General features: G+C 47.3%; 1 protein-coding gene across 1 annotated transcript; it reads right to left on the bottom strand.

Annotated features, from left to right (window-relative positions):
• Window positions 1-15,210: 15,210 nt before the first annotated feature.
• NALF2 (NALCN channel auxiliary factor 2) lies at window positions 15,211-43,115 on the bottom strand. The gene is made up of 3 exons (XM_023633245.2): window positions 42,012-43,115; window positions 18,533-18,704; window positions 15,211-18,118 (listed from the first exon to the last, which is right to left on the bottom strand). The coding sequence occupies exons 1-3, from the start codon at window positions 42,861-42,863 to the stop codon at window positions 17,733-17,735; spliced, it is 1,410 nt and encodes a 469-aa protein (XP_023489013.1). The 5' UTR covers window positions 42,864-43,115; the 3' UTR covers window positions 15,211-17,732.
• Window positions 43,116-71,258: the final 28,143 nt, after the last annotated feature.

Raw genomic sequence — 71,258 nt, 5'->3', positions numbered from 1 at the left:
TACCAAGCTCACCGGTTGCTGGCAGAATTCAGTTCCTTATAATTGTACAACTTAAATCCCCATTTTCCTGCTGGCTGTTGGCCGGGGATTACTCCCAGCTCCTGGGGGCCACCCTCAGGTCCTTGCCACATGGTGCTTTTCATAGGTAGTTCACAACATGGCTGTTTGCTTTCACAAGGCCAAAAAGAGAGCATCTGCTATGGCTTTCGCTCTCTCGCACACACACACTCTCTCTCTCTCTCTCATTTTTAACTTTTTATTTTGAAATAATTATAGAATCACAGGAAGCTGTAAAGATAGTCCAGAGAGGTCCCATGTATCCTTAATTCAGTGTTCCCCGATGGTTACATCTTACGTAACTAGAGTACAATATCCAATCCAGCCAGTGGACATTGGTGCGACGTGGCATATAGTTCTACGCCATGTTTTCACATGTGTGGATGTGTGTAACCACCACTGCAGTCAAGATTTAGAACTGTTCCATCACTTGGAAGGTCTCCCTCTTGCTACTCCTTTATCCATGCCTTTCCCTCCCACCATCCCAACCCTTGGCAACTATTAATCTGCTCCCCAACTCTATAATCTTGTCATTTTGAGAATGTTATATCACATACAGTGTGTGACCTTTTAAGATTGGCTTTTTTTCACCCAGCATAATGCTCTCGAGTTCCACCCAAGCTTTTGCATGTATCAAGAGTTTGTTCCTGGGGTTGGCCCCGTGGCCAAGTAGTTAAGTTCGCAAGCTCTGTTTTGGCGGCCCAGGGTTTCACTGGTTCAGATCCTGGGTGTGGACATGGCACCACTCGTAGGGCCACATTGAGGCAGCGTCCCACATGCCACAACTAGAAGAACCCACAACTAAAAAAAAATATATATATATATATATATATATATATATATATATATACAACTATGTACTGGGAGGATTTGGGGAGAAAAAGCAGAAAAAAAAGAAAATTGGCAACAGTTGTTAGCTCAGGTGCCAATCTTAAAAAAAAACAAAAAAGAGTTTGTTCCCTTTTTATTGCTGAGTCGTAGTCCATGCTACAGATGTACCACAGTTTCTTTAACCATTCACCTTGTGAGGGCCATTTTGGTTGTTTTCAGCTCCTACTGTTACAAATAAAGCCGCTATAAACAATTGTGTGCAGATTTTTGTGTCAACATAAGTTTTCATTTTTCTGGAATAAAGGTACAAGAGTGCAATTGCTGAGCTGTATGGTAAGTGTACATATAGCTTTTTAAAAAATTACCACTCTTTTTTCCAGAGGGGCTGTACTACATTCCCACCAGCAACATATGACTGATCCAGTTTCTCACATCCTCACCAGCATTTGGTGTTTTCACTATTTTTTGTCTGTTTAGTTTAGCTTTTTGGATAGGTGGCTTTAATTAGCAATTCCCTAATGGCTAATGATGTTGAACATTTTTTCATGTGCTGTCTGTATTTTCTCTTGAGTGAAATATCTTTTTATACCTTTTACTTATTTTTAAAATTGGATTGTTTATTTTTTACTGTTGAGTTTTGAGAGTTCTTTATTCATTCTAGATATCTGTCCTTTATCAGATACATGATTGCAAATATTTTCTCTTAGTCTGTAGCTTGTTTTTTCTTCCTCTTAACAATCTTTCACAGAGCAAAAGTTTTTAATCTTGATGAAGTCAAATTTGTTAATTTTTTCTTTCTTTTTTTTAGATTGGCACCTGAACTAACATCTGTTGCCAATCTTCCTTTTTTCTTCTTCTTCTTCTCTCCAAAGCCCCCCAGTACATAGTTCTATATTCTCGTTGTAGGTCCTTCTGATTATGCTATGTGGTATGCTGCCTCAGCATGGCTTGATGAGTGGTTCCATGTCCATGCCCAGGATCTGAACTGGTGAAATCCGGGGACAACTGAAACGGAGTGCAAGAACTTAACCACTCGGCCCCGGGGCCAGCCTCAAGTTTTTTCTTTTAAGGATCATGCTTTTCACGTCAAATCTAAGAACTCTCCACCAATTCCTTGGTCCCAAAGATTTTCTCCTATGTTTTCTTCCAAAAATTTTAGAGTTTTACATTTTATATTTAAATCTATGATCCACTTTAAGTTAATTTTTATATAAGGTGCAAAGTTTAGGTCAAGTTTAATTTTTTTTTGCCTATGGATATCCAAATGCAGCAGCATAGTTTGTTGAAAACACTTCTTGTCTCTTTTAAGGGCTCGTCTGATTAGGTCAGGCCCACCCAGAATAATCTCCCTTTTGATTAATTCAAAGTCAACTGATTATAGATCTTAATTACATCTGAAACATTCTTTTTTCCGTATAGTAGCATAATCATGGGAGTGACAGCCCATCAAACTTAATGGTCCCACCCACACTGAAGGAGGAGATTATATAAGGGTGTACATCATTGGGGAGAGTCATCCTAGAATTCTGTCTATAGCATGCTGGGAATGTCCATTCACACCCATTTTTTCCTCCCCTGGGTTTGAGAAAGACTGCCTAGCCCTAGGGTCTTTTCCAAGTGAGGATCAGCTGGTTTGAAAAGTTCTATAGGGAGCTGAGGGTAGGTATGGGTGCATGTGTGCATGCCCAGCCCCAAGCAAAATATGATTTGGCTGTTCCTTCCCAGAGTTGGGGGTAGGTGCTCACACTTTGGACTAAACAGCTGTGATGGTGAGGTGAAGCATGAAGTGGGGGAAGGGCATCTTTTCTTTGAAAATAAAGCTTGGATTAGCCAACTCAGAGCTGAAGTTTGTCCTTGGCCCAATTAACATCGGAAATGCCCATTCTCTTGCAATCTATTTTCTAACCTTCATGAGAGTCAGTGTTATATCACTGACATTCAACTAATAGGCAGTGTTTGGGGGCCCAAAGGTGAAACTTCTTTTAGCTGTGACTTTTTCCAGCCATGGGACTCCTTTTGTCTCTCTGCACTTTGCTCAGAGATTTCCATAGTATCTCTTCTGCCCGCAAGAATCAGATTTGCAGAAGAGAATGCCCAACTGGAGCCTTGTGGTAAAAGACCCCGGCAGCCTCCCTGCAGACCAGCCACTACCATAGAAGGCCTGGGTTGACTCTCTGACTTTCGAATAGGTGAAACGGTGAAATCAAGTCACAATGGTGTTCTTTCAAGCCGGGGCCCACCAGGAAATGGTAAGGAATGAGTGGCCAAGAAGGTTGAGAAAAATTCAAGAGAAAAGGTGAATTGATAAACGTAAGTGGAAGGTCATTAGAAGAAACCCACCTAAAATGAGTGAGATCCAAAACTTGTTTATCAGTCCTTCATGAAGCCAAAGGAAGACCTGAAGCAAGAAGAGGGAGGAGAAGCACAGAAATCTCATATGGTCACAAACATTCTCTTATTCTCTCACTCCCACTCTGCTCTGAACTTTGTTCTTCACCAGCCCCAACATTACCACTGTGAGTGGCAGCTCTGGAGGTGAGCAGTGTGGCAGCCCTGGTTCCAATGTGTGCTCTGGAAATGCCACTCTAAGGCAAGCAAACTCCCCTACACTTTGAACCTCTTCTCAGAGGGCACCCTGTACCTCCTGCACTAACTCCTAAAATCAGGCTCTTCGTGGGCACAATACTACCTCTACAACCCAGATCCTCCCCCACATTCCACCAGGACATTGCCACAAAGTAGGGTCACCATCATCTAAATCCTTGCAGCTGCTTCCAGACCATTGCTCCCCACTATCACGTAAAACCCCTTCTTCCTCCTTCAGAACTCTTTCCATCTTATATTATCACCCTCTACCATCACTGTCATCCATTCTCCCACATTCTTAGAGGATTTTGATCCTCTCTAGTGTGTATGTTCCTTCTCCATTCCAACTCCTGTTGTCACATCCATGTGCATGATTCCACCCATTTTGGTAGCCCAGTGGCTCTCGACCTGCAATTGCTTGGGAGACTTAAAAACTACTGACTCCTGAGACCAACTCAAACCAATTGAATCTGAATGTCGAGGGATGTGGCTTTAGCACAGATATTTTTAAAAGCCCCCAAGTGAGTCTAGTGTCCCAGGATTGCATGAAGGTTTTTAAGATTTTCATTGCAAGCCAGGATTGAGGACTACTGCTCTGGCCTCACAGATCCCTGACATCCTCAACTCTAATGGCTTTCACTTCCACTACACTTCAGAAAACCAACTTCATGGTCACATCCTGACCTTGACATCACCTAGAATCTCACTACCTCTGAATTTGGTCATCCCAAGAGTCCCACTACAATCTTCCAGCTCTCTTACTTCCCCACTCCAATACTTCTTCCATCTCGTCACTTCAACTTCAGGCCCTTCACCCTATCATTTCTCCTAATTTATTAGCAGTCCCTCATTCTTGCTTTTTTCCCTACACATTCTGACTCCCACGGTTGATCGTTCTCACCAGTATAACTTCATCACCCAAGCTCTCTGGCCTATCTATGCACTTGCCTTACAAATCCCAAACCCTGAATCGACTGGAAAATCTGCCTCCTCTGTTCTTCTGCCAGAACTTCTGGAGAAAAATTGGATGCCGGTCAGATGGGTGCCACTACAAATGTATGGTTTCTAATTTCAGTTGTTTTCTGAACACTGTTCCTTTGATTTCTATTCTTTTGATATCTATTCAACTCTCTCTCTCTCATTTTCCTTAGCTACTATTCTAAACCTTTACCACTTTTTGAACAGAGTCACTGGGGTGTGAGCTCCCCTTCCACAACTACAGGTTTGTTTGCACCTCCTAGTGTCCTTTTCTCTTTCCTTTTGCTCTGAGAGGAGTGTTCCTTTTCCTGCACAAGACTAATTCTTTTTTCTGTGTTCTGGATCATGTCATCATGCCTCCTTCTTTATTGAATCTTCAATCTCTGCTGGCTTCTTCCCCTGAGACTACACACACACGCGCGCGTGCACACACAGACACACACACACAAGTCTCTCTCATCTTCTAAAAACTCTCTGTGAAGCTTGTGTTTTTCTTCAGCTACCATCTTCACTTGTTTGATCTCAGATAAGCTTCTTGAAAGAATGATTTAATTCATTGTCTCTATTTCCTCAATTCTCAGTTACTCCTCAAACCACAGCTACCAGGCTTCTGCCATTCCACTAACTTCATGGGTGATGGTTGGGGCAGAATCCATAGGGACATTTCCAGATCTGTCTTTTATTGGAACTCTTCTCCACATCATCTGTGCTGACCAATTCTGCCTTTTGAAAACCTGCCTTGGCTCTCATGGTTCTCCCCCACCATGGCTCACCTCCTATCTCTCTGACTGCTTCTCGAAAGTTTTCATTGCTGCATCATGCATCGTCTTTTATATGTATTTTAAATTTGTCAGGTTTGAAGGTCCTGTCCTTAGCCTCATATTGTTTCCCTCTCTCTGCCTCCTCCCTTGGTAGCCTCATACAGAGTACTCCCAAAACTCTCAGTCCAGTCAAGCCTCTTGGCTGAGCTTTAGACCTATATGTCCAGCTATCTATTGGATCTCTCTTTCTCCTCAAATTTTACATGTCCCAAACCAAGCTCACTATCTTCCTGAATCCTCTTCTATCAAACTATGAAACCAGAGCCCAGTGTTTCTCATCTTTATTGGTGACACCATCATTATCCACTCAGTCTTTCACAACAGAAACCTGAGGTCTTGTTATCTAGCGTGTCCTCTCTCCCTCAACCCCCATATTCAATTAATCAAGTCCTATCAATTCTACTCCCTAAATAGCTCTCCAGTGTGTCTACTTCTCTCCATTGCTACTGCCTTTATTCAGGTCTTTATCTCTTGCCACAACCAGTGATACAGCCTCCTAACTTGGCTCCCTGTCTGCAGTCTTGCTCCTCAGTGACTGTTTGACCCAGCAGCCAGAGTGATGGAAAGCCTTTAGAATAGTACCTGGGACATAATAGGTATTCGGCAAAGTTTTGTTGAATGAATGGATGTCCCAATTCTCTCTGGAGTGATGTGCAAAGCCTGTTCCTATTTTCCTGCCTCATTTCCTCTCTTGAAGTTTAGGTTCTAGCTAGTGAGTGCAAGAGCAGGTCTCATACCGGGTCTTCTGATTCCAAGTTTGAGTGCTCTTTCAACAACAGCCCAGTTGTTTCCCTTTCAGCCTCGTTTACAGAGGTCTTAAAAGCCTTCTGCTTGGGAACAACTGGAGGCAAGAGGACAGACAATCTTACCACCCTTTGTCACTTCCCAAGGTGGAATGCTATCATGGTAGACCCACAAAGGAAGGAAGGAGGTGGATTCTGCAGACGTCTAAAGCATGGAAGAATTTAGACCATAATTACTGTATTCATTAATTCATTCATTTACTCAACAGGCATTTACTTTGTGCCAGGCTCCATGCCAGGCCTTGAGGGTATGATGGTGGGCTCCACTGCCTTCAGAAGTATTGACAGACAGTGGCACGAGCTTTTGACGTGGTGGGAAGAGGAAGGGGATGAGCCTGTGGAGCATGACCTTGGTCGTGGGGAGAGGGCATCTCGCATGTCCAGGGAGAACGGCTCAAGAGCTGCCCCAGGACGTGTTCCGGCCCACTGCAGCACTGGGGCAATGGCACGTCATGAGATGTGGGCAGAGAAGGATCCTGAATCTGAAGCAAAATAGGATTGCTTTAGACCCTCTCTCCTTGCTCTAACCACCCCTTAGAGCAATGATTATCCCCATCTCCCTGGATATCTTGGATGTGGCCAAGTCAACTTTCCTAGCAGTGCCCAAGATGGGTGGCAGCATAAACTTCTCTGGGAAGATGTTATTGTGTGGAATGGAGCATGTCCACTGAGGGACAATTTGCTCAGGATTCTCCTCAGTCTGAGTTTCCCCCTATAAACCTCTAGCTCTTCGCTGGTGACTCACTCAGGTGCCCCCAAAGGAGTGTATTTTATCCAGAATCCTAGCACTTCTTGGACAGTATTTGAAAAAACACTTTATATACCAGACAATTGCTGCCAACATCGTTGGTGGAGAAGGGTTGGCCCCTCACACAGTCACTGACCTGTGAGGACTAGGGCAGGCAGCAGGGATCAAGGCTGCAAAGCTTAGCTGGTGGAGGAATGTCTGTACCGTGACCCTGTGCCTTCTCCCCAGGGGTCTGAGCCAGACCCCTAGGCTGGTCTTCTCTATGCCCCTCCCCGCCCCCCCCAACCTTTTCTGGGCAGGGCTGTACCAGACCAAGAAGATATCGCCCCAGGGGCTCATAACCTGAGCAAGACAGGCCAATTATCTTCAATTTATGGAGCTCAATTGGAGTGAGTTCAGAAAAGAGCAACGTGAACAATTAGGGACTGGAGGGCTTAGCTTCTGGGGCAAGATAAAAGGCAGGAGGTCTGAGGCAGCAGTAGTGGTTTCAGGGGGAGTGATGACTATGGAGGAGGGCCCACAAGAGTGTCTGCCAGCAAGGAAGTGTGGAAGGGAGTGAGCACCTGGGAGGGAGGGGGCGGAATGAGTGGGAATGAGGCAAAGGATGTGAGACCCCAGAAAGGGCAGGCAAGAGGCTCAGAGCTCAGACCCGGTCTTTGGGAGTCAAGCCATGTTGAGCAAATAATAAATTCCTGCTTTCCCAGCCCAGGCCCTGGCTCAAGGGAAGCCCAGGAAGCCCCAGAGAACAGAGCAAGCAGGAGAGTGGTGCCTCTGATAGAAAGAAGCCCAGACTTGGGGCCTGTTGAAAGCTCAGGCCCCAAAAGAAGGTCATGTGATGGAGAAGATGATGGTTTGCTGGGCTGGTTGAGCTCAAAGATATCCTGGGGTGTGTGTCCCAGCCCTGCTAAGATCCCACAGGGAAGGATGCCCTAACCCAACACAATTCTTAGTTCAGATTTTGTATTCAATACCTAAGAGGTATAGTGGGCACAGCCTAGTACTGATTAGCAGGGAGCCCTGCTTCTGGACCACACTCTACTTCTGCCAGGCTGTATGACTGTGGGCAAGTCCTTTCCTTTCTCTGGGTCTGTTTCCTCCTCTGTCGACCAAGGAGAACCTTTTAAAGCAGCTGAGCCCTTCCCCTTTTAAGCAAATCTTACACAGAATCTGACTATATAAAACAGAGAAAAGTAGAGCTTTGTTAATAGAAACATGTTTATTGAGTTCAAACGATGTCATTTACCTTATTATAAAGTAAGTCAATAGGAATTATAAGGCTATTTTGATCACATTAATGGTTTTAAACGAAAAGTTACATCTCTTGGTTGCTGTCTGAAATCTGCCAACACATCCAACGTTTGCAGAACTCCTGAAGCTTCTCTGTGAAGCCCGAGGGCGCCCACAGAACTCCGGATGAAAGCCATCACCTCAGTTATCTCCCTAGATTCCTTTCAGTCAGACTTTTTCACAGTCTAAACTGTGTGCCCCCAGAAGGCAGACACTCCTTCTCCTTTACCTTGCATCTCGAGAACCTTGGGACCTTTACACCTGGCCCAAAGCTCTGAGCAGAGTTAAAAAAAAAAAAAAAAAAAGGTTAAACAAAGAAGTCTGTAGGATTTAATTGGGGACGTTTGGTCAGACGGGCCTTGGTTGGAAGGGTGTCCCACCCAGACGCAAGGGCTCTGCCCACTCTGGAGCTCCCTCCCAGACGACTGGGAGAAGCACTTTTGGGGAAGGAGGGTTTAGGTCCTGGTCTTCAGGTGCATTGCTCTTGCCAGACTCCTTTTCACTTCAGCCGCAATTCCCAGAAGGCTTCACTTCTGGGTGCCAAGGAGGCAGCCCAAACCAGGAATTTTTAGAGGTTGAGTAAAGCCAAGCTGACCAGAGTAGAAGAGGTGGCCTGGGCAAGAAGGAGCAGAGCGAAAGTGATTTAAGTGCACTTGGACATGGAACGATGACTGTGGAGATGACTTTCCAAGGAGCTTCCTCAGCAGGGGTTTGCTCAGTACAGGTGCCGGGGTGTTTCCCGTGCAGCCCTCCTTGACCGGCAGGTGATCTCAGGTTGTCTCTTGAGTGACTTTGAGTTAGTTTTGTTTGTTTGTTGTTTTTCCTTTTTTATCTACTGCAGAATTTCTTAAAGTGAGATATATTTCTTTATTAGCTTCATGTGCAAAATTCAAAAGGAATACAAAGGTATATAGTGAAAAAATGTATGTCTCCTTCTTTCCCCAGTCACACAGTTCTTTTCCTCAGAGACAACCCTGATCACCAGTATCTCGATATATCCTTCCACAGATATTTTATGCCTATACTACATTCATCTATCCTTTCAGAGATATTCTATACAAATACAAGCAAACATATATATATATATTTCTATCTCCCTTTCCCCCCTCACAGAAATGGAAGTATTCTGTACACACTGCTCTTCATGTTCTTTTTAAGGGCTGCGTAGTATTCTATTGTATGTATGCATCAACATTTAACCAGTCTTCTGTTGATGACATTTGGGTTCCTTCTAATCATTTCTATTATTCACAATGCTGCAATACTATTCTTGAACATACATAATTTGGCAGAAGTGTGGGTATATCTTACTACAGAGTCCTTGAGCCACATTTTAAATCCAACTGTCAGGCTGCAGGAGGGAATGCTCCAGAATCCCACAGCCTAATTTTGCCTCTTTACCACTTTGCTGCTTTCCTTGACTTTCAAGTTGATGCAACTAAGTGCCATTCTGAGACATTAAGAAGAAGGCCAGCAAAGGCCTGGTAGGGGTCTAACCCCCATTGACTAGCAGTGTCCCCATTGGCTAATAATTCCTACTGGGCAACATTTTTGGCCCCTTGAACCATTTAAGCAGCAGCCAGATGACAGACTGGTTTTAGAAATCAGGCAGACAGTGGAAACCCATGAAGCAAGCTGCATGTAAGATGATAAATGGCGACTGACACCTAGCTTCAGTGTCACGGACCAACGGGAGTTCTGGATGTAGGGCAGACCAGGAGACAGCACACTCCATCAAAAAAGGGCAGATCCAGTTCTAGCTGGCAATAGGGGCCCAGTACTGTCAGATCTTCTGAATTTTTAGGAAGCTAGAAATACGGAGTTTATGTGAACTCTCTCCAATATATATACAATAATAATAAGAGCAATAGTAACAGAAAACACCCTTGCAGCACTTACTATGTGGCAGGCACTGTTCTAAGTGCTTAGATTTCATAACTCAATATTCATCATAACTCTATGAGGTAGAGTACTATTGTTTATCTCCACTTTACAAATGAGCAGAGTGAGGCACAGAGAGTTTAACTAACCTTCTTAGAGTCACACAGAACAAGTGGCGGAGTCAGTATGCAAATCCAGGCCATGCTCTTAATGACTATACTCTTACTGAACTTTTATTAAACACTCGTGTTAAATTTGTTGTTGAGGAAACGTAAGTCAACTTTAAGCACTGCCAAGCCAAACAAAATGCCTTTGGAAGCCTCTGGTGGGAGATCTCCGCTTTAGAGGGTGTCTGGCATGAGGCTGGCTGTCGCTCTGCTGTTCCTGCACAACTCAACATTGACTGAGTCCCTCTGCCGTCATTCAGACCTAGTCCAGGCGTCAGCACAGCCCAGGAGCTAGGTGAAAGCCCTTTCCTCTGCTTCAGCCACTCTGCCCGTGTTTACAACCGCTCTTAGGAACAGAGAAAGTGTATAGGGCTGCGGCCAGCTGGCCTAGCTTTGGGTCCTCAAGGGGTCATGAAAGTGTGGGTGAAAAAGTGCTGGCACTGGTCTTGGGGTTGGAATTCTTGGCCTCCAGTCCTGGCCTTTTGCTCTAAGGCCTGTTGTTCTTTTTTTAATGTTTTTTTTTTGGCCTCTGAGCCTCAGCTTCTTCATCTGTAAACCCAAACTGCTAATCCCTACTGCACAGAGTTGCTGTGAGGAGCAGGAAGACACTGTGCGTATGTGTGCAGCACAAATGCAAGAGGACATTCTTAGCAACAGAGCTTCTTTGGGGTATACGAAGCTGTCATTTCCCAGGGGAAGCTACCCCAAGACAGAGCCAGAGAAGATGAGCTGTCTCCTCTTACCCCACCCTTCTCAGGCTTATGTTTTGGATCCCAAGCTCTTTCGTCCACCAGGCCCCTTCTAAGATCTTGAATGAGCCATATCTAACCCAAGGCACAGATTCCTGGAGTCCAACAGCACAGGGCAGCCTGAGATGAACCATCCGTTAATGATGGCCAATAAATCTGCCTTTACCAATTTTCCTGTTCACTTGTATGCTTTTCCATGTTAATTTACAATTTGTGTGCTGGGTTCAACAAGGCTAAATTTAGTACAGGAGGCTCCAACCTTTCCTCACAAAGAGCTACCTGTAGTCTTAGCATCTGTGAATATTGGGCTCCTCAAGAAAAAAACTGCTGAAAGTGAGACTCAACATTATGCAGAAACCTGGTCACGCATGCCATCAACCACTTTGTAAAAGGATGGTGTGTCCTTGTTGAGAAAAACCTGATGTACCAGCAGGAGGGTCAGAGGAGTGAGCAAGGAGTATGAGAAGGCACAAGGGGAGATGGCAGGAGAGCAGAACAGATCCAGGGAACAGGGGAGACGAAGGGGGGGAGCGAAGGAGGAAACAGGGCTGTGTTCCTGGGCTCTAGGGGAAGCAGGTGCTGTGTTCTCTGCATCTCTCCAGTCTTGTGACAGTGCGATCATGAGTTAAGGCGGTTCAAATAGATGGCTCTGGAGCCCTGTACAGAGTCCCACAGAGCCTCCCTCGTGTTCAGTTCCTGTTCTAGCTCCTCTCCTACTCAGGGCAGCTAGGCCTTTTACTCCGGATGTGAGTTGAGGCCAGGCCAAAACAGTGAGGTCAGAGTGTGGAGGGTCTTGGACGCCAGCGTTTGATTTTTCCAAGCAAAGGGAGCCACTACAGGGGCAGGATGCCAGGCCAGTGCTCCAGGAGGCTCCTGGCCCTGTGGGAGGAAGCAGGGCTGCAAAGGCAGGAGGCTGGAGGCTGGAGGCAGGGAGGCCAGTTGGGAGGTAATGAGGATCCGGGCAAACAAATAGCAGTGAGGATGGAGGGATCAGTTTAAGACACAGAATATACACAGAGAGAGACAGGATCTCTGGGTCATATAGTAGGGGGGTGGAAGGGACCAAAGGAGGAGTCCCAGGTGACTGGCTTCTTGCTCCAGGGCCTAGAGGAAGGGCAAGGCTATTAACATAAATGGTGAATTGGCCCCTTTTCCTCAAAAGGCTGCCCCTGCGGCCCTGACATCCCTTGAGTTCGAGCCTGGCTGTACCGGGCGGCAGGGTGTCCCAGGGTGGCAGCTGTGGGAACTGTCTCGTCCATGGGGTCCAGGGAGGCCCGAGGCCTGAATGGGCTGAAAAGGGAGGGTGCCGCCCGGCCCCAGGCCCTCCTGCGGTCTGCTCCGGCCCCCGCCTCGGGCCCCACTTTGGCTTGGCGGGTCGGAAAGCCAAGGACCGCCAGAGGCGGCGGAAAGCAGGCCCCGGCGGGCCACAGTGGGCGCGGGCGGGCGGGCCTGACCGCGGGCACCGCGGAAGCGGGAGAAGCAGGCGGACGAGGAAAAGCCCGCTCGGCCGGCGCCAGCTGACCCCCGCGCCAGGCCGGGTCCGCCGGCTGCGCCTCCGCCTCCCTGGCGCCTCCTGCCCGGGTAGGAGGAGCCACAGCGCCACCCAGCGGCCGGTGGCAGGGAACGGCAGTCAGGGCTCTGCAGTGGCCCCAGAGGAGTGGGCGAGCCGGGTGGAACAGCGCCGCCGAGGAGGGCCTGGAGGCAAGCGAATTCGAAGGTAGGGCACGAGGTGGTTGGCGGACTCTTAAACCAGACTCTCCATTCACTTCACACACCAATTCATCCGGCACGTGGCACTAGATGGATCTTACTCCAGGTCAGCTGTTAATATTCCTCTTATGCTCAACAATCTTCCATGGCTCCCAATGGGTCTCGGTATAAAGCCCAAATTCCCTAGCTTGACCTTCAAGGCCTTCCATGCTTTGACCTCAGGCTATCTTTCAAGCTTCATCTCTCACCACCCACTCCACACATCCTACCACCGCTCACTGTTGCCCAAATGAACCGCTCACCTGCATCCACATCCATTCACTCAGTGAACCTTTACTAAGGCACTGGGGAGACAGGGAACAGACAGACAAGATCCTTGTCTGCTGAGATTACATCAAATGGGGAGAGACAATGAACAAGACAGCCAATGTACAAACAAGATCATTTCAAATAGTTACCAGCACTAGATCATATGAAAAGCAAGGTGTATGATAGAGTGTCTGGGGCAAGAATGGCACTACCGTACCTGGAGCAGTCAGGAAAGGCCTTTTTGAGAAAGTGCCACATGAGCCGAGATTTGATAATGAGAAGGAGTCAGCCTTGCAAAAATCTGGGGGAAAAACATTTCAGGCCGAGGAAGGGCATGTACAAAGGTCTTGAGACAGGAACAAGCTTAGTATATCAGAGGAAAAGAAATAAGGTAGGGTGGTCAGAGGATAGTGAAGGGAGTGTATCAGATGAGGTTGGAGGGGCAGGCAGGTGACAGACAGGTCATGTAGGGACCTGTGGGCCATGGTAAGGAGTCTGGATTTTATCCCAATTGAGATGGGAAGCTATCGGAGGGTTTTAGCAGGGGAGAGACATGGTCTGATTTGCATTTTTCAAAGATCACTGAGTGGATTGTCTGTGAGGGGCAAGACTGGAAACAGGGGGACCAGCTAGGAGGCCACTGCAGTGGTCCAGGAGAGAGCTGATGGCCTGGGCTAGGTGGTGACAATGGAGTCGGGAGAAATTGTCATATTTTAGAGGTATTTTGAGCGATTCTGTTCATGTGTTTACTTCTCAACCAACCCAGCAGCTTCTTGAGGGCAGCTTCCCCACCCGGTGATTTTTGGATTCCCACCGACGCCCCTAAGCAGTTAGTCTAATAGGCGCTCAGTGTTAGTGACTAGATCTCTGTGACCCTCCACAGAGAGTGTGACAGGAGGTAATGGTAGTAAGACAGAAACTGGTCTTTCTAGTTACTCTGATGCACTTCTCTCTCTTTCCTTGTTTGTCCCTCAGTGTCTCCTAAAAGAACCTAAAAATGTTTCTGGAGGGAAGGAAAAGGAGGAATTATGAGTTGCTCCTCTGTGCTAGGAACTGTGCTCAACCCTTTCACATATATTACGTCATTTATTTAATCTTTATCACAATATCTAATCCTATCCCTTCATTGTAGAGGTAAGCAGATTAAAAACCCAAAAAGAAAAAGGGACTTTATGAAGTTAGGTAGAAAGGCAAAGTCATCATAGCACAAAATACTTTTTTTTTTTTTGAGGAAGATTAGCCCTGAGCTAACTGCTGCCAGTCCTCCTCTTTTTTGCTGAGGGAGCCTGGCCCTGAGCTAACATCGTGCCCATCTTCCTCTACTTTATATGTGGGATGCCTGCCACAGCATGGCGTGCCAAGTGGTGCCATGTCCACACTCGGGATCCGAACCAGTGAACCCCAGGCAGCCAAGAAGCGGAACGTGCGAACTTAACCACTGCGCCACCAGGCCGGTCCCCACAAAATACTATTTTGAGTCCTACAAAAGTCTCTCCCCCCATTTCACACCCTAATACTGTTTATCTATACCCATTATGCTAAGGTCTTTTTCAGCCTCTTGTTAATGGTTACTAGTAAACAATGGAAATAAATTTCAGAGTGAGACAGCAGGTCTTGAAAAAGATTCAGAGTTTCATGAAGTCAATGAAAGTGACATTGAAAACCATCTCTAATGGCATGTAAAGTCCTAGATAAACGGGGATTTGGCAAAGATAGACCAGTTACCACTGGCAGAAGAGAAAACTGACCTGGGTAATGACAGATCAAGGCTTCAAAGAGAATGATTCAACTCTCAAAGGATTCCAAGAGGTCCTTGGGATAGCTGAAGGAGCTCTCTAAATTCAGGGAAACAAAACTCCGTCTATGGTGTGTGGCAAAGGTCAATATTGTGTTCTCATGCACCTTGGTCAGAAAATTATGTTATCCCCCAATGCTTGGTTCATTCTTTGTTCATTCTAAGAATTAGTGTATATTTGCAATTATTTACAGATCTTAAATTTAAACGAAAATCTTTTCCTCATTTTCAATTGTATTTCTCAAGATAAAGTCCCAGTCAAGCTCGGGCTGGCCCACTTCACTCACTCCCTTGTCTGCCTGAGCCCTGCAGGAGGGTGAGTTTGTGATTACCTGTCTGGAAGAGCCTACTACAGTTTCCCCTCTTGTTCTGAAACTTGAGCCGACAAGGGCACAGGGTCAGCATCCTCTGGTCTCACCTCCTTCTCAAGCGTTGACTTTTTCCTCGGGCAGCACTTGACTCCACAAAACGAAACCAGGAAGGGAGGGTTATCATCAAGTCTTACCATTTATTTCTTTATGGGGTTGAACAAGAGCAGAGAGGCCTCTGCCCCACAATGCAACAAAACAGAAAGCAGTACACATACAGAGACTCTCACCGAAACACAGAGGCAGGGGAAGGGGGACAACTGAATCAGAGCCGGGTGAGGGAGGAAGGGACGGGGACTACTAGGAATCCAGCTTGGAGACTCAGTCATAGGAACTAGTGCAAGAAAGTCCTACTCATGAAGCACAGTGTAGAAAATGGCATAAGAAAGCCGCCCAGCTCTGCTGCCTGTGACGGAGGGCAGGGGCAGCTGGAGGGGTAGGGGATCGGGATGGCGGGGTGGATAGGGACAGTCAAATGACTTCGACGTGGAGTGAGGTGCCCCTTTCCTCTGCCACTGGGCAAGGCCCTGGGCTGGTCTGAGCCAGGGGTCTCCTGGGCACTTGGTGAAGAGGAAGAGAAGATGGGAGTCTCCAAGGGTCCATTCCCTGGGGCCCTAAGGTCCCCCCTTACTTCCCAGTCCCTTTTCCCCTCCTGAGGATGCAGGAGTTAGAAGGCAGTACCTAGGGTCTCTCACGTCTACATAAGCATCTCTGGAAAGGAGCCAGCACCTCTTCCCCTCCCCAGCTGAAAAGAGCACTCTAGGGATGGGGCATGTGGCTAGGCCCGAAGTGCTGAGGGCCAAACAGGAGTGTGTGGGCAGGGCACAGGGGTGAGGGGAGGGGGACACGCTGTGAGAAATGAGCAAACTGGCAGGGAAGGACTCCCCAGTCTCACAAAGCCTATTTGGGACCCAGCTGAGGCCCCTGAATGATTCCCTCTCTACTTGGGGGGTCTCCCATTTATCCCCTAGCCAACTAATTCCAGCTGTCTCCTCCCCATCCCCTTCTTAGTTTCACCTAATGCAGCTCCAGGTCCACCCCTCCCCTTAACTCGCTGGCATCACGTCCTAGGACACAGGCCCTTCCGGCACTGAAAGCCCTTTGGCCTGTCCCCAGAACACAATTCTGGCTCCCTTTCTTGTCTGCTGCTGTTGCCTCTTTGTGATGTCCCAGGCAATATGGCCTTCTACTCCCAGGAGATCAGCACAAGGCTAATGGCCCCCAAGGGGCTCTCGATGCCTCTTCTCTCGTTCAGCCCTCTCGCCTGACTAAACAGTTCAAGTCTCTCAGCCAAGGGACGACAGCACATCATCTTTATTCAGAGGGTCCTCTTGCCAGTCTTTTGACTTTCTCCAGCAAGGGGCAGGGGTGGTTGGATCAGGGGACTTGCTACAGGGTGAGGGGGGTCTGGTTGTTCCACAACTGAGATAGTAACCCACGGGGTCAGGGATGGGAAGGGATGAATACTCTTTGGTAGGCTGGGGACAGGGACAGGGTGGGGATGGGGGAGGCTCATCTCTGGAAAGCCCTGGGGCAATGCCACCAGGTTCTCCTTCATGGAGGCCTGGGCTAGGACAAGATGGGGGAGTATGGGGACCCAGGCCAGGCCTGACCCACTTGGGCTTAAGTCCCTCCTCCCCATGGAGATCAGAAATGGAAACGTCTTTGGCCCCAAGGCCAAGATCTCCAGGGCAAGAGCGGCCCTTGGGAGTGTGTGCACCTTCTGTAAGTTATGGCCCTTCAGAGAGCAGCAGTCTGACCACGCACCCTCAGCCTTCTGTTCTGAGGCCCACCAACCCAGTTCCTGTGCTCTTTCCCCAGAGGACTCTATCTGCAACCCTTTCTGATTCGGGGAGCTGTTCTCGAGCCTGCCTCAACGGTGATCATCCACCTTCCCAAAGCCAGGTGGCAAGAGCCCGTTCCGCCATCTCTCTAAGCCCTTCGCCCACAACTCTCCCCTCCTCTCCCTTTTTCCTATCTCCACTCTCTCTCACCACTCATTCTGCACCCCGTTCTTACCCCTCATCGTGTAGCATGACGGGGCACAGCTTCAATGCGGCCCTGACCTAGCTGCCACTGTGCGCACCTCATCTCCCAGCCTGGCACTTCCCTGTGGCGGCCCCACGTGGGGCAAGGTGCGCTGGAGTGGGAGGAGGGCCACTGCACCGTCTGCCATTGCCTGTAGGGGTATGGGCAGGAGGGAATTAAGGATCGTGGCAACAAAAGGAATGTGGGGGGTGAAAGAGCTTCTCCCCTCCGTGCCCCCCAACATTCCCTGCAGGGCCAAGGCTGAGTGAGCAGCCCCCTTCCCTAGGGTCAGGGCTCTCGGCAGGGGTGGGCATTTCCAGCCCCCACTCCCCCCCCTTTTTTTGCTAAGCCCCATAGATGGGGGCCCGGGAGGGGGCGCCTGCTGCTCCTGCCTTTTTCTCCCGGATGAGTTTGCAGCTCCCTGGGGCCCTCTGGCCCTTCTGGTGGAGCTGCTTTTGGGGTGGGGTTAGGTTGGGGGTGATGTGTGGTCCCCCATTTCCCCCCGCCCCCCACCTGGTCCTACACCTCCCATGGGAGGAGCCCCCTCCCCCTCCACCTGGGGGGGCTGGAGCTGCTGTCAGTATGTGGTGGAGGTCTGTCCTCCCTCCCTGCTGTCACTCTTCCCGAGTCAGGCCCTCATCTAGGGCAGGCAGTGCCTCCAGCCCCAGTCCCCCACCCCCCTGGTTGCTGGAGAAGGACACCATGGTATGGAGGAGCATGAGAACAAGGACATAGAGCCGGATCCTGCTGGGGCTGAGGCGGGAGCCCCCAGAGACCGGCAGCAGGGAGGGCTTGTGGCTGATTCGGCCTGGGGGGTCATGGCGGGGGTGGTAGTGGTGGTACTGTTGGTGATAGTGGTGGAAATAGGAGTGGTGGAATTGCTGGTGGTGGGTTTTGGGGGCCTCAGACTCCTTGAACTTCTTCTTCTCCGACTCACAGGAGACCCACTGCACGTCACAGCACTTGGTTTCCGGCCGCCTTGGCGAAGTATCCAGCAACCCTGCCAATGGATAAGGAAGGTGTGGTGGGGTGCCAAGGGGCGGGCGCGGATGGATATGCCCTTTCTAGAGAGGAGATTTTTCAAAGCTGACTGCTCCGATAGCCCTGCCCAAGACTCCTTTCCCCCTGCCCGTTAGAACCTTCCCTTTCTAGACAGTTCTCTCCCAGGGATCCCAGATGGTTTCTCTGGGCTAACTCCCTGGCCGGGCAAGTTCTAGACAGAGATGGCCACTCTGTTCTTTGCTCCTATTCCACCTGGTCCTATCTCAGCCTGGGGACCTCGCTGCCCACTCCTCCAGCCCCTAACCTTCTTCTAACCTGACTTCTCTGTTGTCCTCCCTGCTCCCACACCCCCGATCTGATGCCTGCCCTGGGCCCCCGGCCTCCTCCCTCCTCCCCAGTGCCCTGCCTTTACCTGTACAGATAAAGCCAGGGAGCCCTCCGTACACCATTTCCTCATTGTCGGGGAGTATAAAGGGGCACCGGGTCTGCACCTCCAGGCAGTATTGCTTGCAGGGCACCCAGCGCTGGCATTCCTGCTGGGTCACGCTGAAGTATTCTGAGCATAGCCAGGCCTTGTAGACAGCCTGTGGGGAGAGGAAAGAGCATCAGCCCAGGCGCCAGCCCCTTCCCACCTCCGAGGAAAGGAATGAGGAAGGATGTACTTATAGTCTATGGGGGAGGGGGTGATGTGCTCACCAACCCAACCCCAGGATCCAGGGGGTGGAGAAGAAAGAGGGTTTGGGTCAAGACCACTACATCCTATCCTAAGATCTCCCATCTCACAGCCAGGACTCCTGAGTCCCCCAGTCTGCAGTCATCCAAGACTTAATTTGTTCGTTGGTAAAATCACAAAATTACTCCTATGTCTGTGCTGGAAAGAGCTTTACCAATCATCCCATCCAATCCTACCATTTTACAGTTGGCCCAAAGAGGTGTCCTGACTTGTCTGAGGTCACCTATAATGAGGTAAATTTCAGTTCCGTTCAATTCAGCAAACATTTCTTTGGCTGATGATATTAAGTTTCTAAATTCAAGAAAAAGATGGAGAGAATAATCCTTGCCCTACCTCATTAGGGTGTTGTGTGCATCAAACAATAGGACACATATGAAAATGTTCTGTAAACTCTAAAGTGCAATACAAATGTGAGGGGTTATTGTTAATAAAAATTTGCCTTCCCAGGTACCACATGTGCCTTCAAGCTCTACTTAATCCATGCTCTGTCCTGTTGGCTTCAGCCCTGGTGTGGAACAGACACCGCGTTTCATTCAGAAACTTTGCTTTGCAGTTTCACTTCACGGGTCTGCCTCCTGTCCCTCATCGAGCCCACTCCTACCCGGTACTGGGGCCCAGCTGAGAAAGCTTCCTTGCTCTATACTCTTTGGCTTTCATCAAGCCCAGAGTTTCTCAACGGTGACGCTACTGACATCTTGAACTGGATAATTCTCTGGAGTGGGAGCTGTCATGCGTATTGTAGGATATTGAGCAGCATCCCCTACCTCTACCCAGTAGTTGCCACTTGTATCCTCCTCCCTCCCCCTCAATTGTGACAACCAAAAAATGTCCTCGGCCATTGCCAAATGTCCCCTGGGGGGCAAAATCATCTCCCATTGAGAACCACTGATCTAGCTCCTTGCTACTGAAAGTACAGACCGGGACCCCAGGCCTGGCCCCAGACCTGCCAAGTCAGCACCTGCATTTCAACAGGCTGTCCAGGCAACTCTCAGACACAGGGTTAGAGCCCTGCCCACATCCAGTCCTCGGATCTTCAGGGCACCTTTTCACAGTTGCTCCTCACAGCAATGGCTCTCAGACTTCATTGTGCCTCAGGATCCCCTGGGCTGCTTGTAAAACATGCAGATGGCCCCTCCACTTCAGCTTCAAGAGGAATGAGGGGAGCTCAGGAATGTGCATTTTGAACATGGGTCTCGGTCATTCTGCTGCTGGAGGCCTTTCAACCACACCCTGAACAACATGGTCAGAGCTTCTTACACTGATTTTAACCGTTTACACTAAAATACAAATAACTCCACCGGGAACATGGACTTCAGCAGTGCAATCCCATGCCAGCCTTTTCTGAAGCAGGGAAGTGCTGGCGGGTGGTGGTACAAATCAACCCCCAACCCCCTGTGGAGGGATACCTTGGGACTTTGAGACATCACTGGCATCTCACAGTTAACATGTCCTAAATCTTCAAATGAAGTTCTTGATTTTTTTTTTTTGCTCCAAATCTGCCCTCACCCCCAAGTCTTGACCATCCCAGTTCACTGCCACGACCATCCCCCCAAGTATTCAAGCCAGAACCTGGGTGTCAGCCTTCATTTCTCTTTCACTGTCTCCCTGCATGCAGTCCCTCAGCAAGGCGTGACAAGTCTCACTCCACTTCCACAACTTTGCATAGGCCACTGTCATCTGTCACCTGGATGACAGTCTCTTATCTGGCCTCCTCACCTCCACTCTTGCTCTTTCCAATCCACTGCTTACACAGGAGTAAGAGCAATCTCAAACTGCCATGGGATCATGTTACTCCCTTGCTTCAAACCCTTCAATGCGTTTAGAATAAAACCCAAACTTTTGGTCACAGACTTGAAGCCCCTGGATAACTTGGCCCCTGTCTATCTCTCCAACCTCATTCTCTACCTCTCCCTTCAAGCTCATCATGTTCCACATGCAGAGGTTTTCTTTCTTTTCCTCGAAGATGCCCTACTTCTTCCCACCTCGGGGCCTTGGCATATGCTGTTCCCTTGGCCTGGAAGGCTCTTCCCTCCACTTTTGGCATGGTTATGTCCTTCTCATCTTTCAGGTCTCAGTTTAGATGTCACCTCTGCAGAGTGGGTCTCCCTGACTAATGTCGCTAGAGGATGCTCTCTCTGTGTTCTTTTTCTTAATTGTTTCTTCACCACAAATATGACTTTGTCTGCATCCTTGTTTTGTTTTTCTCTGTCAACCTCACTAAAATGTGAGATGCATGAAAGCAGACACCAGTTCGTCTTACTGACCATTGCATACTCAGCACAACATATGTAAAGAATGTCAGTTGATCAAATGAATAGGACGAGTAAATGAAGACATGTCCCTACCCTCAGAGAAATTCCAGTTTCATGGGTAGACACATCTCACTTGAATTTATGGCATATGCTTTATACTATAGGAGAGGTTAAACCACTGACCATTTGAGGGAAGCAAATAGAGAAGCTGGGAAAGATTTCAGTGCAGGATAATAGTTGGGCTTGGACTCAAAGCAGGATTTTAGATGGGATGGGTAGAGATGAGATAAAAGGGCATTCTAGGCTGAGGCAACAGCTTAAGCAAAGGTCTGAAGGTGAGTGAATGCATGGTGTGCTAAACGAACAGAGAATGATTTTGTATGAATGGGGCAGAAAGGGTACCAATCTCCTGCGGATGAACATTTAAGTTATTTCCACGTTTTCATTATTATAAACAATGCTTTAGTGAATATCTTTGTACACATGTCTCTTGCACACTTGTGTTAAATTTAATTTATATAAACCCATAAAAGTGAAATTATTGGGATAAAAGGTATGTGCAAAGGAATGAGAAGGGAGTGAAAGGAAGGTGGAAAAGAACAAGTGAAGGTAAGAGGCAGGGTAAGAGGGAGCTGGAAGGGGCTAAGGGGTAGGCACAGTGGCAGTGGGGTATGGGAGTACAAGGGAGGAGGTGTGTAAGAAAGAGAGGTTAAGAAATGGTGGTAATAGGGGGCCAGCCCCGTGGCCAAGTGGTTAAGTTCACGTGCTCCATTTCGGCAGCCCAGGGTTTCACTGGTTCAAATCCTGGGCATAGACATGGCACCACTCATCAAGCCATGCTGAGACAGCGTCCCACATGCCACAACTAGAAGGACCCACAACTAAAAATACACAAGTATGTACGTGGGGGCTTTGGGGAGAAAAAGGAAAAATAAAATCTTTAAAAAAAAAGAAATGGTGGTAAAAGTGGAGGTAGGAAAAATAGGGTGGGGAGGGGCTGCCCCGTGGCACCATGGTTAAGTTTGGCACACTCCGCTTTGGCGGCCTGGGTTCATGGGTTCGGATCCCAGGCATGGACCTACACCACCTGTCAGCCATGCTGTGGCAGCGACCCACGTATAAAGTGGAGGAAGACTGGCACAGATGTTAGCTCAGGGCTAGTCTTCCTCAAGCAAAAAAAGAGTGGGATTGGCAACAGATGTTAGCTCAGGGCTAATCTTCCTCACCAAAAAACAAAAACAAAACAAACAAAATCACAGGGCTGGGGAGAACGAGTGGGGGAATAAGAGATGGAGGGTGTAAGGGAGGTAAAGGGGTGCAGTGTGGCTGAGAGAAGATGAAGGGTAAGAAAGAGCAGGGGGATAAGAGGGTGGGGGGCATAAGAGTGGGTAAGAGGGGTCTGTGAAAAGAAAGAGGGAGTAAGAAAGAAGAAGGTAAGAGTGAGCAGGGGAATAAAGGGGGTTGAGGAAGAGGTGAGTATAAGAAAGCAGGGGTAAGAAAGAGGGGTAAGAGAGCAGAAGGAGCGGAGGAGAAAGAAAGAAAAGTAAGGCAGGAAAGAAAAGGAACTCTCAAGAGCCAAGGGCCACAGTACCTCAGAGACCCCCTTCTATCTTTTGGGCCTCAGAGTGCCAAGATGAGCCTCTGTCCACAGCTTCTGCCCTGATCTCTGCAGACTGGACCCAGAGTCCACCTCAACCCTCAACCCAAACTGTGTGGAACTGCCCCCTCTTCCACCAGTGGGGCTCAGAGACCCCTGTGGGATTCTTCCTGGACTCTTCCAGTTCAATATTCCTGCTCCTAGGTGAGGAGGCCCCAGTGGAGTTCTGGCCCTCCTCCAAGGCAACTGCAATTAGCCTAATAACAGGCTATGATGGCTGGGCACTCCCCTCATCTGCTTTGGGAGAGAGGGGGGGAAGGGGTCAAGGGGGGGAGAGAGGGAGGTGGAGGTGGGGAGAGGGGTGGCCTGACAGTAGGAGTGTGGCCTTTCTCCTTAATAAGACGACCCTCCCTCAGGCCCCACACCCCTAGCCAGAGTCACCATGGCAACAAGTGGGTGAGCAGATTGCCCAAGGAAGACACCAGGCCTGTGGGTGGTGAGGCAGAAACAGGCAAGGAGCTAATGAGGGGAAAGGAGGAAGAAGAGCTACAGGGGTCTGAGAGGTAACCCACTTCCTTGGCCCCACAGGCGGCCAGCTGAGGGAATCGCTGGCCCACCTGCTTCAAAGGTGGCCTGGGGTCCTTCTCAGGTACAAAGTCTGCTTCTCAGCGCTACCACCTGGGCAGCAAGCCTGACAGTCTCTGCAGCTCTCTTCCCTAGCCGGGCCTAAGTAGCTTGCCCATCTCATCAGCGTTAGGACGGAGCCGGGGGGCCAGGTTGTTCAGGCAGGCACAGGGGGCTGGGCACTCATCCACAAGGAGGAGGAAGAGCCGGGGAGCCAGGGCTAGGGGAGCTATGGGGCTTGCTGGAGGTGGGCCATGCAGGGAAAAGGAAGCAACGTCTCAGAACCAGACAACAGTCAATCGGGAGCCCCTCGGAGATCTTTTGCTCTAGTTTGTCAACTCTGGCTGCATATTAGAATCACTCAGAGAATCTTTTAAAAATGCTCCTGCTTGGCTCACATCACACTCCAGACCAACTAAGTCAGAAGCCTTGTGGGTGGGCCCACACATCTGTAGTTTTTCGAAACACCTCAGGTAATTTTAATATGCAGAGAACTATCAGCTTAGTCCTACTTCATCATTTTATAGAAGAGGAAACTGAGGCCCAGAATAGAGGGAAGGACTAGTCTACTGTCATATAAAATAGTGGCAGAGGGAGGAACTTGAAACCTGGTTTCCTCATTCCAATTCCAGGGTTCTTCCTACTGGACAATCCTACCAGTGACTGCAAACTCCAAACTCAGAGGGCAGGACACAGGGGTGTGCAGAGGGGAGGAGAGCTGAGGAGAACTAGGCCTGTTCTGGGCTTTCAGGCTCTTCAAACTCCAGCCCTCGCTGCAAAGCTTTCTCTATCACGCCCTGTCCCCTGAGCTTAATCATCCTGGACTCTTGAGGTGGCCAAGGAGGATGGGTGGGGTGGGAAGCCTTGACCCGGCAATGCCCTCCTTTCCCTCCAGAACCCCCTTTCCCACCTCAGTAGGCCACCGCTGGGCTCAATCAAGTTCTGGCTGCTGCAGCCCAGTTGCTATGGGAACTGGGAGGGGAAGGAAGCAGGGAGTAACTATAGAGAACACCAATTAACCCAAAAAGGAAGCTGAGAAGGCTGTCCCACCCCTCCTCCCAGCTGGGCTGTTAAGTCACTCTTGAAATGGGAGCGGGCAGGATGAGGGAGATCCCTACCCATCCTGGGCTCTGCAGCTGCCAGTTTATGGAGGAATGGGAGCACCTGGAGAGCCTTACCCTCCTGCTCCCTGCTTGTAGCCCTGGCCAGGGCATTCTCGTCCCTTCTCGTCCCTTCGTTCCTCTAGAAAGAAGCACCTGACTTCTAGTCGTCAGGGTGCCGCATGAATGCACGCAAGTGCATATACACACAGCCCAAAGCCAAGACCCAGAGCCAGAGGGTTTAGAGAGGAGGCCTCCTGGACTCCTTGGTTTTGGGGCTGGAACAGCCTCCAGAAAGGAGGGCTTCAGTTCTTGCCAACCAGGAAGTCAGCAGTTTCCTTCTTGGATTCCAGCTCGCTTCCTTCCCTAGGGCCTGTTTCCCCCTCCAAATCCTCCCTCTGGACCTTCTCTTCATGGCTGCTTGTCTTCTTAATGTCCCCTGGGACCCTTGGCCAGGAGCTGCAGCTGCAGAGGCTGTGGAGGCAGAGCAGCAAGCTGGACTGGGCTGGGGATGAAACTCATTGTCTATAGCGCACAAGTAACCACCCACTCCCAGATTTTACCTAGGGGGAAACTGAGGCCCAGAAAAGGGGATTGATTTAGCCAAGTCAGAGGCATGCAAGAAATCAACTACAAAGCCAGGATTGGAAAGGAGATACTCTGATGACCAATCCAATGCCTCTTTGCGCTGTATCCATCAGCACACCTAGAATTGCATGAGGGACCTCCTCGGCAGGGTCTGAAAAGTGCCACATGCTCCTATTCCTGATTCTGGGCTTTCAAAGAGTTGGATCAAAACACAGTAAGGTCAAAGTCAGTCTCTCCAACCCAGGTAAGGAGATCATGGACATAACTCTGGGGACAGCAGTAGTTCATTGGGATTGGCAGAGTCAGACTGGGATTAGAGGCATTACAGGACAAATCCAGATGGATGGATCGGCTTTACTTAGGTGGCTGTAAAAATAAGTAACAGCTTTCCCGCTTCTGAGAATGAGCAGTCATGAGTCAAAGTGGCCTGGCCTGGCCTGGAGGAAAGGTGTGGGGGGGATGGCTAGAGAGGTGGGTAAGAACCCAGAGCCAGTGTAGCTCCAGAGGGCCCCATACCTCCAAGCCTCTTAGGCCACCTGCTCAAGGGCCAGTGGCTGGCTGGGCCTGGCTTGACCAGAGGCAGCCTGGTTAACGAAGAAGCAGTGTCCCTAATGCAGGGGCAGATCTTAAGGAGCCTAGATGATCCACGCCAATCGGGTGCACAGAGGAGGCAGGTTCATGACCACTCCAGAATGAAGGGGACTGTGAGTCATCCCTCCACCTCCCTATCTGCTGCTGCAATTTCCACTCCCAAGCACTATCCAGTTACTGATTGTAAACCCCTTGTCACAGGGCGCTCACTCTCCCAGGGCAGCCCATATCTTCAGACAGCTCTAGCAGTTAAAGACGTTCTTCCTTCTTTTGAGCTGAGATAATGCCTCTCTCTGGCTTTACTCGTGGCTCCTACTAGCTCTTCTGGGGTCATACAGAGCAGTTGGCTTCCTGCCCCCCCATGCCAGCCCAGCAGGTATTTGTAAACTTCCCTGAATCAGGTCTTCCCATTCATTCGTCCATGCAATAATCACTTTCTGAACATCTTCTGAGTGCCTGGTACTGTGCTGGAGAGCTACAGATAACAGAGAGGAGTAAGACAAGATTGCTATCTTCAAGGATCAGGAGAGACACCCATGTGAATCAATCATTATAAGTCACTGTGATAAGTAGAATGTACTTCGTACAGTGGTAGCATAAAAGGAGGAGTGATCAATTGTGATTTGAGGGCTGAAGGGCAGGAAAATACCTCCATCTGGGAGAGGCTTGAGTTCGGGCTTGGAAAAAATGAGTAGAAATTCACTAGGTAGAATCGGGTGGGAATAAGTGCACTTCAAGCAAAGGAATCAGCAGGCATAAAGGCTTGGAGGTGCGCAATAGTGCTGGGTTCAGACACTGTAGGTAGTTTAGCATAGTTAGAAGGTGCAAAGCGGGGCATGACGGGAGAGGAGGTTAGGCTGCAGAGGAAGGCCATGCCTATATATGATATGCTCTGGATGCTGAGGAGGAGCTGAGCTTCATCTTATAGGCAATGGAGACTCTTTAATGAGTTTTATTTTTTTATTTTGATTTTTTTGAGGAAGATTAGCCCTGAGCTAACTGCTGCCAATCCTCCTCTTTTTGCTGAGGAAGACTGGCCCTGAGCTAACATCCGTGCCCATCTTCCTCTACTTTACACGTGGGACACCTGCCACAGCATGGCTTGCCAAGCGGTGCCATGTCCACACCTGGGACCCGAACCAGCAAATCCCGGGCCACCAAAGCAGAATATACGCACTTAACCACTGCGCTACCGGGCCAGTCCCTAATGAGTTTTAAATAATTGCTTTTTAAAAGATTGCTTATTACTTCTGTGACTAACTTTTCATACTTACGTCTGAAAGTGTGGGTGATGGAGTGTAGGCATCAAGACTGGAGGTAGAGAGACCAGTTAGGAAACTATTGCAATAATCTGAATGAGAGATGATGGGGACCTTAACTAAGGGAGTAGCCACAGAGTTAAAAAATGGAGAGGAGGAGGTGGATGTGAGAAGAGATATCAAGAAGGTAGAATCAACAGGATGACTTATGGATATGGGGAATGAAGGAAGGGAGGGGTCCGGGATGACTATCAGGTTTTGGGCTTGGGTAGCAGGATGAATAGTAGTTTCATTAAGGAAGGCAAAGCAGGAGGAGGGGCAGATTTGGGGGTGAAGACTATCAATTCAGTTTTTAGTCATGTTGACTTTGAAGTATATGTGGGTCGGCTAGGTAGAAATGTCAAGGAGGCAGTTGGACATAATGGTCTGAGCTCAAAAGGAGGGTCTTGGCTAGAGAGAAAGGTTTGGGTGTCATCGAGGGTTAAGGGCTTAATCGTTAGGAACATAGTAGGACTCTACTTTTCCATACCCTTTGAAGTTAGGCATGGCCATATGACTTACTTTGGCCAATGAAATGCGAGTTAAAGTGACATGGGTCACTTCTGGGGAGAAGCTTTAAGAGCTGGTGTGTGCTTTGCCACATTCTCTTCCCTCTGCTACTGACTGGGGAAGCAGTGTTGAAATGGACCCTCTACTAGCTTGGGTCTCTTGGTGGCTATCATGAGCAAATGCTCCCTGTTGACCTGTTTGGGACACGTATTGTGAGCAAGAACTATTTGTTGTGTTATGCCTCTGATATGTGGGAGTTGTTTGTTACTACAGCATAACCTAGCTCACCCTGACTGATAAAGCAATAGTGGAAGCCAAGGAAGTAGATGATATTGTCTAGGGAGAGTGACCACAAAGAGAAAAGGATCAAGAGCGAATCCCTGGAAAACACTAACATTTAAGGGGTATGTGGAGGAAAGGAATCTGATGAAGACGGAGGAGTGGTTTAAGAGACTGAAGGAGAAACAGAAGAGAGTGGCATTCTGTAAATTAGAGGAAGAGAGACTTTCAAAGAATAGGGAGCGGTCAGCAGATAAGGACTTAGACAGGAATCCCGCTGGCAGTCTCAGCATGGTGGGAGCGGTTTCAGTGGAGCAGTGGGGACAGAAACCAAACTGTAGCCAATTTAAAAAGGAATGTGATGGAAGAAAAAGGGAGATAGATATATGCAGACTACTCTTCCAAGAAACAGTCCCAGTTTTTTCAACTATTTCTTGGGATATGGTTTCCAGTTCTGTCATCTATTCTGGTCGTTCATATTTAGACAAATTCCTATTTTTCTATGTCCCTTGCGACTGAATGCAATCCCCAGATAGAGTTTATCAACACAGAGTCAAGTAGGAGTATCAGCCCTCCTGTCCTAGAAGCTCTGCTTCTGTTAATGCAGCCCAAGACCACGTTTGCTCTCTGGGGGACTGTATTGTATTCTCCTGGTAAATCACTGGAGATGGAGAAGGGAAGGCCTGCCTGGAGTATGGTATCAAAGACACAGCCTAGATAAAAGGCCCTGCATGGAGCTCAAGCCTTCTGGTGAGACACCTGTATAAATTAAACATCCTTGAGACTGCAGCCTCCCTGAGGACAGGAATTGTATCTTACTTATCTGTGCACTGCTCTCCTTTCAGGGTTTCAGATGGAGCTAGGTATCAGAAGAGGTGCTTGCTAAGTACTTGAAATCCAATCACTTGAAAACCGAGTCGCCAGCAACTAGCCTAGATTGGAGCAAAGTGGAGAGCTCCAAGAGAAAGGTGGAAGCAATGGGTTGTGTAATGTGTTTGCATGAATTTTACAGCTCTGATGAAGAAATTGGAGATGCATTAGCAAAAAAGTCAGAGAAAACGAAGCAAACAGAAAAAAAGAGGCAATTATTAACTCAGAAAAACAAGTCGACCAAGGAAGGAAATGTAATCACAGTATTCTACGTGACTCAGCTGTGAACAATATTTAGAATCCTAATAGTATAACCATGAAATACTGTTAAAGCCAGAAATTGTGATAGTCCAATACTGGATGTATGAGGGGAAGGGAAGTATGTTTATGCATGTCGTCCTGCTAGTAAGAGAGTTTAGTCCTCCTCTAATAAAATAAAAAGTCAATAGATATTTAAAACAGAAAAAAAATCAAGAAAGAGGGGGCCAGCCCCGTGGCCGAGTGGTTAAGTTCGCGCGCTCCATTTCGGCGGCCCAGGGTTTCGCCAGTTCGGATCCTGGGCGCAGACAAGGCACCGCTCATCAAGCCATGCTGAGGCGGCATCCCACATGCCACAACTAGAAGGACCCACAACTAAGAATATACAACTAGGTACCAGGGGGCTTTGGGGAGAAGAAGGAAAAATAAAAAATAAATTAAAAAAACAAAATACAGATGATAATAAACTTATGTTTAAAAAAAAATCAAGAAATAGTATTGGCATGCTGTTTAGAGATGTGGAGGTAAATATCAGAAGAAACAGCTAAGAGAATTAGAAGTATTTCACTCTCAAGAGTGAGGCTCAGGGGTGGAGCAGAGGGCTTCTGTTTTAATTATAAGCATTGAGATCTATATTTATCATTTAAAAGATATTAAATTATATATATTGTTATATGTATCATTTAAAAGACAGGTACAAGCTACAAGGAGATATATACATATATATATATACATACACACACATATATATGGGATGATATACACGTGTATATATGTATATGTGTGTATTTATGTGTGCGTAAAGTCAATAGATATTTAAAACAAAAAAGTCAAGAAATAGGAATATTGGCATACCATTAGACATGTGGAAATAAATATGAGAAGAAAAAGCTAAGAGAGCTTCAAGTGTTTAACTCTGTAGAGTGTGTATATATATGTAGCTTACATGTCTTCTAAAATTATCAACATATATTACTTTGATAAAATGCAAATAAAGTAAAAATATAAACTGATCTGCAGCCATGAACCTCAAAAACAATGAAACAAAATCCCCAAGACTTGACCTGCCCAACCTCGCCAGATTCAGCCCTACGGCCCCAGGCCCTGCACTGCCTGGTCCTCGATCATCCACTCCATTGCCACCGTCTGGGCCGTGGGCTTGGGCCAGGTAAGCGTAATAGGCCAACAGACCTAATGAGTAGTCCCATAGCCAAAGAGAGGAACTAAGATGAGAGGAGGGAGTTTTGGAGTCTTCCATGCCCAATGGTTGCGCAGGCCACCACAGAAATGGTGCTAGTGTGACAGTGACAACCATAGCTTCCTTTGGGCTGCACACAGATGTGTGTAGCATAAAATCCCACTGCTCCCTCCCAGGCACAGCTGTCTGCCACACACTGCTAGTCCTGGGCTCAGGCCCAGGAAGCATTCTCCAGCCTTCTGCAAGGATCATCACGAAACCAGCTAGTTACCCCTGCCTTACCTCTTTCCCCAAACATGGTGCCTTGCTAGACAGATGAGAGCCTGGTGAGAACAGAGACCTGATAAAAAGACCTGTCAGCTGTGCTTGGTCTCTGGGGAGGAGGTAAATCAAGGCTTTGGAGTCCTTCCATCTCTGCCTCTTCCCTCCCCGACCTAAGCATGTCTTTGTGCCCTCACTCATAGAATCTCTCCAGTTGCCCTCTGGCTCCTAACTTCCCACCCCCACGCCAGACACTTCACCTCCCGCTCCCAAATTACCTTTCCCTTCTCCTAAGCAGTTCACCCCAGTGTTGTCAATCTCGAGTATTAGGCAGTCATTTGGATTAAAAACATCTAATTAAGATGAGAAGAATAATACCTACCATTTATTAAGTACTAACTATATGCCAGGCTCTGTTCTAAGCAACTGACATTTATTAACTCATTGAATCCTCACAGCCACCCCCTAAGGTGGAGACATATTTACAGGTGAGGACAGGAGGGACAGGAGAGTTTAAATAACTTGACCAAGGCCACACAGCCAATAATAATAATGGTGATTACCATTTCTTGAGCACGTTCCATCTCACAGGTGCTGTGCTCTTAAGAGATTAGCATGTTGTATGTCATTTAAGCCTCATAATGACCCTATTTCTTAGTTTCATATGTGAAGAAAATGAGGTTCCAAGAGAGATGAAGGAATATGTTCAAGGTCTGAACAACTATTTTATTGAGAAGACAGATTTCGAACTGGAATTTGAAGCCAGGTTTCCCTGGACTTCAGTGCCCAAGCTCTTTTTTTTTTTTTTTTTTGAGGAAGATTAGCCCTGAGCTAACATCTGGTGCCAATCCTCCTCTTTTTTTTCTTTTTTGCTGAGGAAGGCTGGCCCTGAGCTCACATCCGTGCCCATCTTCCTCTGCTTTATATGTGAGACGCCAACACAGCATGGCTTGCCAAGCTGTGCCATGTCCACACCCGGGATCCAAACCGGCGAACCCCAGGCTGCCTGCCAAAGCGGAACGTGCACACTTAACCGCTGCGCCACCGGGCCGGCCCCAGCACCCAAGCTCTTATATGCCATATTGCCCCCTGGATGGTCCATCCATTTCACTATCACTGTTGAAGTAATTAGTTTGTTACTCAAACAAATCTTTTTGATGGAATTGCAAGTTCGGGAGAGATTTCTAGGACTGGATGGGAGAGTGACCTTCTAAAATCAGTGTACTCAGCCCATTCCCTATCTGAGTAAGGTTTTCTTTGTAAGGGGGTGTGAAGCAAAGAACATTTGGGTACTAGGGGCTACAAATGCCATTTCCATTCCCCTATCAAAGCACTCCCCTCTTTCCTCTAAAGACACACACACACACGCACACACACACACACGCCCCTGGGAAATGGAGATGTTGAAAAGAGGCAACTGCTGCTTTATTTCTTCCAAACCCACCAGCTTCATACCCAGAGCCTGAGGCTCACTCTTCCTGCTCTAATCTTTGGCAACTGACGAAGGGAGGGAGCTGTCTCCTTGTAGAAAGGTTTTCTTGCCTTCGGACACAGTTCTCCTGTCCCAGGTCCTATCAGTTAGGGGCTTCTGGAACTGCCTTGCCCTGGAAGACTCCAATGCCAGAGTCCATTCCTTCAGAAAGGTCTCAGAGTAGCTACACACTCTACCTAATTAATTGCTCCTTCTCCCCAGCTTGTTCCATAAATGTTCTTCCTCGCAAAGCCTTTTCTCCAGGCAGATGGAGAGTTAGCTAGAGCTGGGTTCAGATTCTGGCTCTGCCAATAACTAGCTGTGTGAACTCGGACAAGTCACCTGTAAGGAGGCAGGGACTCAACCACTAATTTGCTATGTAACTGTGAGCAAAGTACTTTCCCTCTCTGGGCCTCAATTGGGACCAAGAAGATGGTCCTAAGGGGGCAGCATGTACAGGGAGAAGACAAGGTCAAACATCTTTACACTCAAACAGACCTGCGGTCAAACCCCAGGTCTGCTCTGACCAGTTACTTAACCTCAAGCAAGTTACTTAAATTCCCTGATCTACACTTTTCTTTATATGCAAAACGGAGATAACAAAAGTGCCTATCCTTACTTTTCTGTAAATGATATCTGTAAAGCAACTAGCACAAAGCTTTACCTGCAGTATAATTACACTGGCACAGATTGGGTAGTACCATTGCCTTCTGGCAATCAAATACCTGGATTTGACCTGGATTCAAATCCTAGCTCCAACTCTTACTAGCTGGATGACCTTGAGCTAGTTACTTAACCGCTGAGCCTGTCTTCTCCTGTGTAAAATGGGGATGAATATATTTGTTCTTCACAAGGCAGATGTAAGAATTAAGTGAGATAAAGTATATAGAAAGTGCCTCGGATAGTTCCTTTCTTTCTCATTCCCTCCTTTCAGCTCTAAGATTCAATTAACGGATGGAAAAAACCTGTTACAAATGTGATCAGAAAAAGGTTGAAATTATTAATACGTATAAAAGAGTACATGCAAATCAATAAGAAAAACACAAGACATGAAGAGAATTCACAAAGTAGGCAATACAAATGGCCTATAAATGAGAAAAACGAATGTTTGACCTAAGAAATTCAAATTAAAAGCCAATGCTAGACCATTTTTCAACTCCAAATTAGTAAAGCTTTAAAAACAGGATACTCAAGACTGGCAAAGGGTGGTAAGTTAGTTCACACTTTGGGTGAGGGTATAAACTAGAATAAACCTTTTGGAGAGAAATTTGGTAGGAAAGAAATTTGTAGGTTGAAAGCCTTAAAAAGGTTACTACTCTTTGATTCTGTAAGATTTGTCCCAAATGTTCATCCTGCAGACTTAATGTTTATGCTTCCATTTGTATGCAAAATAAAGGAAAGAAAAAGTCATTTTGTGTGCCAATGTTTATGTAAGCTCAGAGAGAGGGGTGGAAGGATACACATCAAATTGTTAACATCAGTGACCTCAGGGCAGTGGGCCTGCGAGGGGAGGGAAGAGGATGACTGCTCATGTTTTCTTTATAAACCTCTGTATTGTTAGATTTGGTACAATGAGCATGCATTATTTTGTTATTTAAGAAACTCAGCAAAGCAGAGAAATAAGAAAAAATGGTTAAGATAACATTATTAGGAAAAAAGAATCATAGATCTGACAAAGATTTATGAGCAAAGATCATCACAGCATTATTTATAACAGTAGAAGTTGGAAGTAAAGTAAATATCTAACAATAGGTGACTAGTTAAATAAATTGCACTACATTCATGTGATGGAATATTGTACACTCACCAAGAATGATGTTTATGAATATTTAATTACATGGAAAGATACTCAGTATAACTTCAACAACAAGTTAAAAAGAGCAGGGTAAAAAACTATGATTTCCACCATGTAAAAATATATAGTCACATCTGTTAGGATGGCTATTACCAAAAAAGTGAAAAACAATAAGTGTTGGCGAGCATGTGGAGAAATTGGAGCCTTTGTGCTTTGCTGGTAAGAATGTAAAACGGTGCAGCGCTGTGGGAAACAGTTATGCAGTTCCTCGAACAGGTAAACATAAAATTCCCATGCGATCCAGCATGTCCATATCTAGGTATAGATCCAAAAGAATTGAAAGCAGGGATTCAAACAGATACTTGTACACCAATGTTCATAACAACACTATTCACAATAGCCAAAAGGTGGACGGAAATGAAAACGTTATGTCCACACAAAAATTCCTCCATGAATATTCACAGCAGTTTTATTCATAATTGTCCAAACGTGAGAAGCACCAAGAGTCCATAGAGATGAATGGTAAACACAATGTGGTATATCCAGGCAATGGAATATTTTCAACCATAAAAAGGAATGAAGTGCTGATCCATACTACAACATGGATGAACCTTGAAAAAGTTAAATGAAATAAGCCAGACACCAAAGGACAAATAGTGTATAATTCCACTTAAATGAGGTACCTGGAATAGTCAAATTCATAGAGATAGAAAGTAGAATAAAGGTTACTGGGGCTGGGGAGGGAGGAATGGAGAGTTATCGTTTGATGGGTACAGAGTTTCTGTTTAGGAAAATGAAAACGTTTTAGAAATGGATCATGGTGATAATTGTACAACATTGCAAATGTACTAAATGCCACTGAATTGTATACTTGAAAGTAGTTAAAATGGTAAATTTTATGTTATGTATATTTTACCACAATAAAAACTAATATATACATGTATACATATATATGTAACTAATATATATATATGCCATGAAAAAGACGTATTAGGAGAAAATACACGGTAACATTAGGAGTGTCTCTGGGACATTTTTCCTGTTATACTTTTATTTTCCAAAATTTCTCAAAGACCATTTTTTTCGTAATTGAAAAAAAATGGTACTTTTAACAGATTCTGTATCTATACTAATTCTGAAGGCTTAACTTGGTTGATAGTTTTAGTTGAGTTCAACACCAAGCAGATAAGCTCACCTTTCACAGATCAGCCAGGTAGCCAAGCATCTGCCAGAAACCAAATGAAAAGACAGAAAACAATGGTAACACCCACCATTACCACACATCCCTCTGCAGGCAGAACCCGGTGAGCTGACACTTCCTTCTACCCCCAGGAGAAGCCTAGCCATCCCAGGCCAGGGCTCCCCAAAACCCACGCATGGGAGCTGCGTGTCCAAAGCCCAGACCAGGCCTCAGCAGGCTCAGGGGTGACAAGGTCTCCCTGTTTCCCCTCCCAGCTCTCCCAGCAGGTGCTGGGTGGGGCTCAGGCCTGCACTAGGCCTGCCTAGGGGACCTTCTCCCTTCCTGCCCTGGTTGGTCTTTCCAGCAGATTGATGCTGAGAATATAAGAGATACACTCCCTCTAGGCATGAGGAGCCCAGCTCCTCCCACCTCCTTTCCGAGCCTGCAGAAAAAAGAGGGAGCGAACACCTCCCTTTCTCACGCCCATCCTCTGCCACTATCCCAAGAGGATACCAGTAACTGTCACCTGGTCTCAAGGACAAGAGACTGGGGTATTGAACAAAGAGGATGTTGGTGGGTCTCCACTTTGGATCTGAGTTACTCCAGGTGGTCCCTACAAGCTGCCAATAAGTTCTGCTTGACCTCCCCTCTAGTCAGTCCAGCTTCTCACTGCAGTCACTCAGTAGCCAGCTGGACATTCCTCTGACAGCTGGAGAGATTAGTAACATTTTCTTTATACATCTGTGCACTGGCAAAAGAACAGACAGACCTGGGTTTGTATCCCAGTCCTTCTACCTTTTAGTTCTGTGGCCTGGGTAGGTCACTCCACCTGACTGAGCCTCAGTTGTCTCATCTGTAAAATCGGGAATCCTAGTACCTGCCTGCTAGGATGGCTGTCAGGATTAAATGAGTTCATGGACGCATATAAAGCCCCTGGTATCTCCCAGGCACTCAAAAGCTTGCAATTTTCTTTCCCCCTTTCCCTTTCTCACCCCATTCTTTGGGGTCAGCCTGCCTAGCCTTCTGGCCCAATGACTTGTGGCTCAGGTTCCAGCTCCTGTCTCCAGAATCCATAAGTAGGAGCTTTGTCCCTGGCAGCCCCTGCCACTCCATATTATCTCCTTCCTCCCACCCCCCAGGGTCAGCTACAGCTCGCCTGCTACCCTTGCTCTCCCCTCTAAGCACCAACTGGCTCAAGGTGTCAAAAATTCAGGCTTTTCTGAACCCCTTCTTATGCCCAGGAAGGGAAGTCTGGTCCAGTGTCCCTGGCCACCTGCACACACTCTGGTCTGTGTGCCTGTAACCACAGGAACACTACATACCCATTCCCCAGAGACCTCCCAGGTCAGCATCTGAGAATGGTGCTTCTGGAGGCCCATATTTGTCTAGACCCCTCAGAAGCTGCTCGTAGCTTTTCAGGAAACACCTGTAGCTGGAATCAGCATGTGGCTGAGACATGAGTCGGGGGAGGGGGGCAGGTTTGATGCCCAGTCTGCATGGGCACACAGCAGGCACACAGCCTCAGAGGGTGGGAACACAAAGGAACTGCCCTGAGGGAAAAGTTTTTCTAGGGCAAACTCCCACCCTTGAGCCTGAGGTGTTGTCTTACATACCCACCCACACATGCAAGGGTGGGTGTACCCTTTCTCTGAGGTACCAATGCCTGGGGAGGAGACCCACATGCACCCTCTCATGCTTGTGATGTGTTCAGAGATCCTTGATCTTCCTTTAATCTCAGACCCACTCCCTGTCCTCCCTTTCCTTACCCCTACCTCCACTGTGTTCAGCAGACTCTTCCAGCCGGACCATGAGATTAGGTGGGAGGCTCCTGGGCTCCCTTTCTCTAACTAACTTCCCCCACCCCCACCTTCAGGAGATACCAGTGTATCCTTCCTGGAGGTTCCCGTTGCTATGGTGACTATAGTAGTCAGGCACCAGCCTGTGGGAAGGATGGGGAGTAGCCCTGAAGAAGACTGTGTGAGTGTGTGTCTATGTGTCTAAGTGTGTGTGCATGCACACATGCACGTGTCCACCCTGAGTAGGGAGGGGAGAAGGGAGGGAGGAGAAAAAGAGCAGAGAGGGAGACGGGGGCGGGAGGGAGAAAGGGGACAGGAGAAGGGGGGATCAGAAGATGAAAGCGGGGCAGGAGGAGGGATGGGGAAAAGGGAGGTGAAGAATGGGGTGTCAAGGGCAAGAGATGCAGCACCAGGGGGGTTTGGGGGAGGAGGCCAGAAGAGGGTAGGGACATGGGGTAAAGGTTGGGAGGGGTGTGAGGTAGAGGTGGGAGATGAGGGGAATGGAGTGGGAGGGGAGATGGGAAAGGGTGGCCCATTAGAGAGAAACAGTGCGGGAGGTGGGGGAAAGGGGAATGGGTGAAGGTAACTGTTGGGAGAAGCGGGGGTTGGGAGAACGTAGGTGTAGGGGTAAGGATTAGAGTGAGGCGTGGGGTGTGGTTTCGGAAGGGTCTAGGGTGATTTTCTAGTAGAAGATTGGAAAGGTTGTGGGGTTACTGGTATGTGGATGGGGGTGTTGGGTGTTGGCTAAAACTTGGGAGGAGTATGGGGGTTCGGAGTGAGGTAGGTCAGGATGAGGGTGAAGGAGTCTGGAGAGGTGTGGGCAGCATGAGCCACTTTCCCACTCCCATGTTTAATCCACTATTTCCTTGTCTGAGCTATAAACATTGCCTCTCCTCTGTCCCTGCCCCTTCCCAGACGCCCAGTGCTCACATTCCTGGACAATGAGCTTCTGTGGATCTGGAGGCCTCTCCCCAGGGGAGGCTTTGCCATGGTTGCCAGGAGGTCACTTCTTGACTGCCTCCCACTTCCTCCACCCCCAAACAGGGACCAGGGCACCCTTCTGCCTGCAAGAACCCTGGGTCAGGGAGGCCAACTGCTCATTGCCTGCAGGTTTGCACGACAACAGGGTCCACTGGCCGACTACGGGCTCCTGCCCTTTGCCCAGTGCCCTGCACTCCCCGCTCTCAGCACCAGTGTTAGCCTGGGAGTCCTGCCTGGCAGGAAAGCTGTGGCAGGTGGGAGGAGAGAGGAAGGCGGCGAGGCAGAAACAGCTGCCAGCCGGAGTGGAGGAAGAGCAGGGCCCCAATGGGTATGGGCAGAAGGCAAGGAGCTGGCTCTGGCAGTCCCTCCCCCATGTGTGGGTGTTAGGCCTCCTTCCCCAGCCCTTCCTAGCCAATTCGGGGAGCAGGCTCTGCATACCAGCCTAAACTCTGGGCTGAAAGAGACCTCAGAGGTCACCTGGTCCAACTCCCCCCCCCCCCCCCAATCTGGAGTTAGAGTCATCTCCACAGCATTTCCTCCAGAGGTCTGCCTGAATCAGGCCAGGCGTTTTCTGGAAGCAGGGGCTCACATCCTTCTAAGGCAGTCTATTCCATCTTTGGAAGGAAAAAACTGTTAACTGAGCAACTCTGATGTGCAGGCTGAGGTACTGTGTAGACTTCTCATTAATAATGGCCTGACAGGGCTGTTAGGATAAATTAGCTAAATTTGCTCCATTTTACAGATGAGAAAAGTGAGGCTCAGAGAGTTGAAGTTCCTGGCTCAAGGTCACACAGGTAATAAATAAAAGAGCTGGGTTTGAATCCAGAACTTTCTGACTAGGACGTCCCTCTGGGGCTAAGCAGGACATGCTTCTTCTTTTGCACCATGGCAACTCTTCTGAGGTCTAAAGTCAGAGACCACGTCCTCCTGAGTCTCCTCTTCTCCAGGTGAAACAGCTCCTTCAACTCTGTCCAGGAGAACTTGGGTTCCAGCCTCCTCCCAGCCTACTCAGTGTGAGACCCAGGACCAAACACACAGTCTGCCAGGTGGGTTTGGGCTGTCCAGAATAGCGCCAAAGTATCACACCCTTCCTTGGTGCTAACCTTTATTGATGTGGCCCTATGGTTGGTAGGAGAGCTGAGAACTGTCCTTCTCTCGGGCTTCTATCCCCTCTTGGATCACAGCAGTGAGAGAAGAGGCCAGGGTTTTGTTCCCATCTCCACCACTCCCCCGAATCAGAATGTCCTGAATTTAGAGTAGGCAAGGGGCAGAGGTGGGGGAAGAGGCAATCAGCATCAGGCAGGGGCATGGCAGGGCTGGGAGGATGGAGAGCTGTGGGGGAGTGAAGTGGTTGTCCAGTAACCCAAGGCAGGGCCAGGAGGGCCAAGGGGAGGAGGGGGTAAGGGCTTTGGGGGAGTGTGCACAGGGAGATAAGGGAGGGGTAAAGCATGGCCCCAGGCGTTGGGGGAGGCCAGGGTGGGGATGGGCCTGCCTAAGGGTAACATCACCCTGCTGTGCAAGAGGAAGTCAGTCGCACTTTAAGGAAATGTCGCAGCTGGTACTAAATTGGGAGGTGTCACAGGCAGCAGTGAGGACAGGTATGATTCGTGGGGCCCTGTGGGGCCCAAAACAGGGGCAGACATTGCAAAGGGCGAGAACAGGGTTTCTGGAGTTGCCCAGGGACGATCTGACTGAGACACCCAAGACAGGGCCCCAGAGACAGGAGTCACCTGGCCCTGAAGCAGAGGCTGCTGGCTCAGTTTCCAGAAGCAGAGGAAGCCTCTTCATCCTGGCCTGGGGCTGTGGGCTCTCCACCCAGGAGAAGCTTTGAGGATGGGGCATCATCTTCAAGGGATCCCACTTAGGGTAGGGGCTGGACAGGAGAGCTTGGAGCCCAGGGGCAGGTTCTGGGATCAGCACAAAAGGCCTGGGATAAAGGTGGGGTGATGGGGTGAAGAGAGAGGGGCTGCAGGAGGGAGGAGAGCAGGGCTGTCTTTTCCCTTAGTGCCAATAATCCAGCTGGAATCGAGAGCCCTGTGGGTCTAGGCCTCAGTTGAGGGAGAGAGCACCGGAGAGAGGTGGGAAAGACAGGAAGAAAGCTGTAAAGCTGGCACTGCCCTTCACCTGGCACAGCAGGCAGCAAGAGAGCAGGCATCAGGCGGAGTTCACTGAAGAGGGAGAGGGAGAGAGCGACAGTGACAAGGAGACAAAGGAGAGGAGGGAGGGCCCTGGCCATTGGGTGATGGGAGGCCACGGCATAGCATGGGCTTAGTAGCAGAACTTGTGGGTTGGAGGCCTGGCACTCCTGTTCATTAGCTGAGTGACCTTAGGGCAAACTGCTCGATCCCCCTGCACCCCAGTTTCCTCATCTGTAAAATGGGGATGATGGCGCTAGTATTACCAGCCTCCATGGGCAGTTGTGATCTCATATGTGAGAGAGGTTGAAAACCCTTAGCATTACATCAATGTCGGGTGTCATATTACTATTACAAACTGCTATCAGCTACCTCTTCCCACTTAAATTTCACAAAAAACTCAGGACGTGGGCAGAGCAAGGATTACTACCCTGTTTCACAAATGAGGAAATGAAAGCTTAGAGAAGTGAAGTGACAAGCCCAAGGTCACACTGCTAACAAGTGGTAGAGGTGATAAGGCTTCCTGAATCCAAGAGACCAGTTGTCTTTCTCCTACATTAAACTGCTTGGTAAAAATAGTCAACATGAGGGATTATGATTTAGCGCGGGACCAGACAGAGCTTGAAGCCAACTATAACATGGAGAAAACCCCATGGGAAAGTTGTGGCGTGGTCTCTCATTCCTCCTGGTGATTGAGGGGAAAAAACAGTCGGGCCATGGGGTTGGAGGGAGGGTCACAAAAGTCAGACATCTGTTATTCCATCTGCTAGTGGACCACGTCCTTCTGCTCCCACTGAGTGTGCGTATTTGTGGCTGAGGGTGTGTGTCTCTATATGACAAAATGTGCCCTTCTTCATGTGACAGTACTTCTGCCTGTGTGTCTCTGACATCTTGGGAAGATGTGCGTGTGTGTGAACACAGTGTCTGCTTCTACGGCACTGTTTGTAGGTGTGACGACCTGTCTGTATCTCTGTGTGACTTTGCCTGGGGTGGTGGTGTATGGCAGTGTGCGTGTGTGCGTGTGTGTGTCTATCTGTCTGTACACCTTTAAGAAGTGGAATATCTCATTTGGTAGTGTGAGTGAGGCAGTGAGTCAGCTGAGGCTGAGGGAGCCGGGAGGGAGACTGCTAGGTTACGAGAACAGGAAAAAGGAGAATGAGAAAGTGAAGTCAGGAGCAAGGAGCTACCCCTTTCCTCCCCAACACCCCGCCCAAATCCCTCAGGAGCCCTCCAAGAGCACGGAACCCTGCAGAAGTCCACAGAGGTCACACTGGATGGAAAGGGGCACTTTCTGCCCCTCCCCAAAGCCTTGGAGGGAGATGAGGTAGGCTAGGAGGCAATTGTCTCCCTCTCCCGCTCTCAGCCCCCAGCTCAAGGATGGGTGATGCCACCACCCCACCTGGTTTCCTCGTCACTTGACCCTTTGACCTTGCTGTTCTCTTTCCTCCCAAAGGCAGGCCACCTGGCCAGGCTGAGCGAATAGGACAATAGCACCACGTCCCAAATGTTTACAGCTCCCATACACCTACTGAGGGTCAAGAAGTTTCTCAACACTCTGCTCTGCCCTAGGCAGGCCCGTTCGCAGCGGCCTCACCTCTCCCCTGGATGCCTGTCCCCAGCAGCCAGAAAGCCAGCTTTCCCTCCACCGCCACCCCAGGGTGCTGGGAAGGCACTGGGAATTTTGTAATGCACCAACCTTCAGTGGCCCTCCCACAAGCCGCTGTGCCCTGTTCTCAGCTCCTTTTGTCAGGGAAGAGGAGCTGGCAGGTTCCCTCCTTAGGTGAAGACAGGCACCCCTGGGCTCCACCTGCCTAGGCTCTGACCAGCCACCTCAGGTCATATAAGGTCAACAGTCTGGTGTGCCCCACCACCAGGAGTGCCCCTCCTCTCACCCATTGGCAGGGGCCAAAGGGTGAGGGTTAGGTTGCCAAATATTCTTCCTCCCTCCTTTGGCCTTCCCCCTGCACCAGCCAGTCCCAGGACCTTCAATTCCAGCCCAGGAAAGGAAGAGGGCACTGCTGGCTGAGGATGGAGGCTGGGGGAGCCAGATCCCTCTTTCGACCCCTTTACCAGCCCAGAGCCCCATGACCCTTCCTTCCTCGTGCTGGGGCGGGGCACCAGGAAGCCCCAGTCGGAAGGTGCCCAATCCTAGAATTAATAGAAGTTGGCCAGGTGGTTACCTGACCTGAATCCCTGAGGCCCCTTCTCCGGGGAGGGTCCCAAGGTAGCACTCAGAGTACCACACTGAGAAGGGTAGGGGTGATGAGGGGAAGGGGGGGTAGAGGGGGAGACCTCCTTTTTTCTCCGGTCCCACCACCACTGCTCCCGCCGGGCCGCCAAGGCAGCCGTTGTGGCTGCAGACGCCAGTCCCTACCTTACAGCCTTTCGTGCAGGACCGGATTGAGTACTCTTCTGCCTGTAAGTATTTATGCAGCACGAGGTCGAACTCGTCATATTTTTCCTGAGCATGTCGGTCGAGCCGCTGGTACGCCTCGATACAGTTGCTACACACCTCCCAGGCCCCGGAGCCCGGGCTGGCCACCACGGCCAGCAGGTCTCCCAGCAGGGTGTCCAGGCTGCAGTCCAGGCTGTCGGGGCGGTCCATGCCCAGCAGCAAGTCCCAGACCGTGTAGGTGTCGCAAAAGGAGAGAGTGAAGTTCCGAAAGTGGCCTTTGAGCAAGTTTTTTTTGGCGGAGGGGAACTCTGCCGGGGCACGAGAAGGGGAGTCAGGGGGCCGCAGAGGGGGGGCTGGGGTAGTCGGTTCGAAAAGTCTCTGCAAAGATTGTAATTTGGTGCAAGCTGCGTCCAGCCCCGTGGGCTCTGGGACGCCGCCGCAGTCCGGCCCGGGACCGGCGGCGGGGGCGGCTTTGGTCAGGTTGCTGTATCGGGGGCCGCAGGTGCCCGGGGGCGCACTGGGCGGCGGCGGCGACAGGGGCAGCACTGAGCGAGGAGGCACCGGCTGCCGCTCACGGCCGGCCCCCCAGGGCGGCCGCATGGCGCTGCTCAGCTCCCTGGCTCGGGGCCGGGCCCCCGCGCACAGCCACAGATGGTCAGCGAGCAGCACGGTGAAGAAGAGCAGGGACGCCAGGGACAGTCGCCATCGCTGCGCCCGCTCGGAGTCGGCGCAAGGTTTGTCGCTCGGCCTGGGAGCCCAGCAGCAGCAGCAGCAGCAGATAGTCAGCGCGGCGGCGTCTTTCCCGGGCCACATCCAAGCGCCCCTGAACATATTTCAGGGGGGTCCGGGCTGGAGGGAGCAGGCAGGCGCGAGGCCGGACGGCCGTCTCAGGCGGGCGAGCGGGCTGCGCGCTGCTCCGCTCTCCTCGGCGCCGTCCAGGCTCTACCTCGGGGGCTGCATGGTGAGGCAGGCCGGCCGGCCTGGGGCCCCGCTCAGGCCGGAGTCGCGGGGCGCTCTCGTGCCGTCCCCGCGCCCCTCCCGCGCTCTCTTGCTTGCAGCCCAGGCGCCGCCGCCCGGCCCGCTAGGCGCTGCCCAGCGTCCCGGCGGGGGGCGGTGCGGGGCGCTGGGGCGGTGGCGGCTGCGGCGGCGGCGCCGCACTCCTCATAGTGTCGGGCCCCTCAGCTGCCCTCGGCTCCGCGCCACTCCACGCCGCGCCGGCGGACGCCCGCCTCGCACCCTGTCCCGGCCGTCTCGGCTCGGCGCAGCTCTGCGCCTCTCAGCGCCGCCGTGCGGGCCCGGCCGCCGCGCTCCACTCGCTCGCTCGCCCAGCGCCGCTCCTCGCCCGCCCGCCCGCCCGCCGCCGGCTCCGCGCCGCTCCCTGCCTCGCTCGCGCCCTCCTAGGCCCGCCGGCCGGCCCGCCGCTCGGCCCTCCGGGCTTCGCTCGCGCTCTGGCCGTTCGCCGGGCCGGTCCCGGGCCGGCTCCGCGCCTGCTGCTCCCGGAGTTCCGGCTCGGGCGGGCCACCTGGCTCCCGGCGGCGCCACAGGCGCCGGACGCGGACGCGGAGCTTCACTTAGTGCGCCTCTCGCTTCCGCCTCTCGTTCGCACTGCTGTGGCGGCCGCCGAGCGGCACGGCCCCGTGGCTCCCGCTGGCCATGCCCCCTCAGTCTGTCGCCATCTTCCGCTGTGCGGAGAACACCTTGAGAGCCCGTGTGCGAGTGTGTTTGGGGGGGAGCGGGGCGGAGAAAGAGGCACGAAGAGGAGGAGGGAGCGGGACTAGGGCTCCGACTGCGCCTGCGCCTCAGGACTCCCCCCCCCCCCCCACCCCAGCCCCCGCCGGCCGCAGCCTGTGCCGTTTGGGGATGTTTCCAGTCCACCCCCAACTCCATTCACTTCAGCGCCTCCGTTCATCCGCCCGCTCCCCGCGTGCACACGCCACACGCTGAGTCCCAGGCCCCGGCGCTCCCCCTCCGCCCTCAACCCGGGCGCCGGTCTCCCTCCCCTGGGCGGCCGCTCACTACCCCGAGGGCTAGGGGACTTCTGAGGGTGATTCTTGGAGACAGGAGACAGGAGGCATCTCCGTAGCGTCTCCCTGCCTCCCTGGGTCGCCTCCCCCGTCCCCGTGACTAGGCGACGCTGGAGCCGGCTACGGATCGGACCAGTCCTGTGTCCCTAACTCCGCCGTTGCCCTCCCTGTCCTGCCCGAGGCCAAGGCAGCCCCTGGTGCTGAAGGACAGCTCCCAGCTTAGCTGCCTCAGAGGACAGAGCTTGGAGAGCGTCCTGGAGGGGGCGAGACAGTGGGTTAAGGTGGGTAGTAGTGATGGGGTGTCGTTTCTGCCCTTAGTAAGATTTCCAGCAGCCTCTCCCCCGTCCTAGCTTCCTGGCTCCCCCTTCAGGCTGCTGATAATAGCTGAGCGAGAGTTAGGGAAGCTGCGCCTCCTGATGGAACCATGTGCTTGGGGCCTTCACAGAGTCACATGGCACTAGGAACTCAGACATACAAACGTCTTGCCGTTCAGCCGTGCCACTAACCTTGTTTGGATTCCAGCAAATCTCAGACTGGCTCGGTTGTCTACTTCCTTTCCTCATTCCCTCCCACTCCCAGTAACTCCCACATTCTAATTTTTTTCTTTTTTCTTTTTTCTTTTTGGTGAGGAAGATGAGCTAACATCTATGGCCAATCTTCCTCTTTTCGCTTGAGGAAGATTGTCACTGGGCTAACATCTGTGCCAATCTTCCTCTATTTTGTGTGAGATGCTGCCACAGAGTGACTGGATGAGATGGTGCTAGGTCTGCGCTGGCATCCGAACCTGTGAACCCCTGGCAGCCAAAGCGGAGCATGCAAACTTAACTGCTACACCACAGGGGGCCCCCTACATTCTAATTTTTAATCAACCATTACCAGTAAGGATTTGTCCATATTACGAATAATAAAAACATGGGGCCGGCCCGGTGGCACAGCAGTTAAGTTCGCAAGTTCCGCTTCTCGGCGGCCCGGGGTTCGCGGTTCGGATCCCCGGTACAGACATGGCAGCGCTTGGCAAGCCATGCTGTGGTAGGCGTCCCACGTATAAAGTAGAGGAAGATGGGCACGGATGTTAGCTCAGGGCCAGTCTTCCTCAGCAAAAAGAGGAGGATTGGTAGTAGTTAACTCAGAGCTGATCTTCCTCAAAAAAAAAAAAAAAGAATAATAAAAATAAAGAAATAGCCTTTATTGAGCGTATGCTAGGTGCTAGGTACTACTCTCAGCCCTTTACGTTCATTATTTGGTTTATTCTTCACAACAATCTTATGAGATCTTATGAGACAGGCAGTACTGTTATCTTCGTTTACATGTGAGGAAGCTGAGCTTTAGAGTAGTTAAGCTGCCTAAGGTCACACAGCTAGGAATGGGTTAAGCCAAGATAGAAACCAAGGCAGTCTGTCTCTAGAGCTCTCTCTCTTTTTTTTTTTTGAGGAAGATTAGCCCTGAGCTAACATCTGCTGCCAATCCTCCTCTTTTTTTTTTTTTTTTTTTGCTGAGGAAGACTGGCCCTGAGCTAACGTCCGTGCCCATCTTCCTCTATTTTATATGTGGGTTGCCCACCACAGCATGGTTTGCCAAGCGGTGCCATGTCTGCACCCAGGATCCAAACCGGCGAACCCTGGGCCGCCAAAGCGGAACGTGCACACTTAACCACTGCGCCACTGGACTGTCCCCTCTAGAGCTCTCTTAACACTCCAAAAAAGCCCTGGAAAAATGAAGGTATGGAAGACACAGTCCTGCCTTAAAGGATATTATAGTCTACATGAGTAAATGAGGAATATATGTTGGCTAGTGGGGGGATTCATGGACTGGAGACTTGGGTTCAAGTAATAGTTTTATCACTGAACATGCCATGTGCCCTTGAGAGAGTCTTTTTTCTCTCTGAGTCTTGGTTTTCCCCTGAGTAACATGAGGGGATGCCAAGGGCTAAATGAGATTAACACTACTCTGGAGTGGGCTGCCGTGGATGCCTGAAAGGCTTCTGGAAGAGGGAAAATTTGAGCTGATTCTTAAAGAAGTAGCAGGATTTGGGTGAGGGGGTGGGAAGGGTATTCCAGGTAAGAGAAATGTCAGTGAAAAGTTTCAGGGATGAGGAGGAGCCTTGTATGGCTGTGAAGCTGAAAGTGTGACAATTTGGCTGTACTGGTGATGAGAGCTTGTGGGGAAGGGCGTAGAGGGATATGAGACAAGGGACAAAAGCATCAGGCATCTGGGAGGCCTATTCACTCATTATGTTGCAAACACTGTGCTGGGGAGACTGAGTAAGACTGTGTGTAGGAGATTGAGGTGGACAGACATGGCCCTGCCCTCAAGATGCCCACAGTCGAATTAGAGAGGCAGACATTTTAAAGAAGAAATTGCAACCCAGTGCAGTGAGGATGATATGAATGGAAGAGAGGAGAGGTCTCCCTCCCATAGAGGGAAGGACTGATCAACTCTGCCGGCTTCCCTCAGAGATGATTTTGCACATAGTCACTTGAGTTGGGGACATTCATTCATTCATTTATTTGGCAAACATCTACTGAGGATCTGTTATGTTCCAGATGCTGTATTAAGCATCAGAGATATAGACATGAATAAAATATCTGTCTTGGGCTGAGGGAGTTTAGTCTTAAGGGATAAAAATTGGCTAGACAGATAGGAGAAAAGGTGGTGTGTGAAGGATGTCCCAGGCAGAGGGAATGTCATGTGTAAGGGCCCGGAAGCAAAGCCAAGAATGGCATGTTCAGAAACCTGCAAAGTAGTTCATTGTGACTAGGTGTGACACAGGAGTGCTGCCAAAAATGAGGCTGAGGATTTGGCTGGAGCCAAACTATGAAGGGCCCTGGGTGCCATGCTAAGTAGTTTGGACTTTATCCCAAGGGTATTAAGAGCCACGGAAGAGGTTGAAAGGTTTTCAGCAGGAGGTGACACAATCAGATTTGTATTTTTAGAAGATTGATTTGGCTGCAGGATGGAGACTGAGTTGGCAGGGGTAGCGGGGGCTTGAGGCAGGGAAACTAGTTAGGACGCTGGTTAGTAGTCCAGGTAAGAGGTGTTGAGGGCTGAACAAAGACAGCAGCAGTAGGAGTGGAGAGAAGAAATGCACATGAGAGGGAAATGACAGGTAGAATTGAAAGGACCTGGGACTGGCCTGGATGTAAAGAATACAGTAGAGACAGGGCCTGAAGAAGGAGGATGAAACCAAAGTGTTCGAGTTAGTGACACTAGCGTGACTGCCCCTGTCCACCTGGGAACTCTCTTTCCAGAACCATTCTTTGTTTAGTCCTTGGAGGGTTCAGTGTTCTGTTTAACAAAGAAGGCTAATCGCTTCCAGATACCTAGCTCAGAGCCGATTGGCAGGGCCACAGTGATTGACATTCCTGAATGCCAATGAAAGAACAGCCTGCCAGGCCTAGGCTATCAGCTCTGAGCACCTCTGGAGCTTTCTGTGAGAAGTCACTCAGGCAAGACTCCCTCCCTCTCCCCCAGCACACACAGGGTGAAAAGTGTCTCACAAAGGTCCATTTATCACAGGAGCACAATATAACAATAACTTACCCACACAGTACTCGCTGCACACGAAGGAGAAGTGGTAGCACACCAGCGGTCAGAGGAAGCTTTCATTCTCGCTCTGGATAACACAAGAAATTGGGATGGGGGAAGGGAAGGCATTGGCTTCTAATCAGGCCCCTGGAGCAGAATAGCTGGGTGGGGCGGGGAGCTGCTGTTCCCCAGAGCTGGGGGGCCCCCGGCTAGCCTTCTTCTCAGCCCTGTCTCTCCACCTGCTCCCAGGTCAGCAGAAACTAAAGCCAGAGGATAAAGGTGGGTCACTCCTGAGGGGACCCAGACTGCCCAGGAAGAGTGACGGAGTGCCCTCAAACCAGGCAGAGGGAAAGACAACTTGGAGTAGAGGAAGGAGGGGAAGGTTTTCCACAGTGAAATTCTGACAATTAGGAAGAAGAAAAAGCGGGAGCCATTTAAAGTGACCAAAGTGGTTACACAGGGAACTTTCTGCTAAGCTCAGATCTTAAAAGGTCACGGGCAAAAGATGGAAACAAGAGCACGTAATTAAGGGTGAATCTAAGAACCTGTAAGAAGAGTGTCAGGATGGCTAAAGCACAGCTTGAGCTGAAGCTTCTCAGGCTCTGCTTGGATCCCACCCTCTGTCCCCCTCCTCTCTCCATGGTTGGAGTAATTTTCCTCCCACATGCAGGCTACACCTCTCTTAAGACAGGAAGGATTAAAGTAACCCAACCCTACACCCTGGAACTCAGCATCAAGTTGGCCCTTTGCCACCAGTCTGAGTCTGATTTCGTTTCCCCTGAGCCTCTACCTCATTGCTCAGTTCTGATCCTTGGCCTTCTGTCTCATATCCTGTGTCTGAGTCCCCCAATCAGAGACCTTTCCTGAACACCAAGCCCCTATCAAGTCCTAGGCCCACTCCTGCTCTTTTAGTCTACCATCTAGGGGGAGAATCCTGACCCCAAGCCCCAACCGCGGGGCTGAAGCTTGATGGCCTAATGATGGACCTCGCTGATCCCAACTGCCCGTTTGTATTTCTAAATGTCTAAATTCCTATAGTCATGTTTGCCCTCCATTTGGATCCCCAGTATTCCTACGTTGTAACCCTATGTCAGCTAGGTGTGCTTTTGGACACAAATAATAGACAACTCTACAATAGTAGCTTACATAAATAGAGGTTTATTTGTCTCATGCAACAAAAATTCCCTGGATACATGGTCCAGGGCTGGGATGGTAGTTCAACGATGCCATCAAGACCCTGCCTTTTCACCTCTACCATCCTTAGGGTAGGCTTTCATCTACTTGCCTTTTGTCTCATGGTCACAAGACAGCTGCTGAGCTCTGGACCTCATGTCTGTATTATAGACAGGAAGAAGGGGAAACAGCTATGGGGCAAGAAGGCTAAGGGCAAAGGACCTTCCAGAGAGGCTTTGCCTTTTTATTCAGAATGGAGTACTCTTCCCAGTGACATCCACCTACATCTCTTTGACTGGAACTGTGTCATATGGACACTCATAGCTTCAAAAGAAGCTGGGAAATCTAGTACTTTTAGCTGGGCACATTGCTGCTCTGAACAAAGTTGGGACTCTGTAAGGAAGGAAGAGGAGGGAAATCCTTATTGGAAAGGAGACTGGTAGCATCCACCAATAACCCCAACCACCAACTGCTTGCCTGGACCACCTTTCCTTTTTCACTAAACCCCTCAGATACTGGGCTTTGACTGCTGGACCTGACTTCTTCCAAGCAGCTATAGCTGTTTTGTTCCTCTAGCACAGGATAGAAAAGATCTGCCTGACTTAACAACAGCACATGTGAAAAAGACCTTGATTTGATTGTAAAGTCAATGTGAGCCGACAGAGCAACGATGCTGCCAAAAGAGGTAATTAGATTTTAGGCCATATTAATAGAAGTATAGAACCAGAACAAGAGAAAAGATGGTTCTGCCCTTCTCTACACTTGTCACATCCTACCCAGAGCACTGTGCTACATTCTGGACAACCCATTTAAACAGGGATGCAAGGACGAAGTGCGAAGTGTCCAAAGGTAAGTCACTGGGCTGGTGTACCAGCAGCCACATCATATGAAGAGAAGTTGAAGGCAATGGGCTTCTTTGGTCTAGAGGTAAACAAACCAAGGGGAGAACCCCCATGGGGGAAGAATCAGAAGCAATTATTCAAGTTAAGGTTCAGAGACAGAGAGATTATAGTGAGTAGGGTAATATCAAGTGATTAAGTGGGAGGATGGGAGAGAGAATCGATAACAATAAAAACAAACACTTATATTGTGCTTGGTATGTACCAAGAACTGCTCTAAGCATTTACGTATGTTAAGTCACATAATCCTTTATGAGAACAATTCTGTGAGGAAAGAACTGTTGTAGTCTTCATTTTCCAGATGAAGAAAGTGAGGGACAGACAGGTTAAGTAGTTGTCTAGGGTCACAGTTAGCAAGTAGCTGAGGCAGAATTTGAACAAAAGAGTTCATGCTTACCTTACTTCCTCTCAGAAGATGGTTAGTGATTCTGGGTAATTTCCTAGATTTGAATACCAGCTAGCATTTGCAGCTTGCTCAATTGTTTGGCAGTGGTGGGTGAGCTGGCACAGATGGGGCAGAGATAGAGAGCCCCATTTTTATATCTTCTTAGTCAAAACCAAGAGAAGTAAATGTCCATATTTGCCCACCTTGGGCTTTCCCTCTCACTTGGAATTTCTAATATGAAGAATCCAGCCTCATTCCTAGGTAGCTGAAAGACTGACCTCAGCCTAGACTCCATTCCACTCTAGGCCACAAAGGTACAGAGATGGCCACATCTGGGGTCAACACTACTGTAGAGCTTGTAGTTTGCAGAGTCTGCAGCTCCTGCAGCTGCCACCATCCTAGGCCAAGAGAGCCAGGTTTTGGCCATCAGGCCCAGAGCCTGATAATGCCTCAAAGATGCTAGGACTAGATCCACCCTGCCCCACACCTCCCAAGGTCATCAGTCCACTCCCAAGGTGTAAGCCTCACCTCCGCCCTCACATTGATTCTCATACTGCTCTGCTTTTTTCTTGACTCAATCTATCCCTCCAGTTTTTCTCGACCTCCCCAAGCCTTCCACCAGAGCTCTCTTGACCAGCTGCTCCCTAATCATCACTCTCAACCTTTTTACCTAACAGAAACCTGCTTAGACCTGTAGGGCTCTGTTTCCCCTCTACCTTCTTCGGTGAAGGCTGCTTGTTGTCTTTTCCAGTGCTTTAGGGTAAGGGGGTCAGGTAGTGTCTTGTTTGCTCCCCATTACTATTTCCAGACCATTTTTTTTCCTCCCCTTTGTAAAAACTACAGCTTTTTTGAGACTCACATCATTTTGATATATCACTCACCCCTTCTCATTGCTGTTGTGTATAGACCTCCTGATCATACCTTCTGTAGCGGGTTGAATTGTGTCCCCCAAAAGGATCTAAACTCTAGTACCTGTGAAGGTGACCTTATTTGGAAATAGGGTCTTTGTAGGTGTAATCAAGTTGAGAGGAGGTCATCTGGGACTGGGTGGGCCCCTGACTGGTGTCCTTATAAGAAGAGGGAAATTTGGACACGGAGACACACACAGAGGGAAGATAGCCATGTGATAAGAGAGGCATAGATTGAAGTGGTGAGACTACAAGCCAAGCCAAGGAATGCCAAGGATTCTTGGCCACCACCAGAAAATAGGAGAGAAGCGTGGAATAGATCTCTCTCAGAGCCCGTGGAAGGGACCAACCCTTCCAACACGTTGATTTAGGACTTCTGGCTTCCAGAACTGTTAGAGAATAATTTCTGTTGTTTTAAGCAACCTAGTTTGTGGTAATTTGTTAGAGCAGCCCTAGGAAGTGAATACACCTCTTTCTCAATGCAGACTTCCGTGTCTGTCTCGGTGGCTTTCCCACCCTCCCTTCACTGCAAGTCCTGCCATCATCCTACGGGACTTCAGTGTCCATCTTGATGATTCAGCCGTCACCTGGACTTCCTGGTTCCTAAACATCTTCATCTCTTCCACTCCACCTCAGCCACCTACCTCCATTGTTACAACCTGAATCTGCTCCACTGTAAATCACCGATCTCAATTGAGTCCTCAACACTGCTTCACAATCCTACTAGGTACTAAATTGCTTTCGTACCTCTCAGTCTCCAGGATGACTATTTCAAATCTTCTCCACTCTTTTCATAAACCTCCAACTCCTGTGTCCATCCTTTCACTCTCTCTCATAGCAGATATCCTCATCATTTACTTCATTATTGATAAGATTGAAGCATCGGGCAGGGCCTCCATTTCCCACATTACCTCTTCAACATCCTCTGTAGGACTCTCCCCCTTTCACAATGGAGGAGGTGTCCCTTATTCTCAGGGGACCATTCCTTCTGCTGATGTTTTGTAGCCTATCCCTTCTCACCTTTTCACACTATCAGCTATCCCTGTTCTCTCCTATGTGTTCAACCTCTTTCTCTCAACTGGACACTTCTCAGTAGCAGATAAAACAGTCTCTCCCATCTTAAAGTAATGTCCCCCTCAACTCCACACCCTTCTCCAGTTATCACTCATTCTTCTCCCCTTCCAAATAAACTTCTCGAAAGAGTTGTCTACATTCACTCTTCAGCCTACTCCAGTCATGCTTCCGCCCCATCACTACCCTGAAAGTGCTTTCACTCAGGTCACCAATAACCTTCATACCGTTAAATCCAAAAGATGCTTTCAATCCTCATCTTACTTGACTTCTCAGTGGCATTTGACATTATTGACTGCTTCCTCTAATAAAGACACTTTCTTCTGTCAGCTTCCTTTCTTTGTTTTTCTCCTACATCTCTGAGGACTCCTTATTGGTTTCCTTTGGGAGCTTATTTTTCTCAAACTGGCTTTCAAACGTTGGAGTTGCTCAAAGCTGCCTTATCTTCTCAGTCTATACTCTCTCACTAGGGCATCTCATCTATGCCCATGGTATGTATCCCATATTTATATTTCTACTCAGATGACTGAAACACAACTCAAATTCAATACGTTTAACACCAAACCTATGATCTTCTCTCCGAGATCTGGTTCTCTACCAGTTTTCCCTCTTTCAGTGAATGGCACCCCCAATTATCCATTTACACAATTCAGAAACCTAGCAGTCATTCTTGGCAACCCCTTTCCCTCATATCCAATCCATCACTAAGTTCCATCTGTCTTACCTGTTAAAAGTTTCTTAGTCCATCCACATCTTTCCAATGACACTGCCAGCCACCACCCTTGTCCATGTTACTGTTATCTGTCATTTTTATCTATTACAATAGACTGATCTCTACACATCCACTCTGGCTTCTCTCCAACCCATTTTCTAGACAGCAATCAGAGTGATGTTTTCAAAAGTTAAATCTGATTGTTTTATCATCTTGTATGAAAATCCTCCAATAATTTCCTATGGCCCATAAAAGAAAGAAGAATCGTTAATGTGGCCTACAAGTTATCCAAACTTATATCTCCAGCCTCGGCTCACATCACTTTCTCCCTCATGCTCCATGCTGCAACCACGCTGGCCTTCTTTCAGTTCCAAATATGCCATTCCTTTTTGGCCACAGGGCCTTTGCACATGCTTTTTCCTCTTCCTGGAACACTTTCCACTTCCCACCTCCATCTGTTTTCCTTGGTTAATCCTACTTAATACTCAGATACTCAGATTAACTGTCTGTTTTTGATTCTCCATTTCTCTAGCAGCAAGCATAATGCCTAACATGCAGATGCTCAGTATATGTCAAATGAATGAATGAATGAGTGAGTGAATGGATGAATAGACACTTCAAGTGAGACCATCCCCATCCTATCACAGATGTGTGGCTTTACTCTAACAGATCTGCTAGCATGACTGTGTTTTAATACCAAACACAAACCACAACATGTAGAAGCAGAGGGTCTTTCCCTCATAATTGCCTCCAGAGGTAGTGGACTCCCCTCAGTGAAGGTATCTTCAAGCAGGTGTCTAAGCACAAGTTCAGAATGAATGCCTGTGGTTAAACAGCCACAAGAGGGCTAGATGATTTCTAAAGTTTTTGCCATCTAAGGTTTTGTGATTCTAGTGTTTGGTACATAGAGAGGGTGGCTTGAGCAAAGACACCCTCTGGCATGGAAAATTGGAGAGACATGGAAGAGGGGCCGGCCCGGTGGTGCAGCGGTTAAGCGTGCGCATTCCAGTTTGGTGGCCCGGGGTTTGCAGGTTCAGATCCCAGGTGCAGAAGTGGCACTGCTTGACAAGCCATGCTGTGGTAGGCATCCCACATATAAAGTAGAGGAAGAAGGGCACGGATGTTAGCTCAGGGCCAGTCTTCCTCAGCAAAAAGAGGAGGATTGGCAGCAGATGTTAGCTCAGGGCTAATCTTCCTCAAAAAAAAAAAAAAGACATGGAAGAAACCACTTTAGGATCCTAGCCCATTGAGATCACCTCATTCACTTCCTTCCCTCCCAAAAGAAGTTCTCTTCTAGTCCATATTTGGGAGGCCCAGCATTTTTCCTACATTGAAGATTGCCATGGGGTAGAGGTTCTTCAACTTCCCAAGCTCTCAGTTCTGTCATTCACTGACCTCGCCTCCAATTTTTATCTTTCCTACTTAAATTTAAAGCTATTTCCTCATATTCTCACAGCAAGGATATAAGTGCACTACCCCAGCTGTATCCAAAGAGATTTTACTAAGGTTACTGTTTTAGGCTGAGCGCAATTCCCCACATTTCATAGTGTGGAGAATTCAGGTGCTATCTTTTATACTGTATGGGGGCTACTTTTGGTATTCGGATGTTAAGGGCCTGGTAAGGCTGAAGTGTTGTCAGACTGTGGGGCCTGTACAGGTCAGAGCCATGCCTCTCAATGTAGGGGGTTGGCTCTCCCCTCAACTATGGGATAATAAGTGGTAGCAATCACAACAGAGTCCTGAGGATCCCCTGAGAGAAATGTATTTGTCAGAGAGGGAACCAGGGCTGAGAAAGAGGCCTCTAGGAAATCTAGGACTCAGGTCTCTCTAATATTGGCTGGGGAGGGACCCCAGCCCTCAAACACTTGCTCACTGAGGTTGAAGGTAAGAGATGCCCACTCTGTGAACACAGGTCAGGGGCAGAGAGGGAAGGAGCCAGGCCTCTTTGCTCCTTTGGAGCCTGGGTATAGTTCAGACAGAGCGTGTGAGTCCCACAGAAGAGTTAGCTATGGTTGGCCCAGAGATGTGTAGTGTGGAAGCTAGGCTCTTCGGGTTTCTGGCATTGCCCTGTGCTTCCCCCAGAGCGCTTCAGGAAGTTCTCTGTGCAGATGCTTCCCGCTGCCTCTACCACACCCAGGGAAAACCAAAGATGGGCTTTGTGGCCCTCTTAGGCCAGAGGGTTAAAAATAGTGGCACATGTCTTGAGCTGGGTATGTGGCGGCAGGGGCAATGAGAGAGAGGCAGAGCCCTACCGTGGGGCTCACTATAGGGGTCCTAGAAGCGAGAACTTCCCTCCTGCATGCCCTCCTTCCCAAGGTCTTCTGTGCTCCAATCTGGGAGTCTCCATGTTCTGTTTTACCAAGGGAATGACGGTGGTGAGGTCAGAGTGAGACCTAGGGCCCTAGAGGGGAAAGGGGGGATGCAATGGGCCAAAGCTGAGGGGCAACCACAGCCTCTTCCACTATGGAGGTGCTCTTTTTGGTGCAATGGGTTTCTCCTAACAAGGGAAACAGTTTCTTTATTCACTGGCTGCTTTCTCACGGATCAACAAGAGACCTACCCATAGAGACAGAGGTAGATTTTCCAGATGGCAGTGGGCATATGGGGCCCTTCCAGCACTGCTCTTCAGCCTTCTCTGGAGCCAGCCCCCTAGACTGGACAAGGCCTTGGCCAAAAGCTTCCTGGTCTGGGATCTGGTACAGATTGCTTGTGAAGACCACAAAGCCCCTCTCTGCAGCTTCCTGCCTCACTGTGGCACAGGAGGCTGCCTAGGGAAGGTGATGAAAGGTAGGCCTAGGGGGCAAGGAAGGGCCTCAGTTCTCCACGACTCAATACCAAGTCACTGTCTGCCTCATCCTCTGCCACCAGTAGAACTGGATATAGACGGGAACCAAGTGGAAGTCTAAAAGCAGCAGAACTGGGCTGAGCACTAGAGTCCGAGTCACCTTGGATGCTGGTCCATGCATGACCTGGGACTTTGACCCAAGGAAGACCTGGGTTGCCTAGACTCTGGCTTCTTCCTCGGTCCCTCCCACAACCTGCTCCCACACTGCTTCTAGGTGGGGGGTCCACACCCTGGCGTGTGCTGCACTTTGGCTCTGTAGCTGTTCTGTCCACTGGAGGGTCTGTGCTTCCCCTCCTGAGGTTTAGGGCATGGCACAGTGATCCAGAAGTTGTCTTTTTCAGCTGGCCTGGTGAGCTCTAGTCTATGGCTCCCATCCTCTTTGGGAGACAGCACATTGGTAGTGGAAAGAGCACTGACTTTAGAGTCCGGCAGGCTTGGGTTTGCTTCCCAGCCCAGCACTTCTGAGCACAAATAATCAGAGCCTATCAGTTTCTCTATCAGTAAAATAGGAAAAATAGCTCCTTCATAAGGTGGTTGTGTGGTTAAAATGTCATCATGGCTCTCAAGTTCCTCATACATGGCCCTCAGTACACTGTTCTTTGTAGGACAAAGTAAACATTCCCTTTTTTTCTCATGATGTCTTTCTATTCTGTTCTGTTGGTTGAGACACATTTGCCAGGAGATTATTATGTCTGGTTCTCTACTGGGAGGAAATTCCCAGAGGGGCAATTTCTATATATAGCAGAGGCCTGTGGGCTGGGTGCTAGTTTTCATCCCCCTAAAGTGAACATCCTCAGAGGTACAGATTGCCCATGCAGAGAAAGGGGGCCCACATGCCCTTGCTTTTCAGGTATGAGTTGGGAGAAATGTAGGGGGGGTGTGGAGGAAAGTGATCCCCACCCTTAGGATAGGAGTGCAGAGGGAAAACGTCTGACAGAGCTTCTAGTCCCCATTCCAGAGCAGAGGCAGGGGATAGAGTCCAACCTCTTCAATCTCAATCTCCCCTATCTGGGGACTTTGGAAGATGGAGCCTTCGCTATTTTATATTCATTCCACTGTAACAATTCAAGAAACCTAGTATGTGCAACGTGTTTCTTTTGTTACTTCTGTTCTGTTTGTCTTCGTGGTGGTCAGTAGAACTGTTTACTTGAGGGTTGTTTTTAGATTTATCTTTGGGAGAGTGCCAGGATGACTTTATCTCACACTTTAGCCAGCCCAAAGGAGAGCTGTGTCCCACCTTTGGGCCGAGTGCCAACGCAGCTTTAGAGAGGAAAGGAAAGGAGGCTGAATCTCTAGGCCTTCAGGAAGGAAGCCAGTAGATCTCTTGGAGTTGGTCTGAACCTGACACATGGTCTGGGAGCTTAGGAGGAAAACCATGTGAGGCTTTCACCAGGTATCCATCAGGGAAGCTCAGCACCTTCATAGGTTAGTCTAAACTCATATTTAGGCCTGTTTAGTCTACCGGCTATGTGGTCTCCTGAGTGGATTCCATCTTGAGCTCTGCTATGTCAGTTAACAGGCTCTCTCTTTCTGTTCTGAAGTTTGAACTCGCTTCTGGAGTCTCCCGGTAAGGACCTGTCTTTCAGGAGTGCTTCTGGCTTTCAGCTCATTTGCAGGATGTGGATGGCCAATGTCTTGGGAGTTTAGTAACTAAACAAGCTAGCGCTAGTTACCAGACTCACCCTCTTCCCCAATAAATCACCGATGACTCACCCTCTTGGTGCACCCAGGGGGAGGGTAAAACTCTTCCTAGAGTCCCTGAATTGCATTCTTATAATATCCAGATACCCTAAATTTATGGACTATGAAAGTAAGAAGGTGGCTCTTCCAGGCCAAAGAGGCTAGCATGGGGGACATGGAAAAAAGCTACAGTGATCTGGGGGAGAAGTTGAGGCAGCTGTTCTGGGCAGGAGTTCTCCTAGGGTGGGAGAGCTCAGCTAGAATACCAAAAGTGGGGGAAGAATGTTTCTATGTGAGAGTCAGTTAGGGAGGGAGAGATTTCTGTGCACAAACACAGTCAGGACTGAACTAAATTACATGCGAATAACTGCCCTGCTCCATTACCATGCTTTGGACTTCTCTATTGTGGCATTTGGGGTCTCCAAGGCTGCCCCACTGTCCTAGAGCCTTTCCTCTTCTCTGACTTCTCTGGTTGTTGTTTGGACCGTCCCTACACCCTACACTGAGTCAGGTCCGTTCTGGCCCACAGGGAGGTGATGCTGCCTGGGATTGAGCTGACCCGGGATATGACTCCATGCACAGATGTAAACAGAATCTAACTCAGGAGTTCTGAGTCTAGGCTGAGGGTTCTGTAAATTGGCCTCTGCTGCCCCCGCATGGTAACTGAGTAACTTTTCCTACCTGAGGTGAACTGAAAAAAGGCAGTCAGACCAACCTCCAAATTACTGTTCACTTTCCCCAGCTCCTTTGAGCCACCGCCAGCCCTCTCTGCAGTGCTGCCAGGGACATGGCTCTCTCTTGGGACAGGAGCAGGACACAACTTGGCTAGGTCCTGAGACTAGTGAGGTTCAGGCCATGACTGGGAGGTGCTGCCATCCACTTTGGCCTGTATCCAGATTCCCCACCTCAGAGCTCTTCTAGGGATGTGGGGAGTGAATGGAGGAAGAGGGTGTTCCAGACACAAGGAATGAGATGATTTCTCTCAGGGCATGCTCAGCCTCAAAATCACCAGCCTGAAGCCCCCAAGTATCCCAAGCACACGTCTCAAAGTCTGAGAGCATGATCCTTCCCAAGTGTGCTTTGAAGTTAACCCAAGAGCCCTGACTCAGCTTCTACTGCTTTTTGCCAGGTAGCTCTGGCAGGTCAGAGGTGGGCCAGAGCCCAGTTGGAAGGCCTCCCACCTTCTGGGCTTTACACACCTTTGGGCATTAGGGCATGGGTGGAAGAGGAAGCAGGCTCTTGATCTGATGCAAACGATGTAGGCTCCCCCACAGACCTCAGGGAAATGTCCCATTGCTCTCAGAGAGAGTACCACTCTACCTACAGAACCAGAAAATGGGTTCAAAGCCAAGCCTCACCACCCAGGCAGAGATGAGAAGACGGGTTTGGAGGGTTTATGCCTCTCTGAGTATGAGCTGGCAGAGTGAAGATACTACCAGCATCCCACTTCCCAACTTGAGAATTGGGTGGGGAGAGGGCTTCTAGAAGTAGATCCAGCAACTTTCATTCTGGTCTCCAAGTCCATCCCTCAGCATGCTGGAAAACTGCTGCTTATCTTCACTTTTGGCTCCTTTCTTTGGGTATTCCCTGCACAACTCCTTCCTGTATCCAAGACCCCTATCCCATCTAAGAGGCAGGGCTTGACCTGTCTACAGGTGAGGTTAGAAATATGGAGTCATAGTAATAAAGCCCTCTAGGTACTTGACATGTATTATTTCATTAATCCTCAATAAAACCTTGTGGAAGAGGGATCGTCATTATTTTTTACAGATGAATAAATCAAGGCTCTGAGAGGTGAGATGGTTGCCGCAGGGTCCCACAGCTAGGACCTGGAGTCTCTTGCACATCTACCTGGATTTAAAGTCAGGATTCTTACAGAACATCACTCTGCCACCTTTCGTTGTTTTAGATCCCTTCCTCTTCCTGCTCATTTATATCCTACCAGATGCCAAATCTATAGATTCTACTTTAAAGATTTCATTTTTCCTTTTTTCCCCCGAAGCCCCCTGGTATATTTTTAGTTGTGGGTCCTTCTAGTTGTGGCAGATTCTACTTTATAAATTGCTCCTATATCTGCTCCCTGTCTTCTCTTTTTCTCTCTCTCTTCTCACTTCCTTTCTCCTGTCGCCTACATCCTCTCTTTCAGCTGAAATAAAATTTACATACAGTGAAATGTACATATCTTAAACGTACAACTCATGGGTTTTCATGAATGTATACACTATATTTCTACCACTCTAAATCAAGACATTTCCATCATACTTGAAGGTTCTCTCATTTCTACTTTCAGTTAATTCTTGGCCTCCATAGGCAACCATGGATATGTTTTCTGATACTATAGGTTAGTTTTCCAGTTCTAGAATCTCGTATAAATGGAATGCACAGTATATACTCTTTTAGGTTCTAATTCTTTTGGTTGTATAGTGTTTTTCATATTCCACATGTTGTGTACATCAGATACTTCATTCTCTTTTCTGGGTAACAGTCTTATTGAGATATAATTCACATACTATACAATTTATATTTATATATAAATTGTGTATATATATATATAAGTGTACAGTTCACTGGTTTTTAATATATTCACAGTCATGCAACCATCACCATAATCAATTTTAGAACATTTTCATTAACCCGAAAAAGAAACCCTGCACTGCTTAGCCATCACCCTCCAGCTCCCCTCTGCACCTGCCTTCAGCCCTAAATAACCATTAATCAATTGTTATAAGCCACCAATTTTATTCAGATTTCCTCAGTTTTACTTGTATTCATGTGTGTGTGCCTGTATGTATGTGTATGTGTTTAATTTTATGCAGTTTTATTGCTTGTGTATGTTCGTGTATCCACTACCACAGTTAAAACATGTAACAGTTCCATCACCACAAGGATCCCTTTTGTTGCCCTTTTATAACCTCTTCCCTCCTGCCTCCATGCCTCTCCCTAATTCCTGGCAACCACTAATCTGTTTTCCATCTCTATAATTTTGTTATTTCAAAAATGCTATATAAATGGAATCAGACAGTATGTAACTTTGCAGGGTTAGCTTTTTTCACTCAGCATAATTCCCTGGAGATTCATCCAAGTAGTTGTGTTTATCAATAGTTTGTTCCTTTTTATTGTTGAGTAGTAGTCCATGGTATGGATGTGCCACAATGTGTTTAACCATTCACCTGGAGAAGGATATGTGGATTGTTTCTACTTTGTGACTACTATGAATAAAGATGCTATGAACATTTGTCTACAGGTTTTTGTGTAAGCATAAGTTTTCATTTCTCTTGGATAAATGCCCAAGAGTGCAATTACTGGGTCATATGGTCATTGTATGCTTAGCTTTTTAAAGAAACTACCAATTTGCCTTCCAGAGTGGTTTTACTATTTTACAATCCCACCAGCAACGTATGAGTGATCCAGTTTCTGTGTGTCCTTGCCAGCATTTGGTGTTGTCACTACTTTTTATTTTAGCCATTCTGATAGGTGTGTCATGATAGCTCATTGTGATTTTAATTAGCATTTCCTTAATGACTAAAAATGTTGAACATCTTTTGATGTGCTTATTTGTCACTTGTGTATAATCTTTAGTAAAATATCTACTCATGGTTTTGCACATTCTTTTTTTTTTTTTTAAAGATTGGCACCTGAGCTAACAACTGTTGCCAATCTTCTTTTTTTTTTCTACTTTTTCTTCCCAAATCTCCCCAGTACATCGTTGCAGATATCTATTTTTTTAGTTGTGGGTCCTTCTAGTTGTGGCATGTAGGATGCCGCCTCAGCATGTCCTGATGAGCAGTGCCATGTCTGCACCCAGGATCTGAACCAGCGAAACCCTGGGCCGCTGAAGCGGAGCATGTGAACTGAACCACTCGGCCATGGGGCCTGCCCCTGCACATGTTCTAATTGGGTTGTTTGCTTTTTTACTATTGAGTTTTGAGAGTTCTTTATTCTAGATACGAATCCTTTGTCAGTTATGTGGTTTGCAAATAATTTTCCCAGTCTTAGTTTTTTCTACGTCTTAAAAGAGTCTTATGTGGAGCAAAAGTGTTACATTTTCATAAAGTTCAATTTATCAAATTCTCGTTTTATGGACTGTGCTTTTGGTGTTTACTTATGATGTGCTGTGGTTTGGATTTCTTTGGATTTATCTTTTGTAGGGTTCACTCAGCTTGCATCTGTAGGTTTTTTGTATTTTATTAACTTTAAGAAATTTTCAGACATTACTTCTTCATATACTCTTTCAGCCTCACTCTCATGCTCCTCTGATTTTGGGAATCTGATGAAAAGAATGTTGGATTTTGTTATTGTCCCTGAGGCATCTGAGATTCTCTTCATTTTCTTTCAATCTTTTTTGTCTCTTTTGTTCAGATATGGTAAATTCAATTGACTAGTCCTTAAGTTTACTGATTCTATCCTCTGTCATCTCCACTCTATTCCTGAGCCCATATAGCAAGTTTTTAATTTCTTTTTTAAAAATTTATTTATTTATTTTTTTAAAGATTTTATTTTTCCTTTTTCTCCCCAAAGCCCCCTGGTACATAGTTGTGTATTTTTAGTTGTGGGTCCTTCTAGTTGTGGCATGTGGAACGCCGCCTCAGCATGGCCTGATGAGCGGTGCCATGTCCGTGCCCAGAATTTGAACAGCGAAACCCTGGGCCGCCGAAGCTGAGTGCGCAAACTTCACCACTCAGCCACGGCGCTAGCCCCCGCAAGTTTGTAATTTCTGTTTTGTATCTTCTAGTTCTATAATTTCCATTTGTTTCTTTTCTATAACTTCCATTTCTTTTTTGGGATTTTCTATTTTTTCATCTGTTTCCAGTTAATTTGTGACTGCTCGCTGAAGCATTTTTATGCTGGCTATTTTATGATCCTTGACAGATAGGTCCAACATCTGATTCATCTCGGTGTTGGTGTTATTTGATTGTTTTTTCATTCATGTCGTGATAGTCCTGACTCTGGTTCCTCTTATGAAGAGCCAGATGATTTTTTTATTGTATCTTGGACATTTTGGCTATTGTGTTAGGAGACTCTGGGTCCTATTTAAATCTTTTATTCTATCAGGCAGTCACTCTGTTTAGGTATAGCATACAGTTCCTGGCCTACTTTTGTACGCTCTGGTTCCAAAGATAATTTAATTTTTGTAGTCTTTGCTATTCTCTTTTCATCTGCTTCATTTATCTGGTGCCACTTGGTTTCCCATTGGTCTCTGAAGGGGAAGAAGCATTTTCCCCAGGTCAGGCTGCCTGATGCATCTAGATGGGGAAAGGAATGCTCTGCCCATAGGGATGAACAGTGCTTCCTGGTCCCAGCCACTTGTGGTGGGATCCCCCTTGCCACTGGTGCTCCTTACTACCTGTTGTGGAGAGAGGTCTCTGGCTTTCTGGGGATAAGGAGATTGCTTTCTGGCCAGACTCTTCTTGTGGCAGGATTCCCCTGTCTGCGGGAGACTGAGAGTGTTTTCAAGCCCCGACAGCTTGTTGCAATGGTATTCTCCTTGTTGGTGCCCCTGAGCTGCCATGCCCCTTGTCTCTGGTTGGAGCAGAGGAGTCTCAGGCCCATGGGGACAAAGAAGTTTCCAGGTCTGGGTCACTTTTTATGGTGGGTACTTCTCGCTGCTGCTGTCTGGTCACCTATCATCTCTCTGTGGGGGACAAGAGTCTTGGACCTGGTGTGGAGGGAGAGGATTGCTCTGGCCACTTATTGTCAGAGGTGATTCCTATTGATCCCCCTTTACCAATCTAGAATATCTTTCTTTGTATTTTCTTATTATTGTAAATATTTCAGCGATTCCTCCCAATTAATCTATAAATTCAACACAATTCCAGTCAGAATCCAACCAGATTGTTTTGGTGGAACTTAAAAAGCAAAGGGCCAAGATTAGCAGCTGGTATTTGTTGAACACTTGCTGTATTCCAGGCAGGGTTCTAATCATGTGTTATATGCTTTATATCTATTAACTCATTTAATCTTCACAATAGTCATGTAAGGGAGCTCCTGTTTTGTGCCTATTTCGTGTATGAGAAAATGGAAGCACAGAAAGGTTAAGTAATTTGGCCAGGGTCACATAGCCAGTAAGGAGCAGAACCAGTACTCAAATCCAGAAAAATCTGGTTCCAGATGCCACACTCTTAAACCCCACACTAGATAATTTTGAAGAAAAAGTTGGGGGGTTCACTTTGTCTCACATCAGGACTTAGTACAGAGCTATAGTGATTAAGAGAGAATGGTATTGGCACTGGAGTAGGTAAATAGGCCAATGGAACAAAATAGAGAATTCAGAAATTGGCCCAAGATACCAATCCTAAGAAGGAAGCTATAATTAGAATTCATTCATTCATTCAACAAATGTTTATAAAGCATCAACTATGTGGTAGGTGCTAGAAACACTGCAGTGAATAAGACATCAGCCCCTTCTCTCACAGAGTTTACATTCTAGTGAGGGAAGACAGAAAATAAACAAGTAAAGCGATAATATGTCTTAAGCAGTTTGTAGTGAAGAAGTGAGTGTTATTGTGGCAGCAGGGAGCAGTGAGCAGAAGCTCAAAGAACCCTGTGGGACATACTGCTGTGGAATGTGGAGGCAAGGAGGAGGAGTGGTTGGTGATTTCAGAGATCTGGAATAGGGCCAGTAACGGCTTCTCTAGTTTACATTAGGGTTGGCTGGGCAAGTGGGGCAGGAGGAGAACCAGACCAGGTTCCCTAAACGTTCTGCACCCCCATCTTGATGAGCAGTGTTTGTCAGCAGAGGTGCTTCCTTCAGGGTGGTGTTGGCAGCCTGGAGCTTCTCAAAGCATTGACCGAGTGGTGACCAGTGGTACAGGGAACTGACAGCAATGGCATCTCTACCTATCGAGCCAGGGGATTCTGGGTGAAGCACAGCAGTCACTCAAGACATTTGGGCCAGCCTTTGAATCCAGGCACTAGGGTATCATGTGGTACAAGCAGGGGAATGTCATGTTAGATATGAAGCTACCAAAAATTGCTATGGCTTACATTCGGAATTTTTCCCAACCACCGAAATGAACTTCTGGAAGAGTATTGTGGCAGGAATCTCAGCCATACTGGCCTTTCTGTTTCTTCAACATACTCTTTTCATTCCTACCTCAAAGCCTTTGTGCTTGCTGGAATAATCTTCTTCCATATCTTTGCAATATTTCAACTCAAATATCACCTCTTAAAGATAGGCCTTATCTGACCATCCTATGTAAAGTAAACCCTCAGTCACTCTCCACCACATTCCCTTGCTTAATATTCTTCTTAGCATTTATCGCTATCTGAAGTTACCGTGTATATTTGTTTACTTGCTTATTGTCTACCTTCTACTCAAATGTAATCTCCATGAAGACATAGACCATTTCTTTCTGGATACTGCTTTATCCCCAGCGCCCGATATAGTGCTTGACATACAGTAAGTGCTCAATAAATATTTGTTGAGGAAGGAAGGAAAGAAGGAAGGAAATGTATCTGCCAGGGAGCAAAAGATAACTTGTCTTAGTGGAACAAGAATTTGAAGCCCTCTGATTTGACCCCTTGGCCTCTGCCAAGCAAGACTGTATATAGACTTTGGCCTAATGTCTATGATGGATTGTTGCCATTAGCTGCAACCAGAATAACAGGGCCTCGAAGCTTTCTGGTCACAGAATTTACTAGGGTGGACCTGTAACATTGCCTCCACAACTCTGGTTGCTGAGAGAGGGCATTTTTCCCCCTCCTTCCCAAACCCAATCCACCTCTGCTCCATGCTAGTAGTTCTGGTTGTCTGGCTGCCTAGAAAGACATCATGCTGCTTCTGGCATGAGCTGAATTTCTCTTTTTGCCTTAGGTGTTTTAGATTGCCATGATTTAAAAACTATGTTATATGATTAACACTTTAATGATTTGTCTTGATGGGGTAATTGTTTAGAATGTAAAAACGGGGAAAGGGGCCACTTAATTCCATTAGTCCTTTTATTACATTGAGTATTTTATTAGATACATTTTATTTCTTTTCTTTTCTTTTTTTCCCCTCAATGCTGTGTTTGTAGTAACAAAATGGTGAGATTACGTATAAAATCTGAACTACACGCTCTGGAAACTTTTTTTTTCCCCAAATGTATTTGATTCAAAAGGGTAAGTGTATGAACACTTTGAGAATACAAAACAAGCAAAAGTTATTATAAATTCATTTGTTTTCCATTTTCATGCAGGCGATAAAGTGCTATATAGCCAGGTATCATTTTAGATAAAATTGATTGATTCAATATAAACTGTCACAAGGCACACTAATTGTATATAAAATCATATATAATAAATTAAAGAAAAAAGAAAACCAACAATGTTAGATGGTGTGAATGGTAGAGGATCGAGAAAGGGGATGCTCAAGATAATTTTAGTGATAGGTAGTATTTACTAATCCAAGTCACTATTTTGAATACTTTGTCTATATTAATTCATCTAATGTTGAACAATCCTATGAAGTATGTGTTATTATTATCACTGTCATTTTACATATGGGGGAACTGTAGCATAGGGATATTAAGCGACTTGTCCAATGTCACACCTCTGGGAAGTGGTGGAGCTTGAATTTGACCCCAGGCAGTCTAACCTCAGAGACCTTTTTCTTAGCCACTACACTGGTTGCTAATAGTTTGCTCTTGATTGCTAATAGTTCCCCTTCCTACTTGTGATAATTGCTCTCAGTGGGAGAAATATGCTCAAAAGAGAAAGTAACAGGAGCTTGGATCCTCTAGGGACAAAGCAGCTCTCAATTCTTGGAGGTCTCTGTGTGTATGGATGTGTGTGTTAATGCATATATACATATTTATGCAAATTCATTTATTTATCCCTGGCTCCATAGCTTTATATATATCTGTAATGAAGATTAGAAAATATAATGGTGAAAAAACATTCAATTGCCAATAGCAAGCATAGAATACCTAGAATACCTAGAATATAAATTTTACAAAAGTTCAAGACCCATGTGAAAAAAAGTATAAATACCTAGGAATACAAATTTAACAAAAAAAGTACAAGGCTCATATGAAGAAAAGTATAAAACTCTACCGAGGAACATAAGGAAGACTTTGATAAATAGAGAAACATGCCTTGTTCTTAGATAGGAAGACTCAATATTGTAAAAGCTGCCTGTTCTCTCATATTTAACCTATACATTAAAGACATTCCCAATGAAAATTCCAAGAGTTTTGGGGTTGTTTTTATTTTTTGGAACTTTGCAAAATTATCCTAAAGTTTATCTGGAAGAATAAATCTTAAGGAATAGCAAGAAAATTCTGAAAAATAAAACTAAGAGAGGATTTGCCCTACCAGATATTAACATTTATTATAAAGCTGAAATAATTAAAATACTGTAATACTGTCCTAGGAATAGAGAGATAGATCAGTAGAATCAAAATAGAAAATCCAGAAATAAACCCAAATATGGAATTTATTGTGTTATAAAATAGTAATTGCAGTTTACTATGGAAAAAAATTCAATAAACTCTATTGGGACAACTAGCTAGTTATTTAGAAAATAACTAGAGCTGGATTAATGCCTCATTCTTTATACCATACATACAAATTTTTGGTATAACGACATAAAATGTGAAAAAAGTGAAACCATAAAACCAGTAGAAGGAAATATGACTGAACCTTTTTATAATCTCAGGGTAGCAAAGACCTTTTCAAGCATGATATGAAATGCACACGCCATAAAGGGAATATTGACAGACTTAACTGCATAAAAATGAAAAATTTCTGTACAACAGAAAATGTCAGAAACAAGATTGAAAGACAAATGACAAATTGGAAAAGAGCACATGTGACAGACAAAATTTAATTTACTCCCTCTAAGAACCTATTAACAAAAAGATAAATACTCCAGTACAAAAATGAGTTAAGGACATGAACAGCAAAATCGTGAATGAAAAACATACATGGACAATAAACCTGTGAAAAGCTCTTCAACATCACCATTAAACAGGGAAATGCAAATGAGAACCATGATAAGATGGCCTTTGTCAACTTTTAGTTTATCAAATATTTTAAAATAGCCTTTATTTCTTAGAACAATTTTAAATTTACAGAAAACTGAGAAGATATTACAGAGATTTCCCAAATACTGTGCACCCAGTTTCCCTTATTATTAACACGTTACATTAGTATGGTATGATTTTCTTTACAATTAATGAACCAGTACTGACACGTTATTGTTAACCAATAATAGTTTTTACCTAATGTCCTTTTTCTGTTCCAGGATCTCATTCAGGACACCACATTACATGTAGTTGTCGTGTCTCCTTAGGCTTCTCTTGGCTGTGGCAATTTCTCAGGCTTTCCTTGACAATTTTGGAGTACTGGTGAGGTATTTTGTAGGGTGCCTCACTATTGGAATTTGTCTGATGTTTTTCTTAGACAAGACTCGAGTTATGGATTATTGGAAGGAAGGGCACAGTTTAAGTGCCATTTTCATTACATCACATCAAGGATACATACTATCAACACGATTTGTATCTATTGATGTTGACATTGCTGAGGTGGTGTTTATCAGGCTTCTCCACTGTAAACTTACTCTTTTGCTCCCCTTTCCGTACTGTCCTCTTTGGAAAGATGTTTCTATGTGCAGCCCACGCCTAAGGAGTGGAGCGGTATACTCCCCCTCGTTAAGGGCAGAGTATCCACATAAATTATTTGGAATTTTTCTGCACAGGAGATTTGTTTCTTCTCCCCCATCTATTAATTTATTCAGTCATTTAGTTACATCTGTATGGATTTATGGATATTCATTTTATACTTTGGGTTATAATTAAATACTACTTTATTTATTTTGTTGCTCAACCTGTTCTAACTCTGGCCATTAGGAGTGTTTTCAGTGCTCCTTTGATGCATTCCCATCAATGTTTGTTTTTAAAGCACTGCCTTACTTTCTGCTATTACAAGATTCTGGGCTCATCTTATATATTTCCTGCCCTAGTCCCACAATCAGCTATTTCTCCAAGGAGCCCTCATTCCTTTTGTTGTAGAATGGTAGTATTGGAAACCAAGATCTGGATGCTAGATGTGCTCTTTGTTCCTGTGATCTCGTTGCTTTTAGGCGCTCTTGGCTGACAGAGCAAAGAAATATATGTGTATGTGTATTAACCCATACATATACACGTCTATAAATACTTCCATATGTAACCATCTGTATCTATATTAAGTTAAATACGAGTTCATACTGATGTCTCCAACTCTAATCCATTACCACATGGATCACTTTAGCCTCCTCCCTTTGTTTACCTATAAATTCCCATGCCAACCGTGAGAAACCTGGTTCCCACCATCTGCCAGATGTATTTGATTGTTTAATTCCAGTATAATTCCAGTATAGCCCCATCAGAATTGTTAACCCATATCCCCGTAGGAAACAAACTTTATCAACTAGATTACAACACTTATGTGCAGTTCCTTGTGCCTTTAGTCTTATAGACTCCACTCATTTCCAAAGTTCCTTTGGTCAGGACCTATTCCTCCCACCCCCTTCAGTGAAGTTGTCTCACATATTTGTAATGCAGTTAGATTCTCTTGGCACAATCTGCATGCCTTCCTGAGATCCCTGACCTCCTAAATTATTTTTGAAAACTGCATACATTAAGGTTCACTGTTTGTGCTATGGTTCTATGGTTTTGACAAATGTATAATGCCATGTATATACCATTACGTTATCATACAGATATTTTCTACCCTAAAAATTGCCTGTGCTTCATTCTCCTACCCCCGGATCCCCTGGCAACCACTGATCATTGTATCCGCAGTTTTACCTTTTCCAGAATGTTATATAATTAGAATCATACAGTATGGAGCTTTTTCAGACTGGCTTCTTTCACCAAGCAACATGCATTTAGGGTTCTCCATGTTGTTTTGTGGCTTGATAACTCATTGTTTTTAGCACTGAACGATATTCCATTGTATGGGTGTACCACAGTTTGTCTATCCATTCACCTATTGAAGGACATCTTGGTTGCTTGCAGTTTTTGGTGATTATTAATGATGCTGCTATAAACATCTATGCAGGTTTTTGTGTGGGCATAGGTTTTTATTTTATTTTTATTTTTTACGTATTTTAATTTTTTCCAACATGCCAGAGGCTATTCACCTTGGAGACCTGCTGTGGATATGGGTATGGCCTGCTGCGAGATTCACACCCTCTCCCCTGGATTTATAAGGGCCAGCGAGAGGTCACTGGATGCTGCCAGAACCTCGACGCTTTCCAAGTGGACATAGGTTTTTAAATCAATTGAGTAAATATCTAGGAGTGCAATTGCTTGGTCATATGATAAGACTATGTTTAGCTTTGTGAGAAACTGCCAAACTGACTTCTAAAGTGGCCGTACCATTTTGCGTTCCCACCAACAATGAATGAGAGTTCTTGTGGCTCTGCCTCCTCGTCAGCATTGGGTATTTTCATGTTTTAAAAAATTTTAGCCATTCTAATAGGTATGTAGTGGTATGTCATTGTTAATTTGCAATTACCTAATGACGTATGACGTTGAGTGTCCTTTCACTTGCTTATTTGCCATCTGTATATCTTATTTGGTGGGATGTCTGTTCAGATTTTTTACCCATGTCTTAAGAGGGTCATTTGTTTTCTTATTATTGAGTTTTTAGTCGTTCTTTGCATATTTTGGATACAATATTTTATCACATATGTAGTTTGCAAATATTTTCTAGTCTGTGGCTAATCTTTTGATTCTGTAAAGTGTCTTTTGCAGAGAAGTTTTAAATTTTAATAAAGTATAATTTATCCATATTTGTTGTTCACTGGTTGCACTTTTGGTGTTATATCTAAAAATTCATTGCCAAACCCAAGTTAGCTTTTGTCCTGTTTTCTTCTAGAAGTTTTACAGTATTGCACTTTATATTTAGGTCTATTGTCCACTTTGAGTTAATTTTTGTGAAAGCTTTAAGGGCTGTGTCTAGATTCATTTTTTTTTTCTTTTTGCATGGATGTCCAATTGTTCCAGCACAATTTGTTGAAAAAACTTTGCTTTCTCCATTGAATTGCCTCTGTTCCTTTGTCAAAGATCAGTTAACTATATTTGTGTAGATCTATTTTGTGGACTCTCTATTCTGTTCCATCAATCGATTTGTCTGTTCTTTCACTGGTACCACATTGTCTTTGCTACTGTAGCTTTATAGTCAGTCAGTCTTGCAGTTGAGTAGTGTCGGTCCTCCAGCTTTGTTCTCCTTCTCCAGTATTGTGTTGGCTAGTCTGGCTCTTTTGCTTATTCATATGAACTTTAGAATCAATTTGTCGATGTCCACAAAATAGCTTGCTGGGATTTTGGCTTAAATTGCATTGACTCTAAAGATCAAGTTGGGAAGAACTGATATCTTGACAATATCAAGCCTTCCTATCTGTGAGCACAGAATATTTCTCCATTTATTTAGATCTTCTTTGATTTCTTTCATCCAAGTTTTATAGTTTTCTGTATGTAGATCCTGTACATATTTTGTTAGATTATACCTAAATATTTCTCTCTTTTTGGTGCTATTGTAAATGGTGTTGTGTTTTTAATTTCAAATTCTAATTGTTCATTTCTGGTATATAGGAAAGCAATTGAATTTTGCATCTACTAGTTCCAGGAGGTTTTTCATTTTTTGTCTGTTCTTTGGGACTTTCTACATGAACAAGAATTTCATCTGTGAACAGAGTTTTCTTTTTTCTTCCCAATGGGCATACTTTTATTCCCTTTTCTTCTCTTATTGCAATAGATAGGACTTCCAGGACAATGTTGAATAGGAGTGATGAGAGGGGCATCCTTGCCTGTTCCTGATCTTAAGGAGGAAGCATCCCGTTTCTCACCATTAAGTATAAGGTTAACTGAGGACTTTTTGTAGATTTTTTTACTAAGTTTCAGAAGTTCCCCTCTATTCCTAGTTTGCTGAGAGTTTTTATCATGAATGGGTTTTGAATTTTGTGAAATGCTTTGTCTGCATTGATTATTATGATTGTATGATGTTTCTTTTTCAGCTTGTTGATGTGATTGATTACAT

Source organism: Equus caballus, chromosome X, assembly GCF_041296265.1.
Source record: "Equus caballus isolate H_3958 breed thoroughbred chromosome X, TB-T2T, whole genome shotgun sequence".
In the NCBI taxonomy this organism is placed as follows: Eukaryota; Metazoa; Chordata; class Mammalia; order Perissodactyla; family Equidae; genus Equus; species Equus caballus.
Note: the sequence above shows the minus strand (reverse complement) of the source record. Positions and strands in the feature narration are given on the sequence as shown.

What these genes read in the sequence shown, in the direction of transcription:
- NALF2 (XM_023633245.2), bottom strand. Translation starts at nt 42,863, where the DNA reads ATGTTCAGGGGCGCTTGGATGTGGCCCGGGAAAGACGCCGCCGCGCTG. An exon ending in CCTGCACGAAAGGCTGTAAG is followed by an intron (nt 18,705 to 42,011) that starts GTAGGGACTGGC and finishes CTCTCCCCACAG; the next exon opens with GCTGTCTACAAGGCCTGGCT. An exon ending in CCCTGGCTTTATCTGTACAG is followed by an intron (nt 18,119 to 18,532) that starts GTAAAGGCAGGG and finishes ATCCATTGGCAG; the next exon opens with GGTTGCTGGATACTTCGCCA.